Here is a 72,089-nt window from a genome sequence, read left to right on the forward strand (position 1 = left end):
AATTTTAGATTCCAAGCTCCCAAGTGGATGTTGTGAAGGAGACTCTGTAGTTATGTTTTGGGAAATGTCCTTCTAAAAAGGATGAAAGAGTAGCGTATTTCCAGGGTCAGCTACCGAGTCAATGGATGCACCGAGGCTGTATAAGACTTCAAGCTAACGAAATTCGAGCACCCAGACTTGTGATTGTGTTACTCATGAATTCAAATGCATTCCCAAACTCCTTCCCTTCCAGACAACCTGCACCCTTTCAACTGTACCAAAGTAAGAGGAATTACATGAGGAATTACTTCTGGCATAGGGAAAGAAATCAGAAACCTGACAAACACTGATTAAGACTAAGGAAAAAGAAAATGTACTGTACCACAAAAAAAAAAAAAAACTTTCCACACAGACATACTCTGAAAGAAATATCAACAGGAGTCCCTCTAAAGTCCAAATGCAGACAGAATGTTCAAAGGAATTAAAATAAGAACAAATCTGGGAGGCGAAGAATCAATTAAACAGCAAACCCAAATTCTCCGCACATTTCTCTCACCTCAGCCACCTAAGGTAGAATGCTAGGAAAAGACTAGGAAAAAAAAAATGCAGGCTGTCCCAGAGGGCAAGTTAGGAACAGTACAATGTTATTGGTTTCTGAAATATTGACAGGACTGGCTTATTATAGCTTTCACCCTCACCAACTGGCTGACCAGTGTTGGGAACAGAAGTGAAAGCTCATGACTTCAGGGAGTCGGGCTCTTTTGAAAACGAGCCCTGCATGGAGAGGCAATCCAGCTGCAGGAATTAATTCTGTTCTGTAAGATGTGAAAGGGACATGAGACCCCGCAGTCTTCTGCTTTGCAGACATGAAGGTGTCTATAAATTGAGTTAGTCAAATTAATTTCCAAGAGGCTGTTCCTTTTCTCTTAAGTACTAATCAGGTTCTAATGCCCACAGCCCTGCCCACCTTTGTGAATTACCGTCTGTGTCCTGACCATCCCCAGAGTTTGCCTTTAGCATCAGAATCTTCTGGTTTATCTTGATGGATCTTCTATGACCACACATCTCGAGCTTATTCCTATTGGCTTCCACTGCCTAAGGTTGAAATCAAAATCCTCACCCAATAATATGGGTAGAATGTGAAATGTGCTCAACTTGCCATCCTTCTTTGTATCTATGCCCTTTGTCATGTGACTTTGCAGCTCCATCACTCCAGAGGGGGCATCTATTTCCATTCTTTTTGAATCTGGGTTGGTCTTGTGTCTTGCTTTGCACAATTGAATGCAGTGGAAGGGATGGTGTCCTGGTTCTTTCCCTAGGCCATAAGGTATCTTTTCTGCTTCCACTTGTTCTGAGAACCCTGCCACACTCTAAGAACAACTCCAGGCAAGACTGCTCAAAGATGAAAGGCATATAACCCAGTCGCCACCTTTGCCCCAGTCACCTCCTAGCCAACACCCAGCTAACCAATCAGCCTCTAGCTGACCCACCAGGGGACTGCAAAGGAATCAGGAAACCGGCCAAGATCAGCAGAGCCAGTCCCAGACACACTGACTGGCAGACTCACAAGCAATAACAAATTACTTGCTCTAAGTCACTGAACTTGGGGTGGTCTGTTTCCCACAACAGCTAAAAAAGCATTTCAAAGATTTTTTACCAAAGAAGGCAGACCCATTACCTATACATTCCCTCTGATTTTGTTACATGAATTGGATAAATGCTTTCTTGGTCTGCCCAACTGCTCTGAGGAAGTGAAATTTCTCCTTTTTAATATAGTATTTCACAAATTCTTTTCTTTCACTTAAGCTACTATATTTCCTTCCATGAAATATTCCCATTAAAAAAAGGCAGAAAATGTCCCAGTCTTACTTGAATTGTTTGTTCCCTTATTACCCTTGCATTTCTCAAACACTTAATCCACTTATACTTTGTACATAAAATTGGTTTAATTAATCAGACTGATTAACATCACTACAGTTTGTTCCAACTGCCAGCTCCTGGGATGAGTAAAACTACTGGCTGGACTTGTCCACAGACCGTCATGTTCACAGGCTGTTGTTGAATCAAAATAAAGCAAATGGTTTGTAAATGTCTACATTTTTCCGTGCCCCAAATTGAAGAACCCAAATATGGATAAATATTAATCCATTCTACTCTATATCTGCTTTTATATTAAAATATTATATATATAAATAAGAATCAGCTGAAAACCCAATTGCAAACAATTTTTCAAAGATTAATTTAAAGAAGAGAGAAAGGGCAAGTCCAGACATTGGCCGTTAAAGAGCATGCACATCCATGTTGTGTTGCTCCTCATCAACGTTTAACTTTAGTTCTCAACAGGAAACATTTGGCCACAATGGCCTTTGAATATTTTAAGTAATCACTGAACTATATATATGAGTATTAGTTTTTAGATTATGTTTTCAAATTGTTTAACATAGGTTTAAATGTTTCTCTCCTCTCCATTCTTTCTCTCTTAGATTGAGATGCATAGACTTTCTTAATACTATTTCAAAACACTCAGTAAGGCAACACAAACTTCCTTTCTTTAGCTCCCTCACAGTACTGAATAGAGCTGTGAAAGTGTGAGTAAATACACTGATTCTGCAGAATAGATATGTTTTTCATATATTTCTACTTAATCTGATTACTTCCAAAGGGGATTTGAAGGTATTCATGGGTAAATATTGATCAATGCCAATACCTGAGGACATTTCATGAACTTAAGGCATTCTCCTCATAGCCTAAATAATCAGGCCCATTAATTCCCAAACCAGCTCTGGGGTGCATGACACTAACTTCATATGCCTCAGGCTGACTATAAGAAAAGGCTGAGATGACACAGCTAAAGCCTATGGCTACACTTATTAGATAAAACATTTAGGTTTCTACAGAGACTGAGTTTAATCACTTATTAGAAAAGATTGTTTGGTACCTGTAGGCAATTCTCTAGGGCTGACTGTCACTAAATAGTTTTGATATTTTCAAGAAAGTCCTTACAGAGTCTGCTTCATTTCTTCCAGGCATTCTACCATCATTCGTGTAGCTTCTAACAGATGAAATTCTGGTAAGGAACTGAGAGGTTCTATGAGTTAACAAATGAGCAAAACTATGTGATGTATAATTAAAGTTCATTGGTGTTATAATAATTTAGAGTTATGATAAGATTTTTATTAAGAAAGAAAACTTCACCCACCTCGTATAAGTTAAAACTGTTGTATCAGGCTATGATTATAGAAAATCAACCAAGCAACAATTAAAAACAACTAAGATAAGCTACTATAAAGCTCTTTCTCATACACCAGGGCTCACAATTTCTGAAGCTATAGCAGCTTGCCTATTTTACCTATGCCAAAAGCCCCTTCAGAAATTTGGTGAGCTAGTCGGTCTTTTAACTCTGCCAGTGCATTGGCTTCTACAAGAGAGGTAGTTATTGCATAGTGTGTAAGGCACAGCCCCTGTTTTGCCAGTTACACCAGCTATATGACTTTGTGTAAGTTATTTCACCAATATATAAAGTGTTGTGAGAATTGAAAGACATAATCTAAGTAAAAAGCTTACTCCAGGGCCAAATATTAAGCACTTCATATGTAGAAGCTATCACCATCATCATCACCATCATCATCATCATCATCATCATAAAAAAATACAAAAAATACTTTTATTTATACTAACTTATCTATCATAATATACTCAATGATTTCTGATTAATAAATAATATCCAATTAATTATAATTTCTACAAATTCCATGGTGTTAAGAACTTTGTCTAATCCACCTCTACATCCTTTTAGACTAATAAGTGCCTGTACATATGGGGAGCTCCACGTATTTTTGTTGTTGAAAGGTCTCCCCGAAGGACAGCCTGTGCTCAGACCAGGGTGTCAGGGCTCATCCTAATGGGAGAGCCCCCGGAGCACTTTCCTCCTGCCACCATCCCGCTCCTCTCTATTCCATCAGACACCTTCCAGTAGCTGCTGCTTTCTAGACTGATATATTTGAAACAGGGGCTTATTTCTCCAGGATTCTCATCCTTCTAAGACTCAGAGGGGATAATAGTGAAATATAACTGCTACTCACTCAATATCTTTGTCTTACTTGGTAGGATAAACCTCACAGGTCAAAATATACTACTAGTCAAATTCTGGTGACTATATAAACTTATTTCTGATTCACAGGACATTAATACCAAAATATACTTGCTCTCTAATGCCTAAAAATAGCAATATAAATTTTGCTTATATCTTTTATTTAAAAATTAACGTAGTTTTAAAACCAGATAATATATTTCCACAATCCAAAAATTAAAACTTTACAGAAAAAATATACAATGAGAGATCTCAATCTCATTCTTTACTACCTGGTTATACCCAACATTGGCCTTAACAGGTAGCAATTTTTATTAGTTTTCTTTATAACCTTCCAATGTTTCCTTAAACAAATATAAGTAGATGGAAATGCAAATGCATATATTAAAAAGGTGCTTAACATCACTAATCACCAGGGAAATGCAAATCAAAACCACAATGAGATATCACCATACACCTGCTATAGCTATTATTATTAAGTTATGTTATTATGGCTCTTATGACTATTATTAAAAGGACAAGAAACAAGTGTTGATAATGATTTGGAGAAAGTAGAATCTTTGCGCACCATTGGGAGGAACATAAATTGATGCAGTAATATGGAAAATAGCACAAAGTTTTCCTCAAAAAATTAAAAATAGAACTGCCAGGTGATGCAGTAGATCTGAGAATTTATGAGAAGAAAATAAAAACACTAACTTGAAAAGATAAATGCCTCTCCAGGACCACTGCAGCATTATTTACAACAATAAAGATATGGAAACAACCTAAACATCCCTTGATAGATAGAATAAAGAAAATGTTGGCCCTGGCTGGCATAGCTCAGTGGATTGAGTGCGGGCTGCGAACCAAAGTGTCGCAGGTTCGATTCCTAGTCAGGGCACATGCCTAGGTTGCAGGCCATGGTCCCCAACAACCGTACATTGATGTTTCTCTCTCTCTTCTCCCTCCCTTCCCTCTCTAAAAATAAATAAATAAAACCTTAAAAAAAGATGTGACATGTGTTGTGTGTGTGTGTGTAAAATTCAGCCATAACAAAAGGAAGAAATCTTGCCATTGCAACAACATGAATGGCTTTGAAGGCATTATGCTAAGCCAATTAAGTCAGACAGAAAAAGACAACTATTATGGGATTTATTTGTGGAATCAAAACAAAAAGAAAAATGAAAACCACACTCATAGATACAGAGTGGTGGTTGCTACAGGCAGGGAGTTGGAGGTGGGTGAAATGGGTGAAGGTGGTCAAAACATGCATGAAAATCTAACTGCAAATATCACAGGAAAGCAAGAAAATGCAAAGTTAGACAATAATGAGATATCAGTTTGCATGGAACACACAAAATAAACTTTCTTAAATACCAAGTATGGGTGAGCTAATACTATAGATTCTGACTAGAAAGAGTAAAGCAAATTTTGCTAATTTAATGTGAATGCAGGATGACAACTATGGGGGAGTAGACTGGTGGGTGGAGGAATCCAGCAAAAAGGAAGAAGAATTCATGGTCATGGACAACAGTGTGGCGAATGAAGGGCGGACGGGGTATAATATAAGGGGCATAAATGGTAATGAAAAAAAATACAATTAAAACAATTACACAACTACTGTGCATACAAAGAAGAAATTAACACATGATTTAAATTGTACTTAAATTCCCACTTACCAAAGGTTACTTTTACAATATATCCAAATGTATAATTACCATATTTTTCACTTTTCTCCTAATGCAATCTAATACATTTTTAGCAGAAAATTAAAAGAATTTTATTATGTTTCTATAGGTCTGCCTAGTTACTATGATAAAACGGTAAGAAAAAGAATAAAATTAGATTTAGTAGAAACATCTACAAGACTGGCTGTTTAGTAAGGAAAAACTAAGGGGCTAAGAAGGGGGCTAATTTGCCATGTGGTTGAAAGTGCATGAAAAGCAAAGGCTAGGACTTGGAGGTGCATATGAATGGAGAGCTGAACGTGGCTAATAGTGATTCAGGGTACAGCCTTGTAATCCGCACTTCTCAAAATGTCAGAGGATGAATGTATTGACTTGGCTCTCCATGAAGGAAGCACATGATTTAATCTGCTCTACCAAGACCCGGCATTGATGTTTGTTTTCTCATGCAACAGAAGGAAACTATATGACCTGAAAGAAGTGGAACAGCTCCTTCAAGTAAAACGTAACAAGCACTAAGGTGTGGAAATCCCATGCCACCTAATTCTTAAATGACAAATACTGGCAACACATCCCAAATACTAATTGTTCTATCGCTGTTGGAGAAAACATGCATACCTCTACTGTCCTTAAACCTTACCTTGGAGTAGATCATACTTTGGGCTAAAATTATCCTGGGACCCTCAGTAATTCCAATTGACGTCAGCACTTGTTAAAAGGCAGGAAACTGAAGGAAATAGTCCTTGCTCTCGGTTTGCTATAACCTGCTCTTTCAAATGCCAGGGTATCCTGTTCTTTTGCAGAGAGGGGAAGAGGAAAGTGACTTCGGTGTGAGAGTGCTGATATACTTCAGGAAGCTGCTAGAGGTCACAGGCACCTCTCTGGCTGGATGAGGTACACCTTTGCATCTAAGCAGGCAAACGGCCTAATCAAGGAGAAACCTGGGCTCCTGGTTCCCCACTTAAAACTGCAGGGCCAGTTAGTAGCTAAACTCATTTGAACTGAAGCTAATTTGCAAGGGTTTTGCTTGTCTTTTGGTTCAAACTTGGAGCAATTTGCACCCAAAAATCAGAAAAAGAGGGGGAAAATTCCAAAAGAAAAAAAGAAATGTTCCTTTCTTTGAGGTCCAACCTGCAGGTGCCTCCATAAAGGATTAGAGCAGACCACAAACTCTGGATAAAACCGCTGCAGCTGCAATGCACTGCCAACAGTTAAGCCACAGATTGGGCAAAGGTTTTTGTAACTCCTATTAACGATGAAGGATGAATAATCAGAATATATGAATAATTCCTACAAGTCAATAAGAATAAGGAGCAAGTTAATTTTAGAAATGGGTAAAAGATTAACTGGTCCCTTTGGAAGAGAAAAAAAAGATACATGCTTGGCCCAGGCACACTGGAAAAGGCCGGCAGGAGTGGGTGCAGAGCCAAGTGCCAGAACCCCACCACGTGAGGGTCTGTGTGTGCCCAAGGCCTGGAAATCACGTGGGAGATGCAGCTTCCATGGGTTAACATACAGAGCTGGCCCCAAGGGGTACTCCTCCTGATCATGACCCCCTCACTTTCCCAGGGCCACCGAGGCAGCAAGACTTTGAACAAGATCTGTGTGGTGATAAACCGAGGAAGTGCTAATACAGATATGGTCTGGCCTGGTTCCTTCCTGACTCGGATCATCTGACTCCTATCAACACTGGGGCTTCTACTGTCTCAGTTCCTCAACAGTTAATGTTAGATGGAAAACATCCCAGAAGCCAGAGCTCAGCGATGCCAAACTCCTGAAGTAGAGAGAACTGGATTGCAGACCTGATGCATCAAACACCTCATCTTTTGATCCATGTCCCAAACACCCAACACTTACAAGGAGAAATATAAAAGTGAATGCAAAAAAAAAGCCTTCTTAAATGGCCAATACTCATTTTCCAGAGATAAAACTTTATTTGAGGCATCAAGCAATATACTAAAAGAAGTGAGTCATGCACAAGTAATGTCCTTATTTCCATTATTGTACATTTGATGCTCTCTGCCCTCTTAAAAAGGGTGGATAGTGAGCAAAGATGAGAAGCATATAGATTTTATACAATATGAAACCATATCTATATAAGTGCTTGAGAAAGTCCGCTTTAAATTTAGCTTTTCCTTCTTTAAAAAGCATGTCGGTTTTATTTCGGAAAACTAAAACAAGCTAGTTCTTCCACTGAGGATAAGGTTTCTCCCCAGAGTTATTTATGAAATAATGCAGCTGCCTTTTTCTTTAAAGGGGTTCTTGTCTTCTGGAATTCCTTTCACCAGAGGATCCTCTCCAGAACGTTCTTCAATGTAGTTTTTTATTTCTTCAGAACATTTAGACACCTTAAGGGGGAAACAAAATGGATTAGGTCAGCATTGTTCAATCTCCATCACCAGCTTCCAGTGAAATTAACATAACTGGATATGACCAGAACTTACAACGAAGCTGAAAAATATTAAGAGTGCAGCATGGAGCATATATATAATTTAATAAATGATACGATCTGTGTAAAATGTATTTCTAACTATGGTCAGGGTCACAAAGTTTGAAAGTCACTGTATTAAATAAATTACCCTCAGCAATTTCTATCCATTGTGCCTCACATGATTTCCTTCCTCTGCTAAAACACGGTTATGACGTGTCCGTGATATTTTAGGAACTAAACCAGACCCTGCTTTCAATTTCCCATGCCAATGAATAGTTACAGTAGTAAATTCCCTAATGTCTTAGGGTGTATCCTGCCAAAATTCTCACTTACTAGGGGTGTGTGCCACATTCTGCAATTTCACAAAATGGTAGAAGCAGTAGAGAAAGTGTGACTCTGAGGAGGCTGAAGTTGCCCAGTCGTCCGATTCTGTCTCTCTGCTCAGAATTCTTTCCCCTTAGTTGTTTGAGGGCAAAGATCGTAAGAAAAGATGTGGTTGAGGCTTATTATGCTAATCTGAGGCTCTTGTGTGTATGTCATCATTTGAAACTTTATCTGAAATGGAGAAAGAATTAAACAGCTTCTTTAAAAAGTCTATCCTTAAGAAAGAGGTTGCAAGAGGGAGTAAAAAAAAAAAGGATGTGTCTTAATGAAGACCTCCATTACTAGTAAGAAATTCGAAGTGAAAGCTCAAGCAAATTCCACTAGAAACCACTTAAAACTAGGCAAAAATGTTTGCACTAAATTGGTAATTTAGATTAACAATCTTCAGCTATTTAAATGGGTGACCTACTAAAACATGTTTGCATGTGTATCCCATAACATGTATAATCATTTACTTATAAATGCAGATAATACTGTCAATACATCATCCACAATCATAAAACATAACCTAGAAATTATCTAAAAGTAGAGATTTTAAACTAGCCCAAAATAGAAATTTAATACATTACTCCCACACCTCAAAAGACTCCTTGCACTCCAGCGTGGAGGCCACCGCTTTATTTATAATTTAAAACTAGAGGATGTAATTATCTGGCTTAAAATGTGGCAAAATGAAATCTCAACTGCCATTCTCTCAGGTAACACTCCCCCTCACCGTTGACGTGCAGAGTGTGTGTGCTTCGAGTGGATTCTCAGAAGTGGTGATGCAAGTATCCACAACGTGGGGTCTGTGGCCCTGGAGAACTTTATGGGTAAGATTCACATTCCCCTAAATTGTGTCTGTTCTTAACAAGGCTTCTTCATTAGGTTTCCAAAGAGATTGGTAACCTCCAAAGTACTCCTCTGCTGTATTTCCTTCCAGGACCGAGAGGATATGTCTGAACGACAATTAGCTGGAGCCAGAATCCAGCCTGTGGATTTTGTGTCCTTGGCCTGAGCAGAGCACACAGCGGCTCAGACATGAACAGCTAATCAACTGAATAAGGAACGGCCTTGGGGCATCAGGCTGTGTTTTATTAACTGCCCTATTGTTAGCTCTGGGTCCTTAAATGAGGAGCTAGTTAGCCTCATTGGGATTCAGGGTTTGCTTTTTCGTTTGTTTGTTTTTATTCTTAAAAGTAAGAGGGCTGAATGATCTCTGAGAGCCTTAGTGTTTGTCTAGCACCATTACTCTATAATTTGAAGTGCATTATAAAATGTTGGAATAATATTAGCAGGACTTTGATGCCTCTCCCTCTTTCCCCTAAGGCTGTCCATGAAATTTTCTGTCGCTCTGGCAGACAGTTGGAATTCCTGAAGTTGGAAAGCCTCTCTAGCAGGGTGTGTCCTGGACCTGGACGTCGGGGAACTGGCGGGGAGGACCTGCTAATGAAGGATATTTTCAGTCAGCTGCATCCAGGCCCTCCCCAATTTCTAATCTGAAGTTTTAAATAATTAGAAGATGTTTGTATCCTTTTTCCCCTGTGAGTTTTGCATAGCCATACAAATATTAAGATATTCCAACTCTGCAGATAATGCTTTACTTCAGCAAATGCAACTCTGTTTAAGAGGTAACCTCTAAGGTTCATTGTGTGAAAAAACTAAGTGGCCAACACATGCTCTACTGCGGGGCGCTGCCATCCACGGAGTGGATGGTTCCTTCAAGTGTCAAGAAACCAGCCTCTTCCTTGGGTCCCATAACTTTGGTTTTTCCCTTTAAACACAGCAGTATTTTTAAAGCTACGATAACTTTCAACATGGACAGAAAGGACTTTGCACTCCAAAATCTAGAAAGAGTAAGGATGTGGAAGTGACAGGTTAAGTGTGAGAAAAGACAGGATCAAGAATAAAACTCAAAAAAGCCTACATCTTTCGAACATTACTCAAAACGTGCATCCTGAGTAATAAGACTTTGTCCTAAACAGACCATCACTATAGGAGGAAGTTAAGTGAGCATTTTTACCATACCTGCTTCATTTCCATTGTTTTCCTTAATTTTTGCAGTATTAAAACCACAGAGAAATAAAATCAGTTTAAATTGTCTTGCTGTTGAGAAAGGACTGGATCTTTTCCATTAAAAAAAAAAAACAACTATCCAAAAACCTATTCCCAGACTGTAGGTTGCCTGATTAAGGAAATAAGGAAGAAACAAAGGTCCCTATTACTGGTAAGAATGTAAAGTAAAAAAATTACAAAACCTCCATCAAATTTCTGTGGAGACTTCTGAACACTGGGGTACTTTGTAATCCACTTCGGTGGTCTCTACAGTTTTTCATCATGATCACTAAAAAGAATTTTCATATGCACCTCAGTATATGTATAATTGTTTATGAATAAATAGATAGTACTCTATTCATTTATTACTTATAAAACATAAACTGGAAATTATAAAGGGATGAGGTTAACAAATAAACACAGAAATTGCAATATTTTGCTTCCAAGCCCCAGTGGACTGTTCACTACACCCCTCTGGAGAGCTGTGGTGAAATTTAAAACTAGGTTTATTATAATTCAAGACTAAATGGTAGGGTTGAGGGTGGGAGGTGGGGGTGGGTGGGGTTGGGGGAAGTGGTGGCAGGAGAATGGAGACAACTGTACGTGAACAACAATGAAAATAAATTAAAGACTTTAATTTGTGATTTTAAAAAATGTTTCTTTCCATAATGAAAAAGATGAAGGAACTAAGTAGCCATCTGCCTTTTTCCTGCAGCTGGAGTTTTTAACACCAAGTGTGTCAGAACAGGCAAATTTCTCGTCTGTTTCCCCTGGTCTGGGCTCTTCAGACGTTCTGACATTTGGCTTGAAATTACTCATCAGACCTCTCTCTCCTTCACCTCCTATGATTTCCCGTATCAACTGTCAGTTCCCAGGCACCACCAAAGCGCTACTTTAAGAGAAGCGGCAAAAACAAAGCAAAGCAACAACAACGACTTGTTTTACTGCAACAAACCAGGGAAAGCTGACCCTGGTTTATTTCAGAGAAGGAAATATTCTGGGATAGCCAACTTACCTGTTGTCTCTGCAACTTCACTTCTTTGCGAAGTTGCTCAACTTCCATCTTCAGTTTTTCCTTTTCTGGCAAATCTTCAATGTGCAGGGCCGGCATCTTCGCCCCAGACCTGGGCCCAGGGACAGCTCTGGAAGTGGAGTGGCTGGAAATGCGGCAGACCAGGGCGAGTCCCAAAATAACTGCTGTGCTTGCGCACCCCGCCCGCGGGCGCAGGATGGGACCGCCTCCCCACTCCGGGGTCCCCAGCGGCCTGAGCGCTCCGCTGCCTCTGGACCTTCCCCTTACGCCAGCCCTGCCCAGCGTCCCGGGATCTTAAAACTCCTGACCTGCCTCTGGCCAGCACAACTCCGGGAGGCCTGTCCCAGGCATCCCTGGGAGAGTTCAGTCCTAGGACCCTGAAAAGCGCTGCCGGATCTCCCGCGGGGATGTTGGCCCCAGCCCCGGCTCCCCACCCGGCCACGCCCGCGGGGGACCGGCCTGGGCTGGGGACCAAGAGTTGGGAATTGCGCTAGCCTACTTCCCTGGAGAAATATCAAAAGTTTGGCATTTCGCACCCCCCCCCCCTTTTTTTCCTTTTCCAAGTCATATCCGGGTTTTGTTTATGAAGAAAGAAAATGAGGACACTACCCAGCAGGAAATAACGGCCCGTCACTTCTTCAAGAGTTTCAAAAATATACAGCATGTAACTTTCCCCCATTTACATACACATTTATTGTGGGAACTGTGGACGCCTAAGAGAAGTTCCAGATGGAGTATGAAACAGCTGTGATCTCAGTAACACCCTCCACATCTGCAGATGTCTAGCCAACCAGTATGTTGAATGTCTGGGAACTTAGGAATACTACTTACAACTTGCAGGGGCCTTTCCTGACGTTGAATTATCGTCGGGTTCCCCAACAGTAGAGTTTCTATTCTTCCTTCAGGGGAGTGTTTCGTAGTGATTGGAGGATACGCCGATGATGCCAGGGAAGAGAGAGCAGGAATCTTTACGTTCTCCCCCACAAAATGTTCTCCACTCCCCCACAAAATGTTCTCCACTCCCCATCTGCCAACGTTTGGGTGACACTTGACACCAAGAATTTTAATTCCTGATTCAGGTAGTATTGGTTTCTCCACTTTCTAGAAAGCAGCATTCATCTAGCTGCCACTTTGCAAGGCCAAGAAAAGTGTCTGATGTGAAAAATGTTTGCATGCAGTATAAACTTTCCCTTGGACTATAAACTAAAACCTTGTTTACAAGATTAGAAGAAAAATAAAGCATGAATGTGAGATACCTTCCCAGGCAGTCAGTTATTTCTTTTTTCTCTCCAGGGATTACCTACCATTTATAGGGTCAAGTTCAAGTTAAGGGTGGAGGCAGTAATGACTATTGCAGGGTAGTTAGCCTTAGATATCCATAATCACTCCCCATTTGTAAGCAGAGATTTTGTTCGCACAAAAAACAATGCTCTGTTTGCTGAGTACTCCCGGGTTCTAGTCCTAGCTCTGACACTGGCCATCACTGGAAAAGTTGCTTATTGTTTTCTGGATTTTGGTTTTCTAATTTGTAAAATATGTGATGGGGCAAGGGAGGGGTGAATTACCTAAGGTATATTTTGTTTCTAGTTGTATTTATATACCTACATCTGATAAATCACTTTCACAAAGAAAAATGTTAGGAGGTTCTTTTTCTGTATTAAAAATACCACACCTTCCAGGATCTTCCGGACTCAAAGAAATTAGACAGATCAGCTGCTGGAGTTTTCCCTGTTAGTAAGCAGTGAGCCAAGACAAAACTCACATGTTTTCAGAATGAATTTTTTTTAAAATTTCCCATTGCTTAAATTTAAAAGGTTGGTTAAAATAGCTTAATTGAACTAGTGAAAGTAATTACTGTGGCTTAAATTAAAGGAGTTCAGCATCCAAATTAAATAACTTGGTTAAATGAATTAATGTGAGGATATCTGTTCTAAATCATAAAAACGGCACTATTTTGATCTGGAAATTTCTTTCCTGTGAAATATCTAGCTGCAAGCAGTGAAAAATATTTATAAATCCATAATGGTTCTTTAACTGCTTCCCTTGTGTCACAAGACTTAAATTAGACGAAAAATACACATGTCTACTTTTTTTGAGATTTTGTTCATATCGAATAATTCACATGCTAATATCATACTTAAGTAAATGGATTGAACTCAGATAAATTGGGAAATTCTGAATCCCATGATCACATAGAATTCTGAAAAAATGATTTGTTCTTTGGTTTTGAATGGTAAAGGGATGAAAATGCTTACACACACACACACACACACACACACACACACACGAGTCCCCTATTCCCAAGCACGGAATTGACCTCCCAGAGAGCAACCATGGTGAGCAATTTCTTGTGTATTCTTGCAGAAATATTTTATAAGCAATTTTTTGGATAAACAAATTTAAAAATCTGTATCAGTTGTATTCAAACATACTTTTAGCATTTTCCATATGTTCTATATATTAGCCCTAATAAAAGTAAGCAAAATAATATGTGCAGAAACCACTCTGCAGTGAAAACGACAGGTGTAATTAGAATGAACTTTTATTAGTCCACCATCTTTCAACAAATGTTTTAAAGAAATTTTCAGTTATAAAACAGTCATGGGGGTGTAAAGAACAGTATAGGGAATATACTTAGTAAAATTGCAATATTTATGCACAGTGTCAGATGGGTTCTAGACTTAACGAGGTGATTTCTTCTTAAGTTATATTATCTACTCACTATGTTGTACACCTGAAACTAATATAATGTGTATGTCAATTGTAACTGAAAAGTTTTCAGTCATTGGTTACATAAAAAAAATTAAAAATGAAGAAATATGCTTAATAAAAATAATGTTAACAAAATGGTTATTTTTATTTTTAAAGTATAAAAGAGCAAAGACCATGAAATATTTACCATGGAATGCAATAAAAGGAAAAATAATTTTTCTGATGTAGTGTGTTGTTAAAAATCCATAAAAAGAAAACTACAAGAAAAATTTGAGGCCAGTTATGTTGAAGTTGATCTTATACTAACTTGAACCAAAAAAGACCACGGTTCTTATTTTATCTTGTGATTCTTTCAGGGTATACATTCTCTCTGTCTCTGTTTTTGGTGTGAATAAATTGGGCTACCTCCCAAATTATGGTCCTGTAAAATTTATAAAGTAAATGGTGATTGTTTGGGCCATTACAATGATGGTTTCTTTACAGAAAGTGTTGATCACACATTTTATGCCCTCTTGGTCCGTTTGCTATTTGATTCAATTTATTATAACTATCACATGGGAATGTTCATGGACTGACTGGTTTCATGTGACCAGGTGCATAAAATTCCTTTCTAATGGAGATAATGGGAAGCCACAGGATGACCAGTTTCTGATGCACCAGTTACCTTAAAAACTAATAATTCATGATATCAAAATGATTTCTTTTATCAATATGTTCATACAAGACTTTAATTTTCATTGCATGTAATTGTTCAGTCTGATTACTCAGTTTACTGTTTCCCTCATGTTAACACATTCTTTTGGGAATTTGGGAAGTTTGACATTAGCCTTGTTTTGAAATGTTGCTAACATCAATCAATCCAAATGAAGACAACAGTGAGTTTTTCTTACTAAAACTGAAACTCACCTATGTGTACAAAACACCCTGAAAGTACAAACATCTCAAATGATATAGTAAGTATGTATACTTTATTTATTCTTACTATTGATATCAGGAGATTTTGTTAAACAGCCAAATGCTAAGGCTATGCCTGGAGTATTTTTTGTTTGCCTGTAGTTTTACTTCATTCCAGCAATCCAGTCCCTGAAATAACAACTTCTGTGAGGGAAAAAGAGGCATTCACTGCCACTTGCAGCTATGGGAGGCTATGGGATATTCATGATTTCATTTCCTTCTTCCTGGGCCATCTTTATCTACACTTCCTTCCTACGATTTTTATCTTATTCAAAATCCTGCTGCTAATCTGTATTTTGAAGCAGCAGGAATTTTACCCTACTATTGATTTAATTAATAAGCCAGTAAGAATTCTGAATTATCCAGTATAAAAAGTTCTGTTTGCTTCCTTTTAATTGAATCACACACATTAAGTCAATTTGATTGTAGAGACAGTTTATTAGTTGGTATGGCAGTTTCAAAGATGAACAGAACTTCTGTCTTGAGAATTTACAATATATTATTGAAATGAAGACAGCCATACATATTATAATAAGAGATAGTGTATTAATGTTAAATGATTCAAGAGATATACAGTACTCTTGGGATGAAGTTAAGGGGCAGAGGAGATAGTTTTTATTAAGCCTCAGAAGAAAAGTAGGATTTCAAAAGGCTGAAATGAGATGGAGTGGAGGAACATTTCAGGTGGCAAGATTAGTATGACTGAACTCTGGAAGATGGGAAGATGAGATGTAATGTAAGGGATTATTTCGTATTTAAGTTTGTTGGCTAAAGGAAGTCTACAGGGTTCATAATAATAGAGGACACTTATTAAGTGGTCTTCTATATGCTCATTGTTGATTATGATTTTAATTATTCAGGTAACAATTCATCCTAAACCCCACCCCATTTCATACATAGAAAAATTACTGAGGTTCAAACAGTTGCAGTTACATGTCCAAAGCCTTCATCTAGAAAGACGGTGAGCCAGGGTTTTACTTTAGAGTTGTCTGGATCCAAAAGGAAAGCTAGAGGTGGTATATGTTACTAAATTCCATAGGTAAGACTTTGTATTTTTTTAATCAGGAAAATAAGATATGGAACACTTAATAAACACTGAATTGCACATGCAGACTTCCTATAGACAGACCCCAATTAAACAAATAAAACATGCAGTATACTAGATGGCAGTGGGTACAATGGAGGAAAATAAAGTGGGAATAGCAAGTGCTGGAGGGTGGCTGGAGAGGGCTTTTGTAATTTTAAACAAGGGGAAAAGGAGCTTTTCTTAACGAAAAAGAGATGAGACTCCAGTAGCATATTCTGGAAATCCTTAATACCCAACGCATTTTTGATGTATAGTAGAGTGTGTTGCTAACCATTCAGCCAGAGATCTAGAGTCTAAACCTAAAAAATTCACCAGTTCACTCCTCTGAGCCTTGATTTTCTTCATTCCAAAATGAAGGCAATGGACAAGAGTCAATAAATCTTTGTTGAGCATTTACTGTGGCCAAAGTGGGCGGACACTGTGCTAGGAGCCAAACTTGGGACAACAGACCTTTAGATTCCCTTCCAGACCAAATAATAGATCATTCTTATCTTTTTAAGAGGATGACAATCAATCAGCATTTCTGATCGCAGATATCTAAAAATAGCACTGTAAATGTGAGAGAGCAACGAGGAAACACTAACAACAAAAACAGTTTACCTACTGGGGTCATTAACGCTTGTCTTTTGTTATGGAAACAGAGGTGTTAGTTGTCAGCACAAAGGGAGTGAAATCTGGTTTAGGCAAACTCAATGGGATGCCAGGAGGAAACTGATCAGCAGGCCGATGCAGATGATAGTTATTTTTCCATCATCTTGCCTTTACACTGCTACAGAAACTGGACGGATGGAATAGCATTTACCTTATTAAAGGATTCTGGACATTTCGTCTAGTTCCTTTCCCAGTAATAATATTAATTACTGGGTGTTACTATGTGCCAGGCAATATGCTAAGTGCTATAGTCACCCTAGTATAATAGTTAATCCCCATGAAAAAGGGGATAGCACCATTATTTTCCTATCCTACATTAGAAGAAACAGATTCAGAAAAATTAAGTAATTTATCTAAAGTCAGGTAGGCAGTCGAGTGCCAGAGCCAGAACTCCCCGGCTTCTCCTAATATTTTTTCTGGTGCTGGTTAAGTCCACTGTGCTCTGTGACCCAGACTGAAGCCTCAAGCCAGCTGGCATTCTGGGAAAAAGGGACATCACCGGTGACAACTAGAACTGTGAGGATGTAGGAAGAGATATTGTTAAAACCCCCACTGCTGCCTTGGGGTTGAGAGAGAAAGGGAAACCAAAAACAAAACAACAGAAATCTCCAGAACACACATTCTGCAAAGATAAGTCTTCCATGAATCAAAAGAATAGCCTTCCTAATTCGGCAAGCAAGAGAAGGGTCAGGAAAATGTAAGTCTAACCATGAAATGTCCAGGTAGAACATTAGGAGTGTTGGAAGGGAAGGGAAGAAACATAAAACATTAACTACCTGTTGGCAACCAATGTAACACAGATTCATTCACAAAACAGAGTAATGACTGTTAAAGAAAGGGCTCAGTCAATACTTATTGTCAATTATGTATTAAACCTTATACTAAATTAATGTTTAGAAAACATAGACTTAATATCATCACATCTCAATTTTTATTAAAACTTTATATTTAGAAATTTAAAAATTCATGTAAATGCTTAATAATATTATTATACATGGCCAAAAATGAATATTGCCATTAAAGCTTAAGATATGCCAAAGATGTTTTACATTTTATTTTTAGGAAATCACACAGCCTCCTTTCAGCTCCTTGAAGGGATTTTTGTCCTCCGGGACACCCTTTACTAGTGGATCCTCCCCGGATCTCTCTTCCACATAATCCCTCACTTCTTCGCAACATTTGGATACCTTAAAGGAAAGGAGAGAGAGACGACTCACTTGGTTTAACACACAACGCTGCAGATTCCGAGAATGCATTTATTATAATAACTTGCTGTGTTCCATCTTTTTAATGTGATTCTGCTCTCTGCCCATGCATATGTACTTTTCAGAAGACAAGAGGAAATGGCTTCTCCCTCCTGTCCTCCTGGACATCTCCAGGCAAAGGAGAAAGCGTTGGCCACACTCCAGCTAAGGGTTCCCAGCCGACACTGCCTCCAGATTCTTAAAAGGAGACAGGATCCAGGAATCAGAACACGGCTGGCAACACAAGTCAAGAATGTCACTGGAGGGAACATTAATTACACATGTTTCCTCATTCCAAACATGAGGCCTGTAAAGGTGGGAGGGAATGAATCATTGTTAAATTCCAGGCTTATCACCACTCCTGGAATCTCAGAAGTGTTCACATATAATTTCATTTTAAACTCATCTACCATGATTGATCATGACAGTGCACTTGAAGATGAATTCCGAAAGGTCAGGGGATATGGCTGCTTTGTTCGCATGTACCCCAGGCATGTAGAAAAGAGCCTGCATTTAGTTGGTGCTCAGCAAGTAAATATTTGCTGAACTGAATCAGTTGTTTTGTTTATGGACTTGCTCCTCACTCATCTTCACCATTATAGCATTAATTCACGAAGAGTCAGGCTTTAGTATTTTAATGGACTCAGCCAGAGCCTGCTAATGTACCATTTAACACACCTTTCAGAGAGGCAGTGTTCTATACATATGTAAATGTGTGTGTGTGAGTCTACACTGATAGGTGCATACGGGAACAAAGTATTCATTTTTTTCACTTTCACCTTGTTTTGTGTTCACTTAATGCATCATTCATGACATTAACACACAAAAAACCTTCGTTTTTGGCAGCCCATGAAGCAACCATTCTGTTAGTTATCTAGCCAATTTATTGTTTTGTTTTTAATAAAATCTTTATGACAGTATTGTATGCAAATTCCAAGCAACATCAGACACAAGACTTAAGATTACAACTCTGCAAACACTACTCATATTGGCACAAATCACTTCTAACTGGAGCAAGGCACTGGTGAGGTGGCTCCTTCACAGGATACAACGTGGAGTTTGTGAACACTTTTAAAACATACAGTCATTTGGAATCACTCTTTTTCTTCCCCAAAATTCCAAATTGAGATTTAAATTCACCTTTTTTCCCCTCCTCCAAACACCAGATCTTTTGGCCCCAACCAGACGTCAGGGACAGAGGTTTACATTGCTGTCCTAATTCAGGAGGTTGACAGTGTCTGGCTAGGATCTCAGGACACAAAGAGCAATAAATCACCTAAGGTCCTATGTGAGTGCATGCGTTTAAAGTGACCTCAGTGAGGCTTCTTATAAGTATATATGGTTTAATTCAGGATTATGTGGTCTGGTGAAAAGCACTGACACTGGATTCAGCCACTGTAGGTTTGAATTTCAGCCCTGCCCACTGACCAGCTCCATGAGTACATCTTAGTCTAGGTTTAGTTACTTCATCTATGAACTAGCAAGAGTGACACTGGCTGCATTAAGGGCCTGGAGTACAAAGATGTGCAGTCACATGGTACTATCCCATTTATTCCTCACCACTACCCTCTGCATTAGATATTATTACCTTCTGCCCATTTTACAGAAGAAGAAACAGAGACAGTGGTAAGTTAGACAACTTCAGTGAGTGTGGTTACACAGGGAGAAAGCTGTGGAGTCTGTCTGAACCAGAGAGAGGTTCCAGAGCCCACCCACTGAGCCAGATTGTAATGCCACTAAGCCATCCTATGTGTCAGAGCTGTGGGTTCAGAACCTCGAAGCTGTGTGGTGTGTGTGTCTGTGTGCGGTTTGTGAGTCTGAGATTAAATTAATTTGACTGCTAAGAGCTAGGAGACACTGAGTAACAGGAAAAGGAACCCAAAACCTGACAGAGGATGATGTACATAATGTTTACTCAAAGTGAAAACTCCCAGGTGAACATGCAACAAGTGAATAATAAACATGAAGACAGCCAAATTGCTTACAAAATCACAATCCTGAGCATATAAATAATAAATGGCCATTGCGGGCTTCAACTAAAGAAAAAAAAATAACTCTTCTTTATCACCAAATTATATTTTAAATTTCCCAAACTATAAACATAAAGATTTGAACTTTTTTGGTATGTGTTCCAAGCTTTTCTTCTGTTTATAGATTTAATTTTATCTTTATAGCCAAATATGTTTTGCCTATGTGGGAAGAGCAACAGAAAAGTTTGAGACAATTTTAAACATCAAAGAAGCCAAAATTCCTATTTTTATTGGGAGTAAGAGTTTTAAGCTAACTATGAAGACAGTACACTTCTTTTTTCACTTTGTCCTGATAAAATGAGTTTTTAAACAACATATAACATATACTTTTATCATTTGTGAAGGAGTGTATACTTTTATCATTTATCATTTCTACTAACTTTCCTAAAACAAACAAATCTAAAATATCTACATTTTCCAAGCTTTAGTCACTGCTTCTTTGGCGAAACTTTTATACCTTTGCCATTTATGTCCTTTAATGTCAGGGAACACTTGGTAACCAGTTCCAAGACCTGTCAGATATTTTTGGGAGGAACTTGAGTTCTTGTGCTTGAACTAATTTGTATTTCCAGACAAGGAATAGCATGTACTCATTTATTACTGGCCATGATAGTGCTAGAAGGGATGAGGTCTTGACTGAAAGTATTTAAACAACATCAAAGTATTGCATCAAATAAAGAGCACCTTATCAGTTTAGAAAGATAAAAACAAAAGGCCAGTACGCATTGCTTTATTTTATTGCTTAGCTAAAATGTGGCCTCTGTCTCATATCATTTTCATTTTTGAATTTTCCTTTTTAACAACTCTAAAAATATAAAAACACTTTTAGCTTAGTGACTGTACAAAAACAGGCAATGCTTGTATTTAACCCATGGAAAATAATTTGCCAATTCTTTCACTTAGAATCTAAATCAAAAGGTAATTGTGATTACTTTCTTAATCGCTGTTAAGCTTTGACTTGCACACTTTATTTTTAACTATATTGAGCCTCTCCAGTGAATGGTGTGGTGCAGGAAAAATAATTTTTCTTCTGCCTTTGTAGGTTCTTGGCTTGCAATAAAACCCCTCACAATAAAAAAGCAGACCAGCAGAGGGAAAAAACAAAACAAACTAAAGTTTAATCACATGTATACCTTCTGTATACATAGGAGACACCTAGGAAAACTGAGGAACTCCCCAAAATGGCCCAAGACACCTCCTTAGATACCATGTCCAGCTAAAGGCAAAGGAATGATGGGCCGGAGGAATGGGGCTGCGGGGAGGTTTGTGAGACGTTCCCAGGCAAAGCACAGTGAGCAAGCGCAAGGCTGTGAAGCAGATCCAAGTCTTCACCTTCTCCCTTGATAATAGTTTTCCAGAGATTTGGTCATCCTTCTTTTACTGGAACAGGGAGGGAGACACCTCACAAATGGAGGTTTCCCTTACACATGTAAAAAAAATCTCTTACAAAAGGGCAAATCTTTCAGGTTTTCAGAGTCTTTCCTGGCTGTTTCTTAAAAATCATTAGACTAAAATAATCCTTATGCCAGAAAAGCATATTTAGGGGCAGCAAATTCTGCACCCGTTCAATGGTCTCTAACCTAGTAAATCCAACAGCATCTCTAGTTACAAAAAGAATGCAAAAGAAAACAGATTTACCAGCATTCTCTCCAGTGTCACTTCTTTCTTGAGCTGATCAACTTCCATCTTCAATTTGTCCTTCTCTGTCAGATCCTCAATGTTGATCACTGGCATCTTCTGCCTACTAAAAGGTAGAAAGTGAGTTCATACACCTGGATTGCTGGGCTCGCTTCAAGTCAGTGTTAGCCAACCCTTCCCTTGGCTCTTAACTTACTGAGTGAACTGTTTCTTTCTTGGTGTGTTTGTTTTAACCTCCTATGACAGTTGGTTTCTCCTGAATGCTCTCCGAACAATTCTAGCACTGAGCACTAGCCTTGGGATTTTAAAGCTTCTTTATGATCTTCACTAATACGATTAAACCAAGCAGGAGACTCTAAACACCTGCTAGCAGGTTTAGCGAGGAGGTCAGTATAGTCAGCAGGTAATCTTAAACACACAAAGCTCCTCCTTTTTTTCCCTCATTTTTTTCCCCATGGTATAAAAATTTGGATTTCCAACCTTCATCTCCAGCTCTAAAGTCCTCCACCATATGATTTATGCCATTTAAGTTAGTTTAAGGTCATTTTGAGGACTGCCCATTAATCCTCTAAATCGCTGGAGTATTTAATCTGGTATTAACAGAGAACCAAGGAAAAGTGTCATTATAAATTCTTTATAAATGTTGGGTTGAAATAATGCATCCAAGAAATGGAAATAAAGCAAATAACCTATTTAGTTAATAAAAATAATTTTCATATTACTTCAAAGTGTTTCTCCAAACAATACCTAAAATTTGTATGTAACTGGCACACTGAATTGGAGGAGCTAACATAGCAGAATAAGGGGGATCTAGTGAGTCTGATCTACCAATATCATCATAAAAGAATAGATTCTTTCTTCTGCACTCTCAGCAATGGGAAAAATGGCACAGGAGCTTGGTGGTACCCACATGAAATTACCTGGAAAATAGTTCATTATAGCCAGGTGACATCGTGCTGATAATCTCTACTTTTTTCTCTTTTGACTCTGTGGTCCAATTGTTATAACAACATTGTTATGGAAATAGTCATAGTCGGGGCATATGCTATTTCAGAGAACAACTTGTACATCTACATAAAAACACTCTATCAGCAACTAACTTATTTCCTTGTATTTATACAGTGTTTTTATTTTCAAAAGCTCTGAGGAAATATTTCCCTTCCCAAATGTATAATGTCCTGTTCTTCTCTGGGAAAGAGGTAGTTTAGCGTATTTTTAGGGATAAATGCCTACCGAGTGCAGCACAGAAGTATAAAAGAACACCCCGTGGGTATCCAAAGCCAATGTTCCCTGTACCTTTTATTTTTACTATTTTGTTCTTTTTATTTTTAAAGAAACAAGGTGATGACAAGAAGGTTATTTATTCCTGTGTAATTATTGTTTGGTATCTGGGAGCCCATTCTCAATTTTATTCTGACATTCTTTCTCACTCCCTTCAAACTACCTACAAAATTCACAAGCACATTTATTTCTGCTGATGACTTTTACCTGTTGATACTATCGTGTACGGAAATTTTCTCCAACTTGGAAAACTTATTTCACTTGACACTTCAGTATAAGAATCAGATCAGAAACTTGTTAAAATGTAAGCCCACATTAAATCTTTGATTTGAAGAAGAGCTTAGAATTTCATTTTCTCTGTTCCACAGAAGCCATACTGTATTATTGCCAATGAAATGATCATTCACTGGCATTTGTTGACTGTGTGGCCCCAACCAAGTTACTTAACCCCTCTGTGCCTCTGCTTAGCAGGAAGTAGAAGCAATAATACTACCTACACGGTAGACTTCTTGAGAGAAATAAAGGTTGCCTAACAGTGTGTAGCATGGAGCAAGCATCAGTACACTTCGACTGGGTTGCTCACTACACCTGTAGACATTCACACTGTGCTGCCCTACATGTCACTTACAGATAGGTGGCTTTATAAGTGCTCTAAAAGGATATCATAAAAATATGATTTAGCTCCTTTAATACCATATGTAGTAGAAAGTCTTGGTGCCCTACCTATATTCTCCTTTCCAGGGTACTCACCCTCCCAGCAGCTGTGGGTTTTGACTGCCAAGGGCAAACATTCTACATAGGTTGGCTGATGGGAACTGCTTCAACCAGATACCTGGGAGATGAACTCCCCAACTGGCCCCTGTAGGTGCCCTGTAGCAAATGGCTGGCTGAAGTGGGGTCCTGATAGCCAATGCCACTTGCCCCTGAACTGATAAACCTTGGTGTAATTTGGGACCTTCCAGAGGTCCCCATGGGTTCAGGATGAAGCTAGGCTTCTGAAACCACTCCTGTACCTAACTTCCTCTGCTTCACTCTGCTTTCCTCCTCCCTTCAGATGTTTCTCCTGAGAGCTCACCCTCAGTGAATCACTTGGTCAAGGATCCAGCTTGGCTCTTCTTCTAAAAAAACTGAAGACACTGTGGATTGTAAGGACCTTTAGAGGAGCTTGCACGTCTGTCTTAACTTTTATGTCCTTATAAGTGTCTGTTGTTCTGTATAGTGTATGGTATATAGGAGAGAATTATGAAGTGTTGAAAAGTCACTTGCAATATCAGTATTCCACCTAGGCATGGAAAAAAGTGCAAGCTATTTAACTTCATTTTATGAACAATTTTTACAATTTCTTAACTCTAAAATGCAGTGATTTCGCCATGTTTAATAATATTTTAAGTAAAACACACTTGAATCTTAGATTCAAGAATGCTTACCAAATTTAATGCCACAGGTCTTATATGAAAAAACTTAAAGAGTGAGGATCAAAATTTTCACCTTCTTCAAGGACACACAGAGAAGGGAGGGTATATTGCCTGTACGGAGAGTCCAAATGCTCAGAGTTGTATCAAGTTCAAAAGCTTAAATGATTCAGATATAATATCCTCTAATTTACTCTCTACCCCATTTTCCAGATGAAACAAAGGTTGTCTAGAGAATTAAAATATCCCAAATCACACAATGGGTAGAGATAGAGCTGGTGCTATAACATAGATATTTGTTTTTCTGGCCTGGGGTGTTTTCTACTCCAGCGCACTTCTCTCATACCCTTCTTCAAATTAGTGTAAAAGAAATTTATCTTTTCATACTCAACAATTACATATAAAAAAGAAGAGCAGAGTTCACTAACCTCCCCAACCCCCATTCCTACCCCACTACCTGGCAGTTCATATTCTATGCTTTCAGGTTGGGCCATCTCTCCTTGGAAGTCCTTAGTGGAGCTAGATCAGATTTCTGGCCCTAATTCCAAACATCCCAACCCCTTCTTCACCAGAATATGAGAGGAAGACTGAAGACTTACAGACCCACAAGTTAAGGTAGCAGTTACTGCTAACCCTGGAGAAAAACATACCCCCATTAAGTAGAAGATATTTGCGTTTGACCTCTTCCTTATGGTATCATTAGGGTAGCTCAGGTCCAAAACAGAAGAGGATGGGGAGGATCTGTATCACAGTCCTACTACATCCATGGAGTAGTGGTTCTCAATGAGGACAATACTGCCCCCTAGAGGGACTTTGGAAAATATGTTAGGTAGTTTATAGTTTTCACTGGTTTTTGTGGATGTGGGTAAGAGGATGTTGGGAGAATAGAACTGTGTACAGTAGCTTATGTGTCTCCCCAACATCTGTCAGAGTCTCCATTACGTTTTTTGCTAATTTAAAAAAAGATTTTATTTATTTATTTTTAGATAGGGGAAGGGAGGGAGAAAGAGGAGAGAAACATCAATGTGTGGTTGCCTCTTACACATCCCCTACTGGGGACCTGGTAGGCAACCCAGGCATGTGCCCTAGACTGGGAACTGAATGGCCTACCCTTTGGTTCACAGGCTGGCACTCAATCAACTGAGCCACACCAGCCAGGGCGATTTTTTGCTAATTTATTTTATAATTAAAACAGGCTGGTGTAAGGCTATCTGTTTTTACACAGCACACATTAGCACATTTTGAAATAAGAAAACTTGACCAATAAAATGTTTAACTTATAAGAGCTATATTAGCAGGAAATTATTTTAAAGTCCTTTGTTTTATATAGAGGATCAATCATGGATTCTTTGAAATAAAAATGTTGCTAGATTACTTCAAATATTTTGAGTTATAAACATTCACCTTTTGAAACATTTTCAGAAACAAATCCACTATGTCATGTACTATGAACTTGTAATCATGTAGGTATAAACTGTCTTACCTTACACTATTTGTTTGCATCTCAACATTGTACTTGTGGCTATTTTTTTAAAAGCTAATATTTTATTTGTTCATCCTACAAATATTTCCTAAGTGCAATTATGTGTCAGACACTATTCTAGATAGATGCTTGAGGGTAAAGCAGAGAAAAAATATTAGAAAACTTGACCCCTAAAGAACTTGCATTCTAATGGGGAAGACAAAACAATGAATAAGATAAAGAATAAAATGTGCAACCTATCAACTTGTGATAATACCTAAGAATAAAAATAAAATAGGAAAGAAATGGGAATAGGAAACATCACGAGAAGGGTTTCAATTAATGAGAGAGAGTGGCTAGAGGAGGCTTCTCTGAGACAATGCTGAGTGAGGACCTGAAGGAGAGGAGGGAATGGGCCACGTCCAAGGGAAGATTGTGCTATGCAACAATATGTGCAAAGGGAGCGGCGAGCCAGTGTGAATATAAGGAGCCAAGTGAATCTTGGCAGGAAATAGTGTATGATATCAGTGACCATGGGGGGCTTGCAGTCCGTTCGTTGTAAAGATGCTGGCTTTCTTCTGGGTGGCTTAGGGAATGTTGGAGGGTTTTGAGTAACAGAGTGACATTATCTCTCTAAATAGACTCACATCTTTTAGTGGTATTACTCTGGCACCTACTTAGAGAGTAGACCATGGAGAGCAAGGGTAGAAGCAGAGAAGAGGCAAGTTTGATAATTAAGATGGGACATGACGGTGACCAACACCAGGGTAACAGGAGTGGAAGGGGATGGGACAGGTGCTGAGATTCTAAATGTATTTTGAAGGTAGAGAATAGGATGTTCAGAGAGAGCAGATGTACAATGAAAAAGGAAGGGAAAAAGTCAAGATAATCTTAACGATTTGAGCCTGAATAAGTGCAAGAAGGAATATGCTATTTTTCGAGAATGGATACTGGAAGGGAGTTCTCTAGTGAGATGTCTGCTAAATATTCACGTAAATGTATAGTCTGGACTTTAGGGAAGAGGCCAGAGCTTAGGAGAGAGCCACAGGAACAGATGAGAACAACCACAGTAAATAGGAAGGAGAAAAAAAGCAAAGGAATAGACACTGGGGCACTGTAAAGTTAGGAAGATGAGAAGAAATTAACAAAGGAGAGTGAGTTTGGTGTGATGAGAATTAAATGGGATTATATCACATAACAACCTCTCAGCATGTACTGCATGCAAAACACGGTGTTAAACGCATGTATGCAATGCCTCTATCAGTTCGTATTTTGTATCTATCCTTTTCCTTCCCTCTTTCTACTTGAGCCAATGAAATGTTAGCAGATAATAAGCCTTCATTCATTCAGCAGATATTTACTGAGTAACTACCATAGGCCAAGTGTTCTTCTGATAGCCAGGGGTTATAGCAGGAAACAAAACCAGCTTTCTCATTTCTTATTGTTTTTATACTTCATCACTATATAAATCATTCTTTCCAGTTGAGTTGTTTCTCCAGTCACATAAAAGGTAGTTTTATTTTTGTTTTCTTTCTATCTAATCAAATCACACATTTTATTATATTTGGTTTTTGAACATCAGCAGTTGCTTTTGTATCTGTTGCTATTTTATTACATGAATACCATTCTCTCTTAACCTGCTATTGTTAAGGTGTAGGTGACTTGCAGACATTCAAATATATTCTATAAGTCACTCTCTTCCCAAGAGCAACTCTGTTCTTACTGAGCAAACTGGGTTTTCAAGATGCTGGAAAAGACGAGGGATAGTGGTAGTAACAAATAATTTGTTCATTCTACAAGCATATATGAGATCCTATTGCTCAGGTCCTGTTCTCAATATTGGGCTGCAAGGGTAAATGTGAAAGGCAAGTTCCCTGCTGCCACAGACCTTACATAATAGTGAGAGGATCAGACATGTAAAATAAAACTAATGATTTCACATTATAAATGCTCTAGTGACAGTTTGTGAAACAATAAAGTCATAAGGGGTGACTAGGATGTGGGCCAACGTCATACAGGCTGATCAGAGGTACTGCCAGTGAAACCAAGGAGACAGTGAAGGTCAGGAGATGAGCATTCATGGAGGGAGAAGGGATAAGTGGAAGGAACAGTTCATGCAAAGGACCTGAGGTGGGAACAGACATTGTGTTCTAGGATAACAGAAACTACCGTGTAACTTGAGTATAGCAATGAAACTGGAAAAGACTGGCATTCATGCTGCCTGTCATCTACCAGACCCAATAAGCAGAGACAGGGATTAAATCTTTAGAGGCACTTTATTCAGATGGCCAGAGATCTGAGAAGATGGTGGGTTATGCACCCTAACAGACCACCTTAAATTCCATTTTCATCCAACCCTTTTTATAAAAAGTGTAGGTAAAGGGATTGGAATTCAGGAAAAAAGTTAATCAGATAAAAAGTTGCAGCATTCTTTCATCTGCATCCTGGGGGGTGGTATTTATCTGTGTCCTGGGGGGTGGCCATCTCTCTTTCCAGTTCAGTGGGTCAGATACCATCTTGATTGCTTGTGTGCTTCCTGAGGCACAAAGGTGGAACTGCTCACCATCTTTGGGAGCCAGGGAGGGTCCTACCTTCAGTTCCCGAAACACTAGCTTTTCACACACATTGATTACTAAGCTTATTAGCTATTACCTGAAACTAAAATTTTCCAACATTTGAGGCCCCCCATCAGTAAGACCGGGGAGAGTGATGGGATGGGGTCAGGAGCGGGAGCAGCGGTCAGACACAGAGTCAGAATGAGTGACCTTGCATGGTGAGGAACTGAATGAGAAGCTAATGCAGGCTTTCAATTTTATTTTGAAGGAGTCACGTGGTGTGATATGGTCTGATGTGTAAATAAATAGTTTGCTGCATGGGGTTAAGTGGCGAAAAAAATGGAAACTGGGAGTTTTGGTAAGAATCCAATGTAACGGTCTACTTTAAGAGCAGATAGAGTTGAACTGTATTGGTGGCCACGGATATAAGGAGACACAGTGTCAATGAAAGAAATGTCCAAACTGGACATTTTTTATGTGTATGAATTTTTATGTGTTTATTTGAGTGAAACTTATAAAGTTTTATGAGCGATTTGAGTGACAATCACTGGGAAGGAAAACCTAAATGGATTGAAAAAAATGTCTCTGCAAATGGCAGTTTTTCACCTTATTTTATACATCATAATCAAAAGAGGAAGTGTAGGTGGGTAACATACAATGCATTGGTGATAGATTAGGGAGGCAGGAGAAAGTAAATCAGGGAAACGTCTGGTATTGGATAAGATGTAAAATGATAGACACATACTTCTTTTACACAGATGTGCACAGGATAGTTCACAGTCAACCATGAACACAATAACAATAAGTTCCCTTGACATCCCGAAGGTATGTTATCACAGATGCAAAAAGACAATAGACAGGCTCAACAGGTGGAGATTGACCTGTCAGGGACAAGCCTAGGACAAGACTACCTGCCATAAACTGCTTTTAGTTAAAAAGTTTTAATTTCAGACCACCCTATGTGGTTAGGTTAGGTCTCCGAGCTTTAAGGCCACAGTGCAGCTGTCCCCTGAGCTTGCCAGGTTTGGTATGTGGCCCCTTTTTGTCCACAATGGGAAGATTAAAAATGTAATTTGGAGGCAGAATTGTCAGGACTATTTATAGATGGGACAGTGAAGGAATGGGAGGCATAAAGAGTGATTCCAAAGCTTTGGGCTTGAGAATCTAAGGAGGAGTATCATTCACAGAAAGGAGAAAGATTGGGGGTATATGATCAAGACTTAAAATGAGGACAGCCAAGTAGAGAAGTTAAGTAGATTTAAGTGTTTGGAATTCAGAGGTGAGATTAAGATTACATATACGTATTTGTGTGTATATATATATGGATATGTGTGTGAAATATATAAATATTATTCTTATACTTTATTAAACTTTTATATTACAAGTATAAGAATATACTTATTAGTACTTTTAATAAGAATATAACATATATTCTTATACTTTTATAAAGTAGATATGTATACTTTAATTCACATAAGAGAGTACAGTTGGAGAAAAGTTCTCGGGGTTGAGCCTTGAGTTCCCCCAACCTTTGAGGGAAGGCAGAAGAGGACAAATTGATTATGAAGCAGTAGTCAGCTAAGTAGAGGGAAATCAGGGGAATGTGGTATAAAGATTAAACTAAAAGCATTGCAAGAATGAGGAAGTCTTTAAAATTGTTAAGTATGCTGAGAGGTTAAACAAAATGTAGATGAGAAAATGTGGCGCTTGGTAACCTCAGGGAAAGCTGCTTTCGGTGTTGTGTATATGGAGAGGTCCAGTGAGATGTGGCAACATGACAGGTTGCCCTTGATAAGGGCGCTTCCTGTTCTTCCTCTTCCCAATATAGAAGTCTAATTGGAGTGAGATGTGGACGAAAGGGTGATGAGGAAGTGGAGACAGACAGCAAAGATCATGTTTCTGATAGTTTTACTGGAAAAGACAGCAGTTACATGGGACCCTAACAGGAAAGAAATGTAGAATCAATTGTGAACTTTAAGTTTGAGATGAAAAAAATTTGATAGATCACCCCAAAGAGAAATGATTAAAACCTAGGTGAAGAAGAGTAAGAGAGGGACAGAGCTGATGCTGCAAAGGAGTGAGACGAGTGAAGTCCTTGAAAAGGCAAGGGGCGTGGGGACCAAGAGGAATAGCCAAAGGGCTCATCTCTCACTGGAAGAGGCATGACTTCCACTGTCAGAGAAAGAAAGAGGGAGAATACAGGAGATTCAGCTGGTAGGTAGGAACAGGTCTCCCTTCTCTGGCTCCGTTTGGTGTACCCCGTCCAGGATAGTGCACTCCCCTCTCTTCTAGTACAGACCTTTCAATTCAACTCCGTTTCCCCTCTGCTAATAGTCAATAAGAGAAAAAAAGGATAGTGAGAGTCCTGGAAGATGTATGCCCCTTTCAAACTACAGCTACTGCCTCTTCCTGCCGCCAAATGGCAGGTTGTCCCTCTCCCTCTCATGGGATTTAAGATACAAAAACTTTTCCATATAAAGCTAGAACGGATGAACATTTGGAGGGCTTATGACACTCAAGCAAGCAATGTGTAACTAACATGAGATTTAGAGTAGGGTATAAAAAAGACAGTATTTTTGCAAGAAAAGTTGCCTTTATACTTGGAAAGGTCAAGGTCCATTACTTTCTGCTAAATATAACCCTGAAAATAAGGACCTGAGTATTTAACTCTCTCAATCCTCTAATCTGATTATCAACTTTGGCAGATGTCTCTCTTAACAGCGTTATAGCAATGTATTTAAATTGTAGCTACCTGTTTCGTTCTCAACGATAAACTTTACATTTGAGTGAAAAAGAAATCCAAGACAGAGCTGTCAAGACCTGAATTAAGGGCATGAGAACATGTTATACATAATAAGCCTGACTTTGGTCCCCCCAATGTAAAAAAAAAAGTTGTGTGCACAGTGAGTGAGACGGGGAACCCAGTTTCAGACTGCCTGTGCTAGCCTTTTAGCTTTGGCCAAGTCACCTATTAATCCAGTCCAGGGGTGTCCAATCTTTTGGCATCTCTGCGCCACACTGGAAAAAAAAGAGTTGTCTTGGACCTTAAATATGTCATGGCATGTAATCACAAAAGAATCTCATAATGTTTTAAGTAAATATATGATTTTGTGTTGCACCTAATTCATAGCCACCCTGGGCTGCATGCCCCCCTGAGAGCTGCAGGTTGGACACCCCTGAGAGAGCTTCAGCTTCCTTGTTGGCAGAGTGGGAGAGTAAAGTAGGTCCTTCAAATGGTTCATGCGAGGGATTTTTTGAGCTAATAAGTGCAAAATAAAGCCAAACTCTCAATAAACATTTTACCCATTATTACAGTTACTACTGTTGAAATTTCCACGTGGTATAGAGGAATCAGGGGAAATTTTCTCTTTCTTTCCCATTCATGACACGCCACCTCCAGTGGATTGAATTCTAGGTAAGTGCTGACACTGCACTGTGCAGGAAAGGTCTAGGATTAAATAGTTCAATATTTGTCTCAACCTTCTGGGTGCCCTACATAGTTAAATATGCAACAACCTGAGTGAGAGAAAAGATGGCCAACATCCTAAGCATGTAAGTAAGCATGACATTTGAGGGTACAAACAACTAGGAAGAAGAGAAAAGGGGTTTCAGAGATTCTGCCCTCCTACAGAAGGCGATGCTTTGCTAGAACCACAGCTCCTAAAGAACCAACCAAAGCAACTAGCTGATGCCCAGGCATTGAAGATACAATGTTAGATATGTTTGTGTGGATGGGTTTTTATTTTGAATTGAGGTCTTGCTTAAATTTTATTTATTTCCTCCTCCATGGTCCCATAGAACCTGATACATATTTTTAATATTTCACAAAGAACACCATATTGCAACACGGTTGCATCCTGTTCATGGGTCTACCCTATCATGCTATGAGATTCCTGATGTACTTATTCACCCCAAATAACCTCGTACAGAGTTTAGCACATTTTATATAGTTAATCTGCTTCTTTCTTAAACAAGTAAATGGAAGAATGACCATGGTAAGAGACACATTATATATTCCATTATCTCATTCTTCCTAGGAAGAGTGAGAATAATAAAATTAGGCATAGAGAAAGTCTCCTCCTTTTATGTGGAACCAACTTATTATACAACAACACTCACAAATGCTCTGAGTTGGACAGAGGGAGCATTTGAGTAAACATTCCCTACAAGATCCAACTTTCTAGAAGAATGTCTAGTTAGTGAGTGAAGCAGTTGCCTAAACTTTAACAAAGCCCACATGACCTCTAATCTCTCAGAAGAGATTAACTGGCTTTCTTAGCAGATATGTAAACTCCTCCTTAGTGCCAGCTGGACTCATTTCAAACTTTACTCTGACAGGACATAAACGAATAGGAAGCAAGTTTTTTTTTTTTTTTTTCTTAAGGGGTTATCAGTGTAACTCAAGGGACAATTTTTATATAATAGAGATCCCCAAATCACTGGGCTCAATGAATTCTCCCTATTCACCCATGAGTTAGATATGGCACCTCTCTCTAAGGCATCTGATAGGCAGGAAGACCATGTACCTCAATCCTCTCCTTAAATTCATGGCTACCTTTCAAGCCCATGGGGCGGTCAGAGGATAGAACAACAAGCTAAAGACTTGGGAATTCTAGGAGTTGAATATGTTCAAAATCAACTTTATATCTATATGTTAGAGGACCTGGTGGTGGGGGGCATGTGTGAGAATGAAGAGGCAGGGATCTGCCATGAGCTCCTGAGCTCACTGTAGTGTTCATGTGTTTTATTCTCCTTGTGTATCTACTCTAAGGTCTTGATAGAACAGAGCCCAGGTCTGGGTGTATTAGAAAGAATATAGAGCTAAGTATTAAGAACTTGAGTTCTAGTCTCAGCTTGCCAGCAACTAAGGTAAATAAGCATGGCCAGCCATTTTATATTGCCAGATCTCGATTTTGTAACTCTGTAAAATAAAAATACTGAAACAGATGGTATTGTTAGTTCCTTTTGTCACTCCAAGAACTCCATGCCTTATTTTACAGAACTCCAAACTATTTTGAGCCTCTGTCTTTAGCGGCAGCCACTTGAGGCTGTCACTTGGTATTGCAAAGACAAATCAATCTGAGTGACTGTTCTTTCCAGTTCCCTCCAGCATTGCATTTCCTGTTGACTTTGGATAAAGGATTGCTGTCCTCAGCTGTGTCATAACCTTTGGCCTACACACTGGTTTAAGGGGATAGAAGTACAATGACATTCCTGTGGAGACTGATTGTGATGGTCACATGGCTCCTTCCGCATGGACCTGACGATGAATTCAGTAATTTAAAGCAGTCCCAGGAAATTAGATTTCCCCTTATACTGGAAGATATTTTTTCATGGATAAAGAAATACTCAAATGATTTGCAATGGGTGGTCTCTGAGCTCAGCCAAAGAGAAGAGCTGATGGGAGCCACATCATCAGCCCTTCAAGGGCAGTTCGTGTGGCTCTGCTTCCCAATTGTGGTTGATGCCAAGGCACAAGGGGAACTGGGACTCTGAGATGATCAGGGTGGATTCTGCACCTGTGTTTGAGGAGCTGAAGCACATCTCTCTGAGTGCCTTGTCCCTTTCTCTTTAATCCTCATAACACACTTCTAAGGTACAACTATTACATCCATTTTATAAAGGAAGGAAGTTGAGTCTCAGAGAGTTCATGTAACTGGTCCAAATGAACAAGGAATGAGACCCAGGTCTCCTCTGACTCCTAGGTCTACTTTCCCATTACATTATGGCATTTCCCAAAATAACCTGCCCTAATTCAAAAGATTCTGCATTTTCTATGAAACAAAAGATGATCAAAAAAGGCCATCAGCCAAGAAAAAACAACAGAAGTGACAATGGTCAATGCTGAGTGACAAGTTTGACTCAGACTCAGTCCAATTAATTTTAGTGCATCTGGAAGATACATTTAATCATCTTCAGAAGAATGGAACTAGATAAGTTGAATTAACTTTTCTCCCGAACATGATCCTAGCTAAATGGTTGGTAAAAATTTATCTCCCCAGTACTGGGAGGTACTGGGAAGGTCTAATCTGATTCTCCTATGAATGTGTCTTTCTAAAACCAGCTGGTTTCACAAAAAATAAAATAAAAAATAAAATAAAATAAAATAAAATAAAACCAGCTGGCTCTCTCATTGGTAGGTGGGCTAGAGCCAGCTTACACTGGCACTGACACACTGATGGTTGAAATCGATCATAGTGGAAGAGCATTTGCTCCATGGAAATCAGTAAACTGTACAAACCAGCCCTGTTCTTCCTGGAGAACCGATTGTTAAACATCTATCGTGATCTCTGTATTTCTTAACCATAGACAGCTGGTAATCTGATGGCATAAATGACACAGAGTATTTCCAGACCAAGCTAATTTCCCTAGAAATGTGATCTATGCCATGACATTAGAGTAACTGAAAACTGGCACAAGAGGCTGTAGAGTGAAAAATATCCTGGACTGTCAACCCACTGTGAGCACAGGGATTCTCAGGAACTTGGAAGAGAAATCCTATAAATTCTCCCCCGTATTCTCTGAAGCCGGGAACAATAATTCTCTTGAGAATATTAAATAGAACAGAAGGAAAAGGAAGACAAGTCACATTTATCAAGAGAACTCATTAAAATGTTCTCCAGAAATATCTCTAATAATTCATGTAAAATCCCAGAGGAGATGATTTGTTTTATATAAGTAAAAAGTTAGATTCAGGTCAATATGCCGAAGGAGCAACAAACTTTGATAGATGGACTGACATTGTGTGGGGAGGGGCTGATCTGATCAAAGTTTCAGGATCCCCCAAGGCCACCTGTCTTTGGACTTCTCTGTTCCTGCTCAAAAAACACAGCTACAACTCTCACACGTGCCTGATTGGGGTCTGAAACAGTATAATCATTTTTGGAAAACTGTTTGGCAGTTTGTAATTTTTCTAAATATTTTACCCAAGAGTAATACAAGTTGTATGTGCACATGAAGCAGCTTTATTCATAATAATCCCAAACTAGAAACAACACAAATGTCCACGAGCAGGATATTTGTGGTCTATTCATAACTTTTGGGAGGCTCCTCAGCATTTAAAAGGAACGAACTCTACAACAAATGGGCATGTCTCAAAAACAGTAGTGGAACAAAAGTACAAAACAGTGTTTACTGTATGATTATTTTTTCACGAGATGCAAGAACAGGCGGTATCAATCTGTGGTGATGAGAAGAATGGCTGCCTTTGACCTGAGGAAGGAAAGGGTCTGGCTGAATGTTCTGGGGTGAATGAAATTGTCTAATTCTTGATGGAGTGGTAATTACAAGGACATACAGGGTTGTGAAAAATTCTTGAAACTGTCCAGTTACGATATATCATGAGCCTTTTAAATGTAAAGTGGACCTCGATTGAAATATGTATGTATATATGTATAAACAGAAATAAATACACATATACTTAAATTTCTAATCCAAAGGATATATTACAATGAGCCTCAGCCCAATGGATTTCACTTTCTCTCAGCCCTTCAAATGAGCGCTTGGACTTCGTGCTTTAAAAATGTACACAGGCTTCGGATGATGCTACAAATTAGAACCTTATGCAATGATTTTCCCTCGAGTTTCCCGATTTCCCGTCACTGACACAGAATGCTCCGTTTGGTCATTCCTGCTGGCTGCAAGAGAAAGTTGGGGACGCAGGTTCAACTAGGAGGGGACTTCCTCTCCCGGGCACACACTTTCCAGTTTCAGGTCGGCAGCGGGTTCACAGCCTTGGGGCATGAATCAGCCTCCCCGAGGGCTCTGCACAGGCACGCCCCGCCCCGTCCGGTCGGCGCTCCCTCTACATAAAGCAGACACCACCAGCAGCACCCAGTCCGCCTGGAGACTGGACTCTGCGCGCCTTTCCCCTGTCAGCGCATTTTGGGGACCTCTAGTTCCGTGGGCCGCTGGAACCTGGACACCATGGACGCTACTTGTACCCTCGGGCTGTTGTTTCTGCCGTTCCTCTTGCTGGGAACAGCGCCTGGCGATGCTGCTCAGGAGACTCTAGGTATCACCCCAGCCTGCACCCCCCTCTTCCTCCTGGCCCGGCTGCGAGGGTGTCCCCCACCCGCTATCTTTCTGCAGGCCCCTGCCGTGGGAAAGGGCCCTGGCACCCCACAGTGTACTTTCTCTGTAGAGGCTCCTCTGCTCCCGGAAACCTCTTCCTCCCTGGGGATGTGGCTGACCGCTTTCCCTCTCCCTGACTCTCCTGCCTCTTCCGTAGGAAACAACGCGGAGATCTGCCTCCTGCCCCCGGAGGTGGGGCCCTGCCGCGCCCTGGTCCCCAGTTTTTACTACAGCAGGTACACTCAGACCTGCCGCCAGTTCATGTATGGGGGCTGCGAGGGTAACGCCAACAACTTCGAAACTAAGGAGGCCTGCGAGGAAGCCTGCTGGAAGATAGAGAGTAAGTTGTCGCAAGCACACCCAGAACCCGGTGCCCTCCCTGCCCAGAAGGGGCTGGTTGTAACTCAGCTAACTTTCCAGGTCCCATTTTCTACAGTGTGTGCGTGTTAGCCTGAATGTTCCCGAAAGTCATCACAAGTTTGCAGCGCATTTTGTCTCCTAACTGGCACGTGTAGGCTGCCTGTGCAGATGGGGAGATGTTACCTTAGGGCAAAATAATGCAAGGGTTTAATGTATGGGTACAGCATAAGTGCTTTTCTGTATTTATCATTAATTCTAAACCTGTGGATTTCACTCCTTCTTGAAAACACCACCTCCTCATGTCAGTTTCCCACGGATCTGAAATATTTGTAGCGAAATTTATTAAACAGTGATCTAGCTAATGATAACCTTACTTTTGTCTCCTCATAACCAAACTTGTCTTTGTGAGTACAGGGTTACCATGGACGTTCATGATACTGTTTGCTATCTTATTTTAATCGTGGTTATTATACCTCTCCAGGACTGTAACAGAACACGGGGCTTTGCCACTCAAGGAACAGAGTCAGGGGAAAATTCGTTTTCCTGCGGATAAGTTAACTTCAAATGTAGAACAATCAGAACACCCTGAGGAAACAGAGTCTTTCTGCTGAATTTCAAAGATCACAGCTCAGTTAGGTCTGGAGACACTGTAAAAAAACAAACAAACAAACAGCTAATTTACTGGATTAATGGATAGTCTTTTAGAAATTTACCATTCTAGCACTAAATATGATGGCGTTTCCTGTCCTCCTCCTGCTTCAAGTTTTTTCCAAAAATACAGTAAAGTTTTGAAAGTAATTACTAAAAGGGCTAATTTTTAAACTGCTTTTTGTTCTCCCTTTCCTAGAAGTCCCCAAAATTTGCCGCTTGGACGTCAGTGACGGGCAGTGTGAGCAGCCCCGAGGAGACTACTTCTTCAACCTGAGCTCCATGGCGTGTGAAAAATTCGTGTCTGGCGGGTGTCACCGCAGTGGGAACCAGTTCCCAGATGAAGCTACTTGCAGGGACTTCTGTACTCCAAGGAAACGTAAATACTAGTTTTATGGGGTTTCTATGTCATTTCTTTACTAAGACTTTAGCGTGAAAAAATCAATTTGGTGTGAAATTCATATGGTTTGTGTTATTGTGATTTCATATATAATATAACAGCAATCTTCACACCACTATCCTATGAAGGAGTATTATTACTCCCACTTTTACCTATGAGAGTACAGGCTGGATGTAATGACTTGCCAAGTTCTCAGGGCTGGCAAACCACAGTGCCATGATTCCAGTTTTTGCTCCCTCCTCCACATTGTTTCTTTAGAAATAGTTCTCATCTATTCAATTTACATGTAAAATTACAGTTTGTATTCATTAATGAATGCCATGACATCAGGTTTGCATGGACTCAGAAGAATGTAGATACACTTAAGATGGTGAAACTTGAAAATTTCTTTCTAAAGTTTTTGGTTAGAGTTTTGTATTCTTTAGTAATTACAAATTGCAGAGCATGAACAGATCTCTATCCCTCTTTTCTCTCCTCCCCATTAAAAAACATTTTTTTACTTATTGATTTTGGAGAGAGAGAGCAACATCGATTTGTTGTTCACTTATTTATACATTCACTGGTTGCTTGTTGTATGTGCCCTGACCAGGAATCGAACCCACGACCTATGTGTATCAGGACAATGCTTCAACCACCTGAGCCATGTGGCCAGGGCTCTCTTCTTTCCATTTTTTTAATCTATATCCCCCCTTCTAGGCACCCCCAACAGCCCTAAAATGATGGGTTACTTGGAAAGAATTTAATATTTGTAGAGAGAGACAATGCAGGCATTTTCCCTAGGCATAGCAGAGATACATATACATAGATAAATAAATTCAATAGAGGAAAATTTGCCTTCACAGAGTCTTTGATAAAGCTCCACAGCTACAGTACTGTGTTAAATGTGCAAAATCTTGAATTAATAAGGAGATGGTTGTTGCTGGTGTTAAGTTGTTTGTGTAAATGTAAATGTTCCAGTGGCTACCTGGGAATTAGTACATGTATTCTTGATTAATAATGGAAGGAGAGCCAATAAAAACATTGAAAATAAAACTATCAACACCACATTTACAAAGCATGTATATATGATCATTTAACACAGAGCCCGTTTTTACCTGACCACATCTGTTTTGGGGGTTTAATTTCATTATAGATTCAAATGATACAAGGACATAGCTTCAGAAGAAGTTCTGTTCAGTTTACCAAAATTTAGAATTAAAAAATATACCATGTAAACCTTTCTTGAAATTTGAGACCCACTTTTTAAATGATTTACAATGGTATTTTTGGATTCATCATGAAGCTTCCATGGGATTATATTTCCTTCAGTTACTTAAGTAAATATCACAGCTTATTAATTCTGGTATTACTGCATTTCTAATTTTATTTTCTTTCTCATAAAGGGCCCTCATATTGCTACAGTCCAAAAGATGAGGGACTCTGCTCTGCGAATGTGACGCGCTATTATTTTAATCCAAGACACAGAGACTGTGAGGCCTTCACATACACGGGCTGTGGAGGGAATAACAATAACTTTATCAACATGAAGGACTGCAAACGTGTCTGTGTGAAAGGTAGTGAATTTTTCTTACTCAGTTTTTTAAACTAAATAAATAATTCATAAGCAAAATGATAGTTTATGTACCCATTTTGCTAATAGCATATTGCTGTTTCTAGACTACCTCTACATAAATAGCACTTTCGTGCTGATCAGTGTTGTGGGAGTGCTTATGCTGGCTGGGTATAACAGACAGGAGTGCGGTCCGTGTGCTTTAAAGGTGGAGTGCTATTAACTGAGTGGATAGTGAGTAAAACTGGCTTTGTAATCATTAAAAATACAATGAGGCCAGTTTGTTAGCATATTGGAAATGGTGGTTTAAGGTGATTCTGCAGACTGATGTAATGTTTATTTTTATTTTGTTCACTTTAGCTTTAGGGAAGAGAATAAATAAGAAGATACCAAAGCTTTTCTTTGCTGATAGAAGATTGAAACTTCAGAAGAAGCAATTATAACCTTTTGTGTGTGTGTGTGTGCGTGTCATCCTGTGAATGCTATTATTGCCTTACGATTACCTCAAGAATGATGTGGTAGTATGAGTAAATAAATCATTAGTGATTTATTCAGCAGCTTTTACTGATCAAAGTTTCTTTTTAAAAATTTTATACAGAAGTAGCTGCCACTCAAATGTGAATCTGTTATTTTTCACTTACCATTTAACTATTTTTATGAAGTTGAATTCCTGTTCTGCATAAGATAAAGAAATCAAATATGACTCACCCAGTTCTTGGGGTTGTTCTGATTTTAGATGGAGATAGTAACTGAAAAACATAATATAATCATGTTCTGTTGACACATATGATCATAAAAAGGACCAGCAAATACAGTTTGTTTTGCATTTAAAAGATGGATTATATTTTAGGCCCAAGGTGACAAACTTGCAGATTAACTGATGGTTCAAAATATATTGTAAGTGCTATTATGTGGACATCGCTAACTTACTTCTATTTCTGTTGTGTCATTTAGAAGATAATAAAATAAAATTTTGACTGAATTTAAAGGCTTGTAAATTTATTAAAATTAGAAATGTTTTCAGGGGAAAACATTCTCTGCCTTTCTTTATCTATCCATCTGTCCATCCATCCCCACTCCCATATGTATTTGTGTGTACATATAGGCAGTAACTTTTAATACTTTTCCTGTTGTTGCATTATTTCTTAAGACTTCATGGGGTGGACACCACTAAAGTTAAAGTTTTGGAACTGCTCAAGGTGTTGACTTACATTACACCAGAGATTTTGCATGAATTTAATAATTTAAATTCCACTAATAAATTATTCTTGGTAAATATGATTGTTCTAGTTAAAGCTTTCTCTTTCTCTGTAATACAAATTTTAAAGTTCCTACATTTTCTTAGCAAGATTAATATGTTTAGAAGCATGCCCTTGATGTAGAAAAATTATAAATGCATTTGCCCCTTGCTTGAGCAGCACCTCTTTTAAAACTCTGTCCCAAAGGTATTGTGACAAAAATATACAAGGGTGTATGCCTGAGGGCACTCACTGACATACTGTTTGGAATAACTGAAAACTGGAAACCAACCAGAGGCTTACCAATAGGGAATTGGTTGAAAAAGTTATGGATGAGAAATGAGTAAAATATCTATATATACATATCATTTGATTCTCAGAATACATTCAAGAAAACAGTGTTTAGAACAGTATGTATAAACACAAATCACAGAAAATATAAATGTAATAAAAATGGTTGCCTGTGGGGAAAGGAGGAAACAAAGGACTGGACAGGTAAGATAAAATTTATGTCAATGTACCTTGCTGTATAGTTCTGATATTAGACCATGTAAATATTTTTACATAATTAAAAAAAATTAAATGAAAAAGAAGGAAAAACTTTCCCTCTAAAACTGGAAACAAACCAAAATAATTGAACCCAAATGAATATTGAATAGGGGAATAATGACACAAAAGAATATATAATTATTTTCAATGACTTTTAAGACCAATGTTTTGACTATATCTTTTGGGGGATATACTCTTAAGTTCAAATAAATTCTGAAGAAATCCAAAATCATTTATTCTTATTGTTATTAGTAATATTGATATTGTTATTTTGAAACTATCATATTTAGAATATTGTATTATGCTATATATTCTGTAAAAAAGTATAAGTACGTTTCTTTAGAAGTCAAGATTTTCAATGTTAAGAGAAAAAGATAAGCATAAAACAAAAAAAATTAGAAAATTAAAAATTATTTTAAGTTGGAATAGAAGGGTGGAAAATACTCTTCATTGGAAGGGTGGAAAATATACTTTTCACAAAGAAAAAAATACACTTTTTACAAAGAAAAAAAATAAATTTTGAGTTCATACTGATATTTGTAAAGTCCCATTCAGTGGGTTGTAAAAGACCTGTACTCATAAGACACTGAAGAAAGAAATTAAAGACGATACAAATAAGTGGAAGCACATACTATATTCGTGGATAGGAAGAATTAACATCATTAAAATGCCCAAACTACCAAAAGCAATCTATAGATTCAACACAGTTCCTATCAAGATACCAATGACATATTTCACAGAACTAGACCAACTATTTCAAAAACTTGTATGCAACCACTAAAAGCCCCAACCACAAAAAGCCCCAAATAACAACAGCAATCTTGATAAAGGACAACAAAGTTGGAGGAATCATGCTACATAATATCAAAATATACTAGAAGATCATAGAAATCAAAACAGCATGGTACTGGCATAAAAAACGGACACATAGGTCAATGGAACAGAGTAGAGAGCCCAGAAATAAACCCAGAATTTTGTAGTGAATTAATATTTGACAGGGGAAGCAAGCACATACAATGGACTACAGATAGTTTATTCAATAAATCATGTTAGGAAAATTGGACAGATACTTTCAGAAAAATGGAGCTAGACTACCTTCTTATGCCATGCACAAGAATAAATTCAAAATGATTTAAATGGTTTAAGGACTTAAATGTTAGACCCGAAACCACAAAAATTTTAGAGAAAACATAAGTGTAAAATCTCAAACATTGCTGTTAGCAATATTTTTTCTGACATATCTCCTCAGGCAAGGGAGACAAAAGAAAAACAACTGGGACTACATCAAACTAAAAAGTTTTTGAATAGCAAAGGAAACCATCAATAAAACCAATGAAATTTTAGAAAAGAGGGAGAAAGCAACGCTTTTAGACACAAAAAGCAGCATGTCATTAAAGGTCTTTTTGTTGTTGTTAAATGAGGCCTGTTTTTTGGTGTGTTTTGAGAATGATTACAGTAGAAAGACACTGTGTGTGCCCTGGGGTTGTTGGGTGAGGGATACAGAGCCTTTGTGGACCTAGTGGTTGTGTGGTGGGGGCGGGGAGGCAGTTCTTCACAATACAGAGAAGGTGGATTGTTACTGGCTGCCCATAATTCCTCTGTAGCCAAAGCCCTTCAGGATCATGCGCTCCACTCAGCCTAGAGCTGCAGCTCTCTGTTCATTATGGGTAGGAAGGAGATCTTTTTAATACAACTGTTCTAATACCCCAAACCTCTGCCTTTTATCTTAATGAATATAATTTGATAAAGCTGTTGTAGGATACTCTGCTTTAAAGGGAAATGCCTTTTTTCTACAATCACCTTGAAGACAAGCCACTACTATGGTGGCACCAGACAGCCTGATTAAAGAGAATGTCTTGTTCTGGGACACCAAAAACCAGAAAAAAAAATGGGGTGGCTTTAAATACTACAGTCTTTTATTGAAAGACTCTGGACTTCCACTCATGCCTCCTTTACACACACACATTGTCACTTGTTCAACCACAGAAACTACAGTGGAGCCTCCAAGATTGCCTGGCTCACATACCTCCAAGAATATACATACCACCTCCCCCTACAGTCTTGTGGACATTTAGCTAACAATGTTCTCCAGTGAGGGGATGTTTGTCTCCGCATTGTAATAAATCGCAGCGGTGGTACATCCAGAGCTAAATCTCTGGCGTGTCCCCGGGAGTGCAGTGCAAAAATCTACATCAGGAGCACATCCACTGATCCTTCTTTGGGCTTCTCTTGACCTTGGTGACTCTATTATAGTAGTGGGAACTTGTCTTTACCAGCTTCATGTTTCTAGTAAAATATAGGCCTTGTGATAAATATAAGAAAAAGTAGAAAATTACAGAGCTATATAGTTTTAGAATATTCTTTGTCTATACATTGTTATAAACTTATTGTTGGAGGCAAGCAAATGTGGGAATTAGAATCAGCCAAAATTATTTCGCCTCCCTTCACTCACTGGTTCAATTAGTCACCAAGTATATCAATTCAAGTCTATTCTAGTCTTCTTACCTTATTCTAGGAAAATAAAAATATTTTCCCAAGTTTCCTTCTTTCTTATGTCTGCTCTCTATCTAATCACCCACACTGATGCCAAGGTAATATCATTGAAAAAAAATCTTATCAGGTTTTTCCTCTGCATAAAACTCCTTAGTGGTTTCCTATAAAATCTTCACGTCCCTATCCAAGCCCCTATAGTGTCCTTTAAGACTTCTTAGAAGTATACCATGGCATTCGTCTCCAGATTCATCTGTCTCACTTCACCATCAGTTGTAACCTATAATTCAGTTACACTAACTGATGTTCAGTTTCCAAAGCATGTCATACTACTTTATTGTTCTGTAACACATTTATCATATTTTGTACAGGAGAACCATCTGAGGAGCCAGGCACACTGCAGCTCCTATGGTGCAGGCCCAGGGTTTTGATTTAGCAGGTGCGCATTGGTACTCAAAGATGTTCATTATAGTCAATGGCTACAGATGACTAGCATATACACTTGCATCACACTTTGAGGACTGCTGTTTTATGTCTTAGCACAAGGGGTGTGTGTGTGCACACATTTTATTTTTCTCTCACTGCCACCTTAAGCAATGCCTTTCCACAATTGCCACCTCTGGTTCTCCAGCTTTCGAGTCTCTTCTCTGCTCCAAACTCCCCCAGGCTTTGATCAGCCAGATCTCAGACTCCAGGTGGGGAAAAAGAAAAAACCTTCTTTTTCTTGGGGTAATATTATACTTCAACAACTGTGTGACCCTACTACACACTGTTGTTGTTTGGGAAAATCTTCGCATTATTTCCTCAGTTGCATGTATGTGTAAATTGAAATTTATGTATGCTCTTTCTCTTAGTTCTGCTCTACATGTAAGTATGGGTGGTTTTATGAGATCTCCTTATTGTTCCATATAGTCTTTGGAGGGTATGTGGAGAGATTACTATTTAAGTATTCAAGTTATCCTAGGTAATTTGAAGTCCCAAATATTATATTAAAACTAAAATACTATTCTATAATATTTTAAGTTTAAAAAACCATAGATCAATTTTTCTTTTCTGTTTTAACCTATTTTAATTTTTATATATTCCTGAATGTATACAGAATACAAATTGTATGTTGAAACTACCTTCAGAGCCTAAGTCATTTAACCTAAGAATGCATTTTCAACCTATGTTACCTAGTATTTGATGCAAATGAAAGCTTTAGCAAAGACACAAATTGATATGGTCCTAAACTAGAGTTTTGCAGTTGAGACCAGCCGTTTCCCTCTGAGACTACAACAGAGGTTAATCTCATATGTTTTGCTTAGACAGTTCTTTTGAATTTGATACTGAAGAGGGCCATCCTCTGTTCTTAGCCATCCTCTCCTGGAAAATTTTCACCTGAATCATAGCACAATAATTCTCATAATAAATTGATATTCTACATTGTGTTTTAAAGTTAATCTTTTTGGATAACTTTTGCTTGTGAAATGCATTTTTTAACAGAGGATTTGTTCAGCTATAATTTTAAAAAATACATTCTCAGTCTTTGTCTTTCCTCTTTCATCTTTTAAAGTAAAAACATTACTTTTATTGGCAAGTTTGGGACAAAATGTCTTCACAGAACAGCAGAAATAAGATGGTCCGTGACACCAGAGTGTAACATGCTAATACTCTTCACCCTCACCCTCTCCCTTGGCACTACCTGCTCCGATTTCCTCATGATCCTTTTCAAGGACAACTATGTCATCACAGAGTCATCAGAAAACTCTCCTTCCTCCATGCCCTCACCCATGTACCAGTGCACAACATCACACTTGGCATATATTGGGCCAAACTTGTGGTCCAGGTGAGCCCAGGCCTCAGCAACAGCTGTAGTGTTGCTCAGCATACATGCAGCTTGCTGTACTTTGGCCAGGTCTCCACCAGGTACCACAGTGGGAGGCTCATCATGAATGCCAACTTTGAAACTAGTGGGGCATCAGTCCACAAACTGAATGCTGTGCTTGGTCTTGATGGTAGCAGTGGCAGCTTTCATATCTTTGCGAACCAAAGCTCTTCCAGCACCAATGGGATCTTCATCAATGACTGTGGGTTCAAGGTCTACAAACACTACCCTGTGCACATGCTTGTCAGTGCCTGTCTCACTGAGAAAGGTGTTGAAGGAATCATCTCCCTGACCAAAGGTCTTGTCACTTGGCATCTGGCCATTAGGCAACATTAGGCCAGATGCCATGTTGCAGGGGGACAGAGCTCCCAGCAGGCATTGCCAATATGGACACCAACCAACCTGGTCAGCATGGATGGAGATGCACTCAAACTTAACTGAGATTTGCAGGGCTCCATGCAGCTGGAAGGTGACAAGGACCTTCCACTTACAGACTGCCAAGGAGTCGGAAGAAAGGTCTCTAAGGTTTTTCTATTTCTTGAGTATATTGCCACTAGTGGGAATGATGAACTATCATTGGCTTGTTGCCTGCTAAAAAGATATTTCAAATATAGTCTACAATTTAAGTGAACAAACAAAGCTATTTACAGCTTTTTAACAAATACTGCTATCTATAATAAAATGTGGTAAAGGTTACTTTCTAAATCAAACTTTTGTATGCAAATGTCATTTCTCACAACTAATAATCTAGGCAAGCTTATCTCAAGATCGACTGTTATGCTTCAAGGAGATAATAATCTTTAAAATCAGGATATCTCTAAATTAATAAATCAATAGTCCTAAGATGTATTATAACAAACATTTAACTACTAAAGGCTAGATATTTGCCCTTCTTAAAAAAAGAGACAAGTGGTTATTTCTGGCCTTTCTCTTCTAGGGAATTATATTGATTTTTGTAATTTCATAGTGTTTTATTTTTTCTTAAAAGTAATTTCTTTACTATTTGGATACATTTATTCTTTAACTTAATTTTAAAATCTGTTTTCTCAAGTTAAAGTTAATCCCATCCCATTAATTAGCTTCATGTAACATATACTTTAATTCATAATAGAATTATTATATATAAAGTAAGTGATTTATCAGTAACAGAGAATATAGTTAGGCTCATATTTCTATCTTCTTTATTTTATGAAATCACAAGATTTTTGTTCTAGATCCTATGATCAGGACTTGGAGAGTTCTAGCACCAATCTATGAGTTTGTTGGCTTCACTGGGATAGTTTAAGATTATTGGGAGCTGGGAGCCTGCTTTAGTTACAAATGACAGGTCTAGACATTCAACTTAGAGTCTGGGAGAAGGCTGCTCTGTGTCCATGCTCCCTGCTTGTCTATTTATGGAACAGGGTGCACCACAGCAACCCTCTGCACCTCTGCTTCGCTTCTCTGAGCTGCCGTTAAGGTTGTTTTGTTCAGTGACTTGTCCAAATCAACTTGTCCAAATATTAAATATTATAAGATTTGTTTACTTAGTTTTTGGAGGGTTTTCATAATAGCTCACACATTAAACTGCCTGAAGCTAGAACATTTTTAGGGGTTGTTCTCTGTTAAACATTTTTGTTTTACTTATGAATTTTCATTTATTCATCCTTTTGATATCTTCTTGGGTTGATTTTAAATCTTTTCCTTTGAAGTAATTTGATACTTTCAAAAATTTTAGCATTGAATTTTATATCATATCTTTTTAAAAAGAATTTTTTCCACGTCTCTGGTTCTGTTACAAACTGACAGTAACCAGAGGAAAGGGGGGTGGGAGAGAATGGGTAAATATGGGGAAGAGACGTCAGGGAACATGACAGTGGAGGAGGGGAGAGGACTGGATGTGGGAGGTGGGGGTGGGGTGGGCAGGGGGGAGTAATGGGGGAAATGGGGACAACTGTAATTGAACAACAATAAATAAATAACTAAAAAGAATTTTTTATTTCATCTTTGATTATAGTTTTGTTTACTTTATTATTCTTTTAAATGAATATTCAGTTAAACACAGTTATGTTTTCTTAACTTTTCTATGAAAATTAGAAAATAATTTTTGCTTCTCCATTAATTCCAACACCATGTTTTTGTAAGTACATAAGTTTTTTATTTTTTCTTAGTCAATATGGTTTCATATGGAAGATTTGAAATGTAATAAGAAATAAACTTAAAAAGTAAAAATCTGTGGTTAAATTCAAATAAATCCATAGAGAAATCCAATAAAACTAATTTTATTTATTTATTTTTTCCTTATTCTTTTAGTAATCTGACTCTTTTATTTAAACTTAATTTTAGAGGGGAGTTAAAACATGATAGAATTAAATTAAAAATTACATTTAAATGTTAAGAAAATAACAGTATTTGCTAATATTTGATTTTATTAGGTTAAATATGATCACTAAATAATAAAGATAGAGAATATGCTTTCTAAATTATTAAAGAAAAAGCTTAAATTATAAACAATAAATTCAAGTAAGGGTGAAAAAGGAGAAAAAAAGACTCAAAAGATACAAAAGCTAAAACAAATAGCAAAATATTAGTCAATAAAACTAAATTTAACAGCAATTACATTAAATGCACTTGGAAGAAATTCTAAAGATAAAAATTATCTTCCTGGAATAAATAATAAATTCTAGCTTTTTGCTGTTAACATAGACAAATATAATACCCACACAAACAGAAAGATTGACCATAAGAAGATTAAAATGCATATTAGGCAAATATCAACAAAAAGGATACATCTGTTTAAAATAATGCCAAAATCCCATCCCATATTCAAATTAAAAAAAATTAATTCACCAGGAACATGTAACTATTCTAAACTTCTGTGCATATAAGAACAGATTTTCTATTTATAGCAAAACTGTAAAACTTAACAGAACTATAAGGAAAAAATGACCAAATATATCACCATAGTGGGAAATCTTGATACACTTCTCTCCTTAATTGAAAGATCATGACAAAAAAAAAATCACTGAGGATATGGAGACTAGTAGCAATTCAAAGTTAATACAATATCATTGTTGTGTAAAAGCAGCCATAAATAATACCTAAGTAAATGGGCTCAGTTGTGTTCCATTAAAACTTTATTGACAGAAACAAGTGGCTGGCTGGGTTTAGTCTGTTGGCCATAATTTGCCGAATCCTGCTCTGAAGCATGCATTGAATATTAGTAAAAATTACCACCTAACTATAAAACAAGACTCAGCCAATTTTAAGGTAATGGTACATAAGCCATATTATTTGAAAACAATACCGTGAATTATCAGTGATAAAGTAGTAACTAAAAAACCATTTGGGAAATTTAGTAAAAACCTGATGGGTAAAAAACAAATAGTTGGAGATTAGAAACTATTTTAAACTGAATATTAACCAAAATACTACCTATCAAAACTTGTAGAAGGTAGCTTAGAAGTTACTTAGAGAAAAATTGTTAGCATTTAATGCATATGTTAGGAAATATGAAGGACTTACATTAATGAGTTGAACATCCAAGTTAAGAATTGAAATTTTAAAAAGAGGATTGGATTGTTAAATAAGACTCACAAGTAAGAAATCAAGCTTTATTAATCATATCAAGGATGAAATATTCAAAGAGCATAGTGAAGTCAGGGAGAGGTCCAGCACATCCAGCTGGGTATTCTCATTTTTTTTCTTAATTGTACTGGAAATTCCCTGGCCCAGAACATCCACACTGAGGGAGACATTGAAGTCATAAACCATCTCTGCTTATGTTCAGATGGTTACAGCTTACGTGAGATTTTCCAAGCAATCGTGCCTTATAAATCTTTAGATTCCAGGTTCTTTAAGCAATTCTAAAGAACCAGGCATTCCTGCTAAAAGTCTTCCATAGATAAGGCCTCTCCCTCTACAAAGGCATTTAGTTTGTTTGTTACAAAGTCTGTGTTAGTACATGTACAGGAACAGGAGACTGGACTAGGGCATTTGCATTCTTGCTTTTCTGGGGGCATCTCCTCTAGCCCTAGAGTGAATACATCGCAAATCCACTGCTTTAATCTTTTATTGCCCAAGAAAAGAGTCAGAACAATGGAATGCAATTAAAAACAAACAAACAAAAAATACAAAACCCTAAAAGCAGAAAAAACATAGAAACATCAATGAAGTAGAAACAAAGATAAATGAGCAGAATAAACACTGCCAAACAAATGAACAAGCAAAAACTCTGGTTACTGGCCAACATCAATAAATTGGATAAACTTCGGGCAGGATGAACAAAACAAAAACCAAGGGAGGAGAACAAAAATAACAAACATCAGTAAGTACAGCTGTGAATAGAGATGACAAGGATAATAAGAGCATATTTACCATAATTTTTATGACAACAAAGCAGAAATCTTAAATTGAACAGACACAGTCCCAAGAACAGAACCTACAGCCAAGCCAGTCAAGACAAAGAAACTCCAGGGAAAAGGATTGTTAGGAGCTAAGTACGAACCTTATCAACTGTAGAACTGAGGCCAAAGAATAGGTGGGGATGAGGATGTCAGAACGGAATGGTTTTGTTGCATGCTTAATGTGGAAATGAAACAACTAACAAAAAAACCCAGGGGGCAAAAGAGAAGGAAAAAGAATCAGCTGTGATAGTGGGATTCAAAGGCTGTCACTTCACAGCTGAGAAATCGAGCAGCTGGGATGTTAGTACATCTCCACAGACACGAACACTCAGATTATACTGTTGACTAAAATTACGCAGTAACGACCAGTGGACGGTGGAGGATGTGAGTTAATTTTGTCGTAGCTCATAGTAGGGAGTGTATAGGTTGGGACCAAAGCAATAGGGAACTGAGAACATTTTATGTAAGTAAATTTAAATAAAATTAGAAATTAGCCAGTAGAAAAGAATGGAAATATCACCGAACTGAAATAAAAAGGAAAAAAAGAGAGAGAGAATAGTGTGTGAAAAACACATATTTAGGAAAACAGAAGAGACTTCCCATTTTCAATCTGGCTTATCAAGAGCTGGGGCTCTGTCCTTTTGTCCTCAGAAGAAAAAAACCTGAACAAATTGCAAATCAACAACTCTTCATAGATATATCAGAAAATTGAGGCCACAGGATAAATTGCTACCCCCTAAATTGAAAAGGAAGGTGAATACAGGGAATCCCAGCTTACCACAAACTGAGACCGAGAAGCAGGACAGAGCTAAAGTCTGCAACTAGTAGGATCATTTAAATAGAAATTGACTAATTGCTGGAGCCTGGGCATGGGCTACCTTGAGATTAAAAACTCCTGGGGGCCCCAACTCAACTCATCCTATTAAACAGGGTCTTACCATACGATCCAGCATTCATGTTCCTAGGTATTTGCCCAATGAGTTGAAAATGTATGTCCCCATAAGAACCTGCACACAAATCTTTATAACAGCATTATTTATAGACAACAATTGGAAGCTACCAAGATATGCTCCAATAGGTAAATGGGTAAACTATGGTTTCATTCGATGGAATGGAATATTATTAGCAATAAAAAGAAATGAGCTGTCAAGCCATTAAAAGACATAAAGGAGCCTTAAATACATATTGCTAAAGTGATAAAGCTAGTCTAAAAAATCTACATTCGGTACAATTCTAACTGTGTGATATTCTGGAAAAGACCATGTAGACAATAAAAGGATCAGTGGTTGCCAGGAATTTAGGCTGAGGGAGAGAGGGAGGGATAAGTAGGTAGGGCACGGTGAATTTTTAGGGCAATGACACTACTCTTTATGATACTCTAATGCTAAATACATAACACTGCATATTTGTCAAAGTCATAGAACTATACAACACAATGAGTAAACCCTAATGCAAATTATGGAATTTAGTTAATGCATCAATATTAGTTTGTCAATTGTAACAAATATGCACATTAATGAAAGATGTTAATAATAGAGGAATTTGTGTGCAGGGAAGAGGGGATAAATGGAAACCTTCTGTACTGTCTGATCAAATTTTCTATAAATCTGAATCTGGCTCTAGACAGCCTATTAACTTAACAAAAGGATAAACAATGTAACTATGATTGGATCACAAAGAAAAAGCTACCTCTGTACTACATACAAGAGATGAGTCTAAAAGTAATCTGATTAAAAGTTAAAAATAAAAGGAGCAGTAAAGGCAAATAAAAAGAAAACAGATTGTTCTTAGTATGAGACATGGTAGAATAAAAAGTCAAAATCTAGGTTTAAATAAGACAAAGAAGGGCATACTAGAATGTTGAGGGATATGGTTCATAATGAAGATGAAGCAGTTGTGAATATCTATATGACTATAACACATCACTTTCACACAGCTGAAGTTACACAGGGCGGTGAAGTGGGTAGTACTTGACAAAGCAGACTGCCACACATGCGCAGCCAGCAAAATGTACAGAACAGCTCTGTGCTTCAGTTCCAGTTTTTCCAGGGCTTCCTAAATGGTATTTTCCACATGACAGCTCTGAAGCTTATAGAGTTTTTGAGACCATCTTTAGATAAAGAAGAAAATTTACAAATTCAAATTTAGGTCCAGAAGTGCTTTTTTGATTGAAAAAAGAAAAAAAAAACAGTAAAATATTGGAGCCCGGGTGATTCAATTTCCTTCTTTTCTGAGGTCTTTAGAAAACCTATAGAGATATGCTGCCTAATTGCACCTTTGCTTTCTCTCCCCACAAAACACCATGGAACTCTCCAAAACCCCTGCTATTCACTGGGCCCAAACAAGTAAAAACTCCTGATTCTTACTTAGTCTTCCTTAGCAGCACAATAAATCTGCCTCTGCACTATGGCTATTATTCCCCATTACCTACAAATATTCAGGAGTATCTGTAGCAGCCCAAGCTTCTCCACAACCGTGGAGGCCTTCATTTTTGACTTTCAGGACACAAATTTTGGTCTCCCCTCTACAGGTTTGCACTAAGAAAAAATGTTTTCTTTTTGAGAACTCCTTCCCTCATAGATAAGTTGCTTTTTTTTTGTAGTTTTTATACTTTTTTAAAAAACTGAACTTATCGGGGTGACAATGGGAACAAAATTATATGGGTTTCAGGTGTACGACTGCACAACACATCATCCGTACACTCTGTTGTATGTCCACCACCTCCAGTCAAGTCTCCAGCCATCACCATTCCCCCTCCACCCCGCTGCACCCTCCTCCACCTTCTCAGTCCAGTTCCTTTAAAATCTTCATTCCCCACATCAGTGTGTTGTCTTCTAGCCTTGACCCTGGCCTTCAGTTTCAATCTGCAATCTTTGAACTGCACAGAGCTGTGTTTCTGAAGGAATCTGGAAGTGGAGGGGGTCTTTGGGTCCTATAGGTTTAAGGAGATGATGGGGAAAATGGGTCTTAAGAATGAAGCAACTATAAGATATTGGTCTCAGGCCTTTCCTTCCATTAAATTTGACCTTCTCTTAACCTAGCTCCTGAACAGGGCAATAGTTAACATTTCTTTCTGACTGCCTGGAGTTGTAAAAAAAACAAAAAGAGCAAAACCTTACCCTACTTTTATTATATGATTGGTTCTAGGAAGAAGAAAACAAAACAATTTTAACCTTTCTGGGGTCTTTATTCATCTCATATCTTCGGAAGGTAGAGTACATCTCAAATATATATATTTTTCCAAGACAGCTACATCAGTGGTACAGTCTGAAAAACTCTGACTGTCTTTCTTTGTTTCCATATATGAAGAACATGGCTGAGACATCATCTCCCTCCCATTCACGTAGACATTATCTGACTGCTTTTGTCACTGAGCATCTGAGGGAAGAGCTCTGTGTAGGTCCAGCTCTGTTCTTTAATGCTGCAGCAATCACTGGGCCTTTCCCATCCACTCACTTAGGGTTTTCAGCCACGGGAGTGCCTACAATTCTAAGGTGGTATTTCTCTTCTTGCTTATCTACTCACCACTCTCTTTCTCTCTTCCTTTGGCAGCCAGGAAAAGCTTACCTAACTCACCTTCCTTTTTATTCATTTTATTTTGTCAGTTTCAATCCCACACGTTCTTTCCTCTAGTTTTCACCAAAATGCTGGCATTTCATTTTTAGTTTCTTTAATAAACTCATCTTGCCTCTCACCTCTCTCTTCTAATTGGATTCTTCTCATCACAGTGTGTTCAACCTTTTTAGATTTCTTCTTTTTCAGAAAAAAATTTATATTCTAATTCTAAATGTTTTTCCTATAGTAAATCATTTCCAGCTATTTGCTTTCACTTTGAATTTTTAATAACATGTTCCTGTAACATGAATTTACAGAGTGGTTTCTTAAATCCTACACTGCTTGTACACTTTATGTCTTTTGGTTAGAGAAGAAATCAATTCAGCTCATTAAGATAGTGTGTGTAGACTTCCTTTGGTCCTCTTCACTGCCACTCTGTTGAGTGCCCAGATGGCCACCTCAGACACGTAGCTAGAGATGTGTCTGTACAGAGAGTCCTGATCAGAGTTTAGTAGATAAAAAACTAGATTGATAGGAAGTATTCTTATGTTCATACTTTAAGCTGTTTTCTGACATGCTGACATGGAAAAAAATAAAAGACAAAACAGAAAACCTCATGCTGTGTGGTTTTTCCACTCTCTGGCTTGCCGATAGCATTTATTTGGAAAACCGTAATTCCCAAGAGGCCACGTTCTCTGGTCACCCTCTTCACTTCCTTCTCTCTTTCCTTCTGCATTGTTTGCCGGGAGCCACAGAGCTAATCGGTTACATATAGAAAGAGTGCTGCTGATGGGGGACTGTGACATCCTGCTTCTGAGATAACTCCTGTATTCCCTGCCTCCTGGTGCTTGCCCCCTCGTCCCTTCCCACAGTGGTCAGGGTTGATCTGACAGACCAACTGCACAAGACAAAGGATGGGTCCCCAAAGTGTCCTCTCACTCTCTTTCTTATTTCTCTTTTCTGGTTACTCATTCCAGGTGAGACCAGCTTCTACACCTTGCAGACTCTCAGGTAAGCACACAGTGAGAACCATTTGGCGAGGAACAGAAGTCTGTCAGCAATCACATGAGTGAGCTTAAAAGTGGATTCTCTAGGCTAGGTGGCTCCTGTTGGTTGGAGCGTTAGTCTGGGCACCAACAGGGTGTGGTCCCCCCCCCCCCCCGTCAGCACGTATGCAGGGTAGCAGATTCTCTCTCTCTCTATATATATGTGTGTGTGTGTGTGTGTGTGTGTGTGACACACACATATCCCCTCCTCTCAGGGTCAGTGGGCATATGCTTCGGTGAGAATTGAAAATAAAAATAAGTGGGCTCTCTAGCACCAGCCAAGCTTTGGCTGCCCTGGCAGCCCTGGACTGGAATGTTATGAGAGATGCTGAGCCAAAAACACCAAGATGAGCTGCTCTCAGATTCCTTGACACTCAGAAACTGGGTAAGATAAGAAATGATTGCTGTTTTAAGCTGCTCAATTTTGAGATAATCTGTTATGGAACAATAAATAACACACAGAAGTGAAGAAACATATTTGACTCATTTCAAAAATTAGCACTCAGAAATTATATGGGTGGTTGATAAGTTTTGTAGAAGTTTAGCCAAAAAATGTTTTTCTCTACACTAAGGAATGGAAAGTAATGAAAGAATAAATTACTTTTATCCAAAATAGGGAGTTTTCTCTTTTTTAGCATGGCTGTACAAGTGGGTAGAAGTTGTGGAGTATTTTTTTGGGGGGGGGAGATTGTATTTATTTATTTATCTTTAGAGAGAGGGGAAGGGAAAGAGAAAGAGGGAGAGGAATACCGATGTGCAAGAGGGACATCGCTGCTTGCCTCTTGGAGGCCCCAACATGGGACCTGGACTGCAACCCAGGCATGTCCCCTGACTAGGAATCGAACCTGCAACATTTTGGTTTGCAGGACAATGGCCAACCCATTGAGCCACACCAGTCAGGGTTAGAAGTTTGTTTTTTAATCCAGTTCCTTTAGCCTGAACAGTTTTCAGACCTTGATAACAGGTTTTCTAGCAATTTAGTTTTCAACATCATGAGCTTATTTTTCTGCATCTTTATATATCTGTATCTTTTTGTGACCATTTGGAACAGTAAAATTCTTTTACTGCTCCTTCATCTGCAATGTCTTCAATTCTCTTTAATTCCTAAAGAATAATTTTGCTGGACAAAGAATTTGCAATAAAAATTATTTTCTTTCAGCACTTGAAAAATGTCCCCCTTCCTTCTGGCTTCCATGATTTTAGACAAGAAACCCTCTGTCACACAAATTGATATTTCTTATGGCAATATTTTCTCTGATTGTTTCTGAAGTGTTTTCTTTGGAGCCCACAGGTCTCTGAGGTGCTCCTCTCTTCCTTCTCCATCTCCTTCTTTTTCTTCTGTGTTGATTTTCTCTGTTTCCTACTTTGTGAATTCTATTGATCTGTCCTCACATTTACTGATTTTATGCTCTGTCACTACTGAGTCCATTCAGTGAACTATTTGTGTCTTATCATTATATTTTTCAGTATACTTTTCTTAGAAGTCACTCAGAGTTGGTTGATTAATATCCCTTGTTGGTAGTTGGATAACTTAATGTTAAGGGGTTCCCATTAAATCCCTCAGAGGAAAACCCTCCTTGAGCTGCCTTCTGTTGCTAGGTTGGAGGTTAGCAAATAATGGGTCTGGTTTGTCTTCTTCGTTCAGTGGGAAGGACAGTAAGACTCACTGTTGCTGTGTTAGCTCTGGCTTCCCAAACAGCTTGACTTCTTACCACCTTTCTGACGTTTTCCCTTGGTTTCCTCTTATGTTGCTTCCAGGGACTGTATCTGTGCTGCGTGGACAGGAACGTAGAAAAATGAGTGTAGGCCATCTTACCTGGATGGTGAGTCCCGGTTATCTACTCCTGATTTCTTGACATGGCACTTAATAAAATCACCCCCAGTCTAAGTTTAGTTCTTCTAGGCAGACTTCCTTCCACAAGTATGTGGCCACAGTCTTCAACACTTGCCCTTACAGAGGCCTAGAAAGGATCATGGGAAGATAAATCACCACCTGGCTAGGAAATGACACCATAGATTCTGTTCACATTCTATTGTCCGAAACTAATCACATGATCCGAACCAGGTGCAAGGATATTTAGTCCCCCGCTGGGCAGCCACTTCCCAACAACCTCTGCACTGTGGAAAGGGAGCATAAGTCTGTGGTAACTGTGTCAGTGGATTCTGCTGCAACTAGGATTGTAAAGTGCATTCATGTTCAATGTTGCAAGATTATTACAATTTGCTTTCTGAGAGGTGATAACAGTTTGCAGCCCCGCTAATAGTGTAGGACGGTCCAGTTGCTCTGTATCTTTATCTATACTTGATATCGTGCACGTCACTTCATCAAAGGATTGCACACATGACCAATTTGTAAGTTATTTTTTGAAAATATGAATTCCTAGAAGGCTTTCCTTAGATAAATCAGTTGACCACTTTACAATGAAGGAGATGAAACATAAATCTAATAAACTATTAGGGTCAGGCCAACAGTGTCCAGACATTATTCTCTATAGCCAGACATCTTTTCTGAGGTCTCAGTAATTTTAGATGTATTCAGTGAAAGCTTTTTCTAATGTTTATTTTTCCCCTATATACTTCAATGCTTACCATAGTGTTTGTCAATTATTGAAATTAATAACTACCCTTAGAATGAGTGAATAAATGGATTTCTAGGAAGGAATCACATTTCAAAGCTTCATCATATGCTTGTACAATAGGTTCCTCTATTTCATGTTAGATTCATATTTTGTAAACAGGACTTGAAAAGTGCTTTTTTGTGTTTTTGTTTTTGGGATTTTTTTGGCAATTAACTGATGATATAAATGGCCAATTTTTCTGTCTTTGGAAATTAAAAGCAGAAGTGAATTTGTGCCAGACTGTGTTGCTCCTTGTTTAATCACCATAGTTATCTATTGTGAGCAAGAAATAACTTGTGTGGCTTCCTTTACCTGCCATGTTTCCATTCTTACCTGGAAATTAATCACTCCTGGGACTACAGAGACTTGTACAAACAGCACTTGTTCACTGTGAAACTTACAAATCAAATACTGCAAACATTCTTTTTTTCTTAGAGAAGTCAGGAGCAGGAAATGCTTAGTTCGTGGAAAAGTGACTGTCCTTCAACCACATAGAGTGAGAGTAAAAGATCAGTTTAAATTCTAGGGAATTTCAGGTCAATTACTTTTAGTAATGAAGGTATATAGGAAGAAGGAAGTTCAGAAATACAAGTTGGCATGCAATAGTGATTACTTTTGCTTTTTCTTATTCAAGCTTTTCCTAGGCAATGAATAGTAGATGAGTACAAATAGATAGTTTGACTTTCTTTAGAAATTGAAAAGCTTCATTTGTTAGGGAAAAGAAGTCAACTTTATTCCTTCACAATAATTTTGGATTTCTTCATATGTTACATAAGGGGTGGGGAGAGGGAGTAACTTTTCCTTCCTTGTAATGCCAAGTGTAATAAGAGAGAGATTTGGATTGCTCAGTGCTAAGACATACCTAGTACATTACTCACATCTTGTAGAGAAGTGAGTTGCATACTGTTTCATGGTGAGGTATCATTATCTCCTCAAATCAATTCGTTCCACTGGCCAGGCCAAGGGTTCACACATCATGAAGCAATTTCGCTCTGTTGCAAAGCAGACCTGAGGCCTGAAATGGATATGGCTGGTGGGGAGTGGCTGAGGATCCACTCTCCCCCCGTGAAAGGCCAAGAGAGGGCACAGCAAAGGGACATTTTAAGGCAGAGTGAGGGGTTGTTTTATGAAATTCTGAGAACAAGACTCTTCAGTGTTCTAGGGTGGCAGATTTGAGCACTTTTACAGAAATTAGTAGATACTCTCCTGGTAAAGGCAGTACTTTAGAAATAAATGTGAGGGCTTTGTTGAGAGGTGCTGGCTTAGAGTCAGAAAGTGCTAAAGCTAAACACATGTGAGTGTGAATAAACCTGAATTAACTTTTCTCAGCCAATTCCTGGTGAAGGGATTGGCTTGTGTCCTCACATAAGGGGGAGGGGAAAGGCTGTAATACTAGCAGTTGCTAGTGGTAACAGAGAGTTTTCAATAGTTATGCGTGAAATAGACTAATGCCAAATAGAAAATTTCCCTAGGAAGGGTAATGTGTGTGAGAAAAAGTGTGTCTATCAGGAGGGACCCCTTTTAAGCCTCTGCCTAGAGCAGCAAGTTCAGACTGACCACTGGGGTGATATGCACCTCTTTTTTAAATTTTATTTTGATCTAAAGCTTTGTCTCAGCAGTCTGTAATCTATAGAGACCTAAATGTACAACATGAGTATCACTGCTGGCTAGCAAGAAGAGAAATCAGACCAGAAATGGGTAAGAGATGAGCCTACAAAGAATAACTTGAATCACTTTTCCAATGTAGAAGAGGGACCCCCAAAACTGGAATTCTCTTCTGGAGAAGGGAGGGCCCTTGTAGTTCAGGCTTTCCCCACTTGGTGAGTGTTCTAGGAACCCATCTGTGTATTAGCGTACTAGCTGGCATTGCTGTGAGAGGCTGCATTTGGCTTCAGTGAACTTTGTAATATTTCAGTGAATATCATATTGCTATTGATTTCCAATTTAATTTTGTTTTATCTAAGAATATACTCTGTGATAATTCAATGTTTTATATTTATTGAGACTCATTTTATGACACATCATACAGTGAATGCTCCAAATGCACTTGAAAACAAGTGTTCTTCTTTCTCAGTTTTTACGTGTAGCATGCTATAAATATCAGTTAGATCATGGTCACAAGTAATGTTCAAATCAACATTCTTTCTAATTTTTTGTGTGTTTGCTGTGTCATTGACCATGAAAGGGCCAGAAAACTGTGTAACTATAATTGTGAATTTGCCTATTTCTCTCTTTACTTTTGTCAGTTTCTGTTTCATCCACTTTGAAACTCTCTTATTTAATAAATATATATTTATTGTTGTTTTACCTTAATGATCAATTAACCCTTTTTCATTGTAAAATGTATCTCTCAACTTGAATATTTTTGTCTGATATTAATATAGCCATTCTGGCTTTCTTGTATATACTGCATTGCTTTCATAATCTGTTTTTCTTTTATTTCTGTGACTTTTTATTTAAGGTGTATGTCTTGCAGTCTACATCTAATGGGGTCTTGCTATTTTATCCAATCTAAAAATCTTTTCCTTTCATGTAATTTTTTTCCAAGAAATTATTCATTAGTTATTTTATAGACAAGATTTAAAAAACTATTTATTTGTCAGAAAACATTTGAATTTGATGAAGAAATAGCAATAACTGATACACATATTAATTCAGAATGCTTATTTATATAACTGGGTTGAGGCCTGCCACTTGCTATTTGTTTTCTGTCTCCTGTCTCTATTATTCCTTTTTCTGCCTTATTTTTGGGTTAGCTAAATATATATTAGTATTTTCTTCTTCTCTTAACTTTTATAGCTATTATCCTTAGGTTATTTTTCTAGTGGTTGCCTTAGGGATTACATTATATATATTTTTTCTTTTTTTATTATTGTTCAAGAACAGTTGTCTGCCTTTTCCCCATCTCTCCCCCCAGCCCCACCCATCCCCACCTCCCTCTCCTGATTCTGCCCTCCTTGGTTTTATCCATGTGTCCTTTATAGTTGTTCCTGAAAACCCATCACCCTTTTCCTCCCATTATCCCTTCCCATCTCCCCTCTGGTTACTGTCCATTTGTTCTTAATTTCAATGTCTCTGGTTGTATTTTGCTTGCTTGTTTGTTTTGTTGGTTAGGTTCCACTTAAAGTTTAGATCATAGAGTATTTGTTTTTAATCACTTGGCTTATTTCACTTAGTATAATGCTCTCTAGTTCCATCCATGCTGTTGCAAAGGGTAGCAACAGAAAGAAAGAAGGAGCTCCTATCCTTTGTGACATTACACATTCTTCATTTTTACTACCTACTCAGAGTTCATTTTGTACTACTTCATATAAATATAACAATCTTGCAAAAACATTTTTTATTTTTGCAATCCATATATACTTTATGCCATATATTGAATCTACATATATTTTGAACTGCACAGTAATTTATGTTTTTTTATAAATATAAGAGAAGAAAATGTATCTTTTATACAAAGCATGTATTTATAATTTCTGGAGCTGTTCGATCCCTTCTATAGGTCTGATGGCAGATCACAACCCTTCTGACTACAGAATTCCCCATGGATTGAGATACCATGTCCACAGACAAGGACCCAATGCAGTGTCTCTTAGGAATGTATCATCACAGTCTTAAAGTATGGCACCTTTTTATAAAAAGTAGATGAAGAGTTGGAGCCAGGTGAAAGACCAAATGATATGGAAAAAGGGGGGTGGATGACCATATATAATATTAGAAAGAAGAATTGGAGCAGTCTACTTACATTTCTGATCTAAATTATTTTTCATTTGTATTCAAAATTGATTTGAATGAATCTTCTTATGCCATTTAGGAGACTGACCTAACTCACAGACTATGTCAGAGGAAGAAAATAAGAACAAACCAAATTTAGCTTCTACAGAGTTATTTCTATGTAGCAAATTCCCAATCTTGATTGTAGGATGGGAATGCAAATAATTGAGTGATTCGCTCTTGGATCTCACAAATTTTAAGTTTTCTTTGATGTATAACCAGAGTCAATTTTTGTCCAAGGACAAATATTCATCAGTTACTTGCACTGATAATGTATTAATATATTTTCATATTTATAGTTCCTTGTTTTGCTTATTATTGCAAGGAGACTAATAAATGACAATGAACAACGTGAAAAGTGTACCTTGGGCAATGTAATCTATGACCTTTTCAAAGTATGTCAGTCTACCTTTCCTTAGTGTATATCCCACATTATTTTGTTTCTATGTTAGAATTCAGGAAAAGAAACTGGTTGAAACTTGAGCCAGTACATATTCTCCATCAAATAAGATATTTCATTTGATTTTAAGGAGTCTTAATTGTTATGATTCCCTATTTCTTGGAAACACGAGCCTGAGATCATAGTTTAGTTAAGATTCTCTTTACTTATCCTGATTTCCAATTTAAAAAAGGAATTTTATTGACCTTTATTAAGAATACAGATGCTAAACCTTCAAATGTCTTAAATCTAGATAGCAGTAACTTAAATAAGCTCTCCTGTTGGTTTGAACTTTGAATCTGTCAAGGTATTGATTTGTTTTTCTCAGCATGATTTTAAATAGTACCTAATGCTGTTTTCCTGAATTTTCACCAAAGAAGCGCCTTTTCTCCCATTACTTTCTTTTCCCATGAACTTGTGTCTTAAAAGATATTTTAATCCAACAGACCAGTAGTTTGTGTTGCTTTCTTTATAACAGAAAAATGCATAATTTTTATTGAGACTTTTAAGTGATGGAAAATAATTTGGAAGCACACACTTATTTATTTTGAGTAAGTCCAATAATCCGAGGGCTTCAGGAGGGCTGTAGTAGGCAAAAGAGCTAGAATACAGTGATTTCCTTCATAACAATATCCACCTTATTAGAAACATGTTTAAGAGTGTCTTTAACAAAGAGACCTCAATAACAGGGTCTGTAACATCTGCTAATATCTGGGAAAGAAAACTGGCTGCAAGACAGTCACAACTAATATTATATGGTGATATTGTATTGATTTTTTTATTTTTAAGGCAATTAGCAAGGTCAAAGTAAATTTCATAGAATATTAAATATTGAAATGTTTCCAAATATTCCCAACATCATTTCCCCCCAGTTTTTCCCTTCCTGTCATGTCATTTGTTTCAGCTTCTATAGATTTGTTTTGGTACAAAAATATGCTCCCTGTTTAGAGGTGACAGGATCCACTCTAAAATGATGAGTTAGAACTTAAAATTATTCTCTCATATCTGCTTCCACCATTTATAAACGTGTAAACTTAGCAAAGTCCTTCCTTTGTTCTTATCAGTTTTAAATTTTGCATTTTCTAATAGCCTTTAAAGAGGTTTCATTGACAAACTCACCCTGTCCCCAATGTATACATTAATCTTTACTTATGCTTTGTTTATATGACACAGGTATTTTCAACTATTTGAATTCATTTGGCTGAAAATTTAATGTGACTAGAAAATAAGAAAAAAATACAAAAGGAGCTATGGCTTTCTTTTTAAAATTAAAATATGGATTTTTTTCAAACTGTTAATATAATCAAGTTTTCAGCATTCAGGGAGAATAAAAGTGCATTTATAGCCAATGGTTAGGGACTTTATGATAAATAATTATTGTGTTTAACAATGCACTTTGAGGCCATTTTTAGTGAGTCCATTGGAAGACTCTTGTGAAATTCAGGATTCTTACAATAAGATTTAATAAAATTAACTAGTCTTTTAATATTGTGCCAATCACTTTTAAGAACTACACCTGACATAAAGGCGGGATAAATAAATGGTGATGGAAGAGACTTGACTTTGGACAGGTGAACACACAATACAGTATACAGATGATGGGTTATGGAATTGTACACCTGAAACCCATATAATTTTATTAACCAATATCATCCCAATAAATTCAATTAGAAATAATAATAAATAAATAAGAGGAAAATATCTAGTACTGGTACAGTAAATCTTGGAATTGGAAGAATGAACCTTGGAAGAAGGATTTAGCACTAACTAAGCACAGTTTCTTATTCTTGTTATTTACCATTAAAAATAAATTTCACCAAATTTAAAAAGAAAGGAAATATACCTGACACCTTCATTTGAACCACCCTAAAACAGCAATCCTGACAAAAATGGTTAGTTTTGGATTATACCATCCTCTGTATTCTTGTGTACTCTTAGGACAACCAGTGCCAGTTCTTTGACATTGGAGAAATAACCAATTTGAATTAATGAAGTTTTCTCTCTTGATATCCTGGATTTTGAATATCTTTGGAAAAAAGTCTTAGCCTCAGATTCTACAGTTACATAAAATCTTTTTGTTGATTATATTCGCTTAGCTAACAAAGGGAAAATAAAATGGTTTTCTCATTATATCATTATTTCCAGAGTAAATTACAGTGGATGCCAATAAACTCTCTAAGATCATTGAAAGCAAGAAGGATTGGATTGCAACATGCAAACAAATAATTTGCCATGATTGCTGCTTATTGTCAAGCATATATTTATATGTAATAGGTTTCTTTTCTTTAAAAGTGGTCCAGTTTTGTGATTCATAGTTTTCTGTCTAAGATGAAAACATAATTTTCTAAAGTTGATTTACAGTAGCAGGAATTATTTATTTGATCAGATGAGAAAGACTTGTTGAGCAGGAGGAAATTTTTCTCTATTTCCTTCCTTGAAACTGTTTAAAGCCACTTGTAAAGGAAAGAAATAAAAGCCCAACTGCTGTATCGGGCAGTATTGGGAAAGCACAGGATGGGAACCACAGAAAGGAAATAACAGAATTGTAATAACTGGTTACCTTATGATAAAGTGAAAGAAAGTCTCCTGAAATATCCCAAAGGGGTCATAACTTATCTTTAAATATACTCAAGCACAGTCAACTCACTGCAGGGAGCTTCCTTTAGGGTTTCTGTAATGGCCATAATGAACACTCTGGCATACTCACACATGACCTTAAGGTACACAGCCATGGAGTTGTGCCTTTATTTTAAAGGGAAGTGGAATTGACCACCCCAAAATATGTCTCTTTTGGATATTAATAATATTAAGCCAGTTAATTTGTAAGGCCCAGAGGCTCAGGAAGAACTTCTGATCTTACCCCTAACTGTCTAAAGAGATTTAAGATGGAGGTCCTGTTCCACGAAGGAGCTGCAACAGTGGAAAATTGTTAGGGGGAATTGTCACCCACCCCACCATTCTTTTGACATTGTGTCTGTAAGTACTGACTCTGACTAATATGTAGCTTCTAGATAAACAGCATATTTGTATAAGAATCCTAGGAACTATTTCGACTTTCAAGCATCCCAGTTCTGGGAGATTTGCTGACCTTCGGCAGTAGAACCATGACTCAACCAGTATGATGCACACCAGACCATCACTTGCCTTATCAGAATGCACTGTGTTCATCTGCAAGTAGAGAACTTGTCAACCCTCTCCCTTGGTCACTGTACTCTGTTTCTTATATAAAAAAACCTCTACCTCCACTGAGATGTGGAGATGGGTTTTGAGAGATGAGTCCTCCATCTTCCAAGTGGCTGACACCTGAATATAAACCACTTTCTTTTACATCAGCAGCCTGTCTCTAGTGGGAAGCAGCTGAACCTGCATTGGGTTACAGAACTATCACCATAGATAACTAGTTTAATCTGAAACTTTGTAAGTGTGATAGACAGAAAGGTTTGATCAAAGTCCTTACTTTGATGCATTGTCTCTAGATGGCCCAGCAAACACTGTTTACTAACCATTACCTCTTTTAATCTACCTGTAAATTAACTTAACTTCCATCTGAAGTCCAGACCCCTAATTTCTTCTTAGTCTGGCAGACCCCTAATTTCTTCTTAGTCTGGAATAACAAACATACCTCATTTGGCCTTACTCTTTTGAAATTCTTCATGCTTAATGTGAATCCCCTGTGTGTATGTATTCAAACTTGATTTTCTCCCGTTAATTTGCCATATGTCATTTTAATTACTCAACCAGCCATAAGAACTAAGAGGGAAAGGAGGAATTTTCCCCTCTTCTAAAATACCATATCCCCAAAAGATTCTGTGCTTACCTTCGTAATTGGAATGGGTTTTGCAATGTTGATTAAATCTTAAACTCAATTAATTATAGATAGTTATACTAAGTCAATTTAAAGGTTAAAGAAATATCTGGGAGACCTAGAAATCTTCCTGCTATGCACTTTTCGTCTATCAAAATCCAGGCCGCTTGGAATTCTGTGAATCTGGGTATAAGACGTGGGTCATCATTTAGCATACAAGGTCATCCTAAGCTAATAATGCAAAATATGTTTTTTTGTTTTTTTAAAAGATTTTATTTATTTATTTTTAGAGAAAAGGGAAGGGAGGAAGAAAAAGAGGGAGAGAAACATCAATGTGTGGTTGCCTCTCACATGCTCTGCACTGGGGACCTGGCTCACAACCCAGGCATGTGCACTGACTGGGAATCGAACCAACAACCTTTTGGTCCAGAGGCCCATGCTCAATCCACTGAGCTACACCAGCCAGGGCTAATAAAGCAAAATATTTTAAAGACCAAATTAAATGCAATATTTTGGATGAGCTCAAAGCTGAAGATAATGTAAAGAGATGGAAAAACCTAAAAGCACTGAGTTCATTTATTCTCAAGGGCCAATGACTCCAAATTGAAGAAGAGAAATGTAAAATACAATAAGGAGGTAATTAAGTTAGCTTAAAGAATTTTGATAATGATAAGAGTCAACTTAGCCTCCACAAATCCTTAAAAAATTAAAATTACCACTCTCCCCACAAAAAAGCAAACCATATAAAAACCTCATTGTACACAATCTAAAACAGTCCTAAGTAAATAACTTGTAAATGATAATTAGTGGAAATGACATGGTGGTACCAAAGAGAAGAGACATTGGTACATATCAGAAGGGATTCACTACAAAAACCCCCAGAGATCACTACCCTCTGTAGGGGCTGGTGGAGCTGCTTCTCAACCAGCCTCCTACAAGGCAACATCATAATGATCTTTGTGTTTTCTGATGATGCAATAGAGCACGCATGCACACACAGACACACCAGAGCTATATCCACATTTAGTCTCTCAGAAATGATTGAAGCTTTACTGAGTCCACTGACAAAGTTTAATATTTTTCTAGACAAAATCCATTCTTTTATAGATATTAAAGATTAGCTCACTTAGAAGTTTCATTGCTGTATGTTAAACCATGTCATCCCACATGTAGACTCAGAGAAAGGAAATCTTGGGAGCACGACCTTAGATTTCTGGTGAAATTTTTAATTTTAGTTTAATTAACATGAAATGAGGTCTTCTCTTCAGAAGTCCCAGAACAAGTATTATGAATGGATGATGCTTGAGATATACATTAAAAAAATAATTGCCCAAGTTAAGGAAATTACTTGGTGAGAATATTAGGTTCCTTAATCAGGCTTAGAGGATATATGCAAATTAATTTCTTTTCAGGTCAGAAACTAGGGGACGAGATGACCCAAAGATGAATATTTGAAATAGTTAGATATCTAGATTTATTTATTCTCAATTTACCTTGAAAACAACATAAATAGCACATTTAAGATCAACTAGTTCATAAATACCATAAGCCAGCTTCCTAGCAAACACATCAAATCTATGCTTATAATATTTCAAAACAAATTTCTTAAGGGAGGGTTGACTTCTAGCTATTTTTAAACCATTTAATCACTTTGAACAATGGGGATAAAACTAAGTTAATAGATGGTGGTAAATAACAAGAAGTAAGTTCTGATTTTGTTGTTATACATATAAATCCCTAGTAGAGTCACACTTATAAAATGAACTTTTTGCTTTGGGTGATTTCTTATGCCAACAATTGTTACCAGTGAGCACTCAATAACAATGGAGAAAGATTCATGAGCAGTAATGCAACAACCCCTCCTTCTAGAGTGGATTTGGCGAGGTGAGCGCAAGCCAGCCTTCCTGTGCACACACACAGGTAATGTTTCTTGACTGTGGCAACCTGGAGATCTTTCACTTGGTTTGTTACCTTTTCCGACCCCATCCTTACAATGGCATATTAGCAAATATGTAGTAGCCTAAGTTCCAGCGGAAAATATCAAAACTACAATAAATTAGGTTTTTATAAAGCTAAAGTAAACTCTTGTACTTTATATGAAAAATTAAGGTATGAGGACAACCAAATTGAATAATTTTGAAAAGTGCATTTGTGGAAGGAAGTCAACCAAATCAATCTTTGGTAGTCATTACAGAAACCAGATATTTTCCTAATAACTCATTTAATCTGGGCAAAGATACTCTACAAATTATAAGGGGTAGTTTCATGGAAAGGGCAGTCCACCACAATAGATTTCTATAGGTGAGGTAAATCTCAATAGCCCGATTTGGCTCCTAGTGACTATTTTGAGTTACTTTTTGAGAGTTGCTATTTAACAAGTATTTTCCTACCTGAATGCTTCAGAGCTGCCCCTTTGCATGGAGTCCGTATTCTAGGTTGGAAGGAGCTTACAAACTGGAAGAGAAAAATGTTACTATTTTTAAAGAATTAACACTGTAAGAAGGAGGTCATTGAGTGCATATAATCAGGATTGTGAAAGAAAAGAACAAGAGGTTTTTCACATGGAGATAGAAAGAATAGAAACTCTACAATGTCCGGGGTGGGGGTGGGCCAATAGAAAGACATACAAAGGATGTTCTACGGTCACACTGCACTCCTCTAAAAGGACTCTGGTTGCACTGGGGAAGGAGGGATACAAGAGTGTGGGGGAAACGAAGATAATCTCTGAATCTTTGAATTTAAGTTTGGAGGTGGTCTCTGTGGAACAATCATGAGGGGAATGACAAGTTTGACAGGAAAATAACACCTGTTAGAATTTGTCATTCATAGAGCTGAGAGTGGGTTTCTGAAGATTTCCTGTAAGCATACAGTCACATGCAATGTTGGCAGATCCTGTTTCCAAATAAGGGCTGACAGGCAGGATCTCGAGCATGTCTGTCTGTGGATGAGCCAGTTACCTCCTTCAAAGGACAGGAAGTATGCCTGGGTGAAGAAAGGGACTGGAGCGTGTCCATAAAAATGGATGACATTCTGTCTCTGGGTTTGCCCCTTCGCATTAACAACTATTAATCAGGTGTTGGTTTTACCTGATTTGGGGTATCAGGACATCGGACCCCCTTCAATATTGCAGATAACCATTCTGGTTATTTTCTTGGTTGGTCTGCTCCGTTTTCTGTGGGCTTTAAAAATTATTAATATCACCCTATTCATCTGCCTAATTTACATCTTCTTGCAGATACTTGGCCAGTGAAGCAATGTGCCTGAGAGATTTGTGCAATGACATGGTTTTGGTGATATAAATCAGGAATTGCTCATTCCAGAGGGTAATTTCCCCCGCAGATTGCTGGCTTGCCATCAGCAAAGCCAGTCACCGCCTACGCAGAGGGCCTCAGGCTAGATAAGAGCTATTGAAGGGGACATTTATGTCTAACTTTCTGAAAAACCTAAGAGATAACCATAGGTATGTTGCCATTATTCTGATAATTGCTATGCTCTGCCCAGAGCACATTTTTCACTCTAAAGAGTAATAGTGCAGTACACATTCTGCTTTTACAATGCTTACAGCATAGAATGTTATAGTGGAAAGAGACCATGAATACTATGTGATCCAATGGCTTCCCAATTATAGTAGTTGAATTCCTTTTTCTCAAGTGAAACATTATATGGAATGTCTGTGTCTCTGGGCCACACTTCTCTCTGACATAGTGTTATGCTTGTTTAGAAAAAAGAAGAGAGATTTCTCTTATGATCCATTTCTTATTGAACTTCCTAAAATATCTGGTACCTTTTCCTAAAGGAGTTCCTTCATTTTCCATTTTATCTGGAAGATACCTCTCACATTTCCTGACACTAAATCCTTTTTTAAAATTCTGAGCATGTGGGTGATATCCTTCCGGTAGATTTCTACTGGCAACTTTCAAATAGAATATTCCTGATGAACAACTCACATGCACCAACTTTCCCTAAACCTAAATCTACTAAGTCATTTTACCATTTCTCAGGGTTCCTGTCTTACTTACCTAATGGGATATTTGCAAAAGAAAGGCCCCAAATTTGCCATATAGATTAAGGAAAAAAAAATCCTAACACAGACAATCTTTATTATTATCCAACAGTATAGAATGATATAGATGTAAAATTGTGTTTTTCCTGAAATAATACAGTTTAGAAAACATTAACTATCCCAAACAGAGGATAATATCATCCATATATTTCAATACCCAAACTGGAATATTTATCTAACAGTCTGAGCACTTTGTAAATGAGAAAATATTCTTCTTGTTGTTGGTGCTGTGTCTGTGTGTGTTTTACTAACATATGGTTATATTTTTTACCACCTCAATCCAAAATAGAAATTTATTTTAGAAGGGCACTGTGAGGGAAATATGTATTTTGCAAAAGTGGCCACCTGAAACTAATAACAAAATTTTAAAAATTCAAATATTTAACATTGTCCTCAAGTAACGTTATAACAAACTAAGACAAAGACTTATATTCTTGTTTCTCACTTTCTTCTCTCCCCTCCCTGTCTTTTTTGCTTTGGTTTTTTATATAGTTCAGTGCTGCCATTTAGCCATCTACATATATGGCTCCAGTGGAGCAAAAAAAATAGAATGTTTTCTTGGCTTTTGGGACTGGCAAGGGCAGAAAAAGAAAATAATCCCAGAACAAATATTTGGTTGTGTAAGAGAGCTTTCCTCAAAACAAAAACAAAATAGAAAGCAGTAAAATAATAACTTTGCTCTCAGGACAGCTGCCTGGCAAGCTGTCTTGCATTTGCAAAGTAGACCCTGAAACGGCAGCCTGGGAGAAGCCATCCTCCAGTCTGCATGGTCAAAATGGGGTTCCCACTCATACTTGCTTGGATCTCTCCAAACGTCTAGCAGTCATACCCCCAGTCAGCGTTCATTCGAATTGACAGATGCTTCGGTCTCCAGGCAAAAGAGATAATCATGTGTCCTTAGGTATTCTCCCCATATATGCAGGCAATACAAACTTTGTGGCCTCAAAGTACTATTTCCTTCAAGTACAGCAAGTTAATTTTATGGCTGAACCAACACCATGCCCACACAAAAATAAAAAAGAGAAAACTCAATTCTCAAAATCAGTATTTCCCAAACTTATCTGAAAATTGTAAAGAACCAAATGAAGTCCAACAGGATAACAGGAGATACAATGCAACCTTGAATTTTGGGAACTGCAGAAGGCACATTTGCCATGGGGTGATGGAAAAGAGATGCTTTTCTCCTCTGTGAGCGCATCCCTTCACCAGAATGGGTGAACAGTGCAACTTGCTTGGGTGACTGTTAGCATAGTTGGAAGCTCAGAATGCCTTGGGTGAATGTTCAAGCCAAGATAAACTCGTATTGTTATCCAAGTTCTTGGTTTTTCAGGGTCATTAACTCAGTAGGGATGATGAAAAGCTGCAAATTTTTGATCTGAACAGAAACCCTTTTTGCTTTGAAACAAATTTCTTCCAACCACAGTATTCTTGGAAGGGGGGGTAGTTATTTCTTATACTTGCTTTTGATATCTCTGCCATCCTTTTATAAGTGGGGATTTTGATGATCAGCATTGTAGATGTCGTGTGTCCTCAAAACAACAACAACAAACCATTTCTGAGGAAGGAGGACTAGAGCTAAGAAGTTCAGTTCTGAGAAGCAAATATTTCCACCAAGTCTGAAGTACTAAAATGTAAGAAGTCAGTCCAAGTTCTCCAGAGTGAATAGGTGAAGATTTGGAAGACATGGAAAATTAATCCTCCTGGGCTCTTTTTAGTTGATTCAAAATAAATTACTTATTCATTTATTATGAATTCTCCATTGAGCTGCAGTATGTCTCCAAAGATAAAGTACTGGAATCCTCTCACCTGTGGGCAATTTAATCTCTTCAATCCTAGACTATCTTATGTATCCAATGAGCTCTTACAGCAACATAAAGATAGAATTTTTATTATTAGTTTAACATTAATTGGTCAATTTATCTGATTTTTCCAATAATGTACTTCATATCTGCTTACAGGAATGTTGCTGTCGTGCAGCTCTTCCAGCGTTCAGTGGGGCAGCACCCCTCAAACTGCACTCTGGTGGTTTGTCCTCTGCTAACGCACATCTGTCTTCTCAGGCAAGCGGTCGCCTCACCCTCGTCATTTATCTCTAATCATAGAGCAAATACATCTCTGTCTCGGTCTCTCTCCCTCTCTCCCTCTTTCTTTTCTTCTTTCTCCTCCTTATTCTTTTTCTTGTTCTTGTTCTTACTAAATAAATTTAACCTTTGAGCAACTTCCTATTATATAACCATGGTAGCAGTAGTTTTTTAAATCTCCCTGAGACTCCTTAAAACCAAACTGATTAGTCATAAGAGTAAAAAAGAAAAAAAATATTCAGATGACATTTTTCAACAAACTTTATATCACAACCCAAAATCAATCATTTTGCTTAATGGGGAAACACTATAGGCTTTATGACAAAAGCCAGGAATAATGCAAGGGCGCCAACATGGTATTGAAGACATTAGCCCATGCAGCTGGCAAACAAGAAGTAGAGGCCAATGGGTAGAAAACAAAACATAAAACTAGCCTAACTGATGAGTGATATGACAAAACTGAATTTACAGAAAGTCCAAGAGAGCCTCAAAAAAGTGTTAAAAC

General features: G+C 37.9%; 3 protein-coding genes across 4 annotated transcripts; 1 reads left to right on the plus strand and 2 right to left on the minus strand.

The window, feature by feature from the left end:
- Positions 1 to 7,649: 7,649 nt before the first annotated feature.
- On the minus strand, positions 7,650 to 21,970 carry GNG11 (G protein subunit gamma 11). Its single transcript, XM_028525582.2, has 3 exons — positions 21,935 to 21,970; positions 11,601 to 11,742; positions 7,650 to 8,084 (listed from the first exon to the last, which is right to left on the minus strand). The coding sequence occupies exons 2-3, from the start codon at positions 11,694 to 11,696 to the stop codon at positions 7,959 to 7,961; spliced, it is 222 nt and encodes a 73-aa protein (XP_028381383.1). The 5' UTR covers positions 11,697 to 11,742; positions 21,935 to 21,970; the 3' UTR covers positions 7,650 to 7,958.
- On the minus strand, positions 15,699 to 22,232 carry GNGT1 (G protein subunit gamma transducin 1). 2 transcript variants are annotated; one of them, XM_028526182.2, is made up of 3 exons: positions 22,131 to 22,232; positions 21,935 to 22,037; positions 15,699 to 18,209 (listed from the first exon to the last, which is right to left on the minus strand). In XM_028526182.2, the coding sequence occupies exons 2-3, from the start codon at positions 22,028 to 22,030 to the stop codon at positions 18,081 to 18,083; spliced, it is 225 nt and encodes a 74-aa protein (XP_028381983.1). In that variant the 5' UTR covers positions 22,031 to 22,037; positions 22,131 to 22,232; the 3' UTR covers positions 15,699 to 18,080. The 2 variants fall into 2 exon arrangements, with proteins under 2 accessions (XP_028381983.1, XP_035866502.1); XM_036010609.1 differs by having other exon boundaries at positions 21,935 to 22,040.
- Positions 22,233 to 36,434: 14,202 nt separating this feature from the next.
- TFPI2 (tissue factor pathway inhibitor 2) lies at positions 36,435 to 40,656 on the plus strand. Its single transcript, XM_028525793.2, has 5 exons — positions 36,435 to 36,658; positions 36,875 to 37,057; positions 37,925 to 38,104; positions 39,508 to 39,678; positions 40,035 to 40,656. Exons 1-5 carry the CDS (start codon positions 36,571 to 36,573, stop codon positions 40,115 to 40,117), a joined length of 705 nt encoding a protein of 234 aa, XP_028381594.1. The 5' UTR covers positions 36,435 to 36,570; the 3' UTR covers positions 40,118 to 40,656.
- Positions 40,657 to 72,089: the final 31,433 nt, after the last annotated feature.

This window comes from Phyllostomus discolor, chromosome 10 (genome assembly GCF_004126475.2).
Source record: "Phyllostomus discolor isolate MPI-MPIP mPhyDis1 chromosome 10, mPhyDis1.pri.v3, whole genome shotgun sequence".
Lineage (NCBI taxonomy): Eukaryota > Metazoa > Chordata > Mammalia > Chiroptera > Phyllostomidae > Phyllostomus > Phyllostomus discolor.

Excerpts from the sequence above, each read along its gene's own strand:
- GNG11 (XM_028525582.2), bottom strand. The coding sequence starts at position 11,696 with ATGCCGGCCCTGCACATTGAAGATTTGCCAGAAAAGGAAAAACTGAAG. Across the intron at positions 8,085-11,600 it reads TGAAGTTGCAGAGACAACAG|GTGTCTAAATGTTCTGAAGA; the intron begins GTAAGTTGGCTA and ends TTCCCCCTTAAG.
- TFPI2 (XM_028525793.2), top strand. The coding sequence starts at position 36,571 with ATGGACGCTACTTGTACCCTCGGGCTGTTGTTTCTGCCGTTCCTCTTG. Across the intron at positions 36,659-36,874 it reads TGCTGCTCAGGAGACTCTAG|GAAACAACGCGGAGATCTGC; the intron begins GTATCACCCCAG and ends CCTCTTCCGTAG. Across the intron at positions 38,105-39,507 it reads CTTCTGTACTCCAAGGAAAC|GGCCCTCATATTGCTACAGT; the intron begins GTAAATACTAGT and ends TTTCTCATAAAG.
- GNGT1 (XM_028526182.2), bottom strand. The coding sequence starts at position 22,030 with ATGCCAGTGATCAACATTGAGGATCTGACAGAGAAGGACAAATTGAAG. Across the intron at positions 18,210-21,934 it reads TGACACTGGAGAGAATGCTG|GTATCCAAATGTTGCGAAGA; the intron begins GTAAATCTGTTT and ends CTTTCCTTTAAG.